This window comes from Ylistrum balloti, unplaced genomic scaffold (genome assembly GCF_031769215.1).
Source record: "Ylistrum balloti isolate Yb309-2 unplaced genomic scaffold, AGI_CSIRO_Ybal_v1 Utg369926, whole genome shotgun sequence".
NCBI classification, from domain to species: Eukaryota; Metazoa; Mollusca; class Bivalvia; order Pectinida; family Pectinidae; genus Ylistrum; species Ylistrum balloti.
The window spans coordinates 514,038-586,126 of NW_026782041.1; the positions used below are offsets into that span (position 1 = coordinate 514,038).

The 72,089-nt window shown below is 37.3% G+C and overlaps 1 protein-coding gene across 1 annotated transcript; it reads right to left on the bottom strand.

The window, feature by feature from the left end:
- Positions 1–980: 980 nt before the first annotated feature.
- On the bottom strand, positions 981–58,204 carry LOC132546964 (uncharacterized). Its single transcript, XM_060210697.1, has 23 exons — positions 56,170–58,204; positions 55,614–55,680; positions 51,959–51,976; positions 46,646–46,745; positions 35,518–36,338; positions 34,461–34,579; positions 34,102–34,153; positions 32,892–33,069; positions 32,324–32,356; positions 26,158–26,178; positions 22,948–23,104; positions 21,903–22,045; positions 21,624–21,680; positions 20,619–20,797; positions 20,312–20,464; positions 16,800–17,001; positions 16,046–16,135; positions 15,512–15,675; positions 14,355–14,402; positions 9,368–9,556; positions 8,949–9,028; positions 8,216–8,320; positions 981–7,415 (listed from the first exon to the last, which is right to left on the bottom strand). The coding sequence occupies exons 1-23, from the start codon at positions 58,202–58,204 to the stop codon at positions 7,252–7,254; spliced, it is 5,175 nt and encodes a 1,724-aa protein (XP_060066680.1). The 3' UTR covers positions 981–7,251.
- Between the last annotated feature and the right edge of the window lie 13,885 nt (positions 58,205–72,089).

The following is a 72,089-nucleotide window of genomic DNA, read 5'->3' on the forward strand; positions in this document are numbered from 1 at the left end:
CTGAAGTTGATGAAACTGGTAATTTTGAAAATTTGGCTAATTTCTGAAGTTTTTAAAACTATATATCAACAGCCCACGAAATACTTTAAAGCGGACTTTATTCCCAGAAGTGTGAAAACGTATCTATTTCAAGTCGCCCGTTCACAAAATTCTTAAATGGCGATGATTTCATGAATAAACCCTATTTCTAAAAAGTAGACGTCACGATACAGAGCAGTGAGTAATTTAAGTTTAGATTACAAGAGGACACTCAAACACCTTATTAGAACACAAAGTATGAGAGGATTTCTTTTTGTCTAAAAAAATGAGTTCCTGGTTGTACCAGACTAAATTAGAACACCAAGAGACCGACAAAATAGTGTTTTGGCCATGAAATATCCAGAACAAAGAATGCTTGTCGCTCCCCACAAACACCTTACTAGAGTGAATGTGTTATATAGACAATGATAAATCAGGGGAGATAAACGAGACGGGCTCAGAAATTTTCGGTCAGGGTCGTTTACTAATGTGTTGCTGTTGATGGAACTTCCTCCTAAATAACTTAATAATTCTAGTCTGCTATTGCTTTCATGGCAGTAAGGTTTCATGTTTGCTCGAGTAAAAACCATTTTAGTTTGTATCCTTATAAGGGATTGTTAAAGCATTTTCCACTGAAGTTGTAATTCTATAACGTCAAGAAAATGACCTTTTATTCCTATGACCTTAATTAAAGAAATAACCAGCATATACTACATCTACAGATATTTTCTCTCTATGACTTTCAACATCTATGATTATACTTACACATACTGAAATATCTTTATGTAGTTCCAGCAGATGACAAGTCGGGATACAGATGACCTGTATGTTGAACTATGAACTCTCGTGACCTTGACGTTAAGTAAAACATACTGGCAATGTGGACGAAGATTATATGCAGAATGTTATACTGTCAGTGGTGAAAAAATAGATTATATGTCAAGAAAGGAAGACATCAGAGATTTTGTTGTACAATATCTTTATGATATAAGTTGTATACATGAACAAGGTGATTAGGAAGGAACTGAGAATGGCACACAAAGGTAGTAAGGTAGACATCATCATAAAACACAAGATATCTTACCATATAACTCCTGTATCTTATCATCAAACATAATGTATGCATCTGATTATAAGACGTTATGTCTGTATCTTAACATAAAACATTAAGTCTGCATCTTAAATCATAATATATATATATCTAACTATACAACATCATGACTGCATCTTCTCATAAAACATTATGTCTATGTCTTTAAAATCTTTGTTTCTGAACAAACCACATCATGCCTGTATCTTCACATAAGACATTCAATCTAGATCTTAAGGACACTAAGCCTAGATGTTATCATAAGACATCATGCCTAGGTCTTATGTTAAGACATAAAGTCTAGATCTTAAGGCCACTAAGCCTAGATCTTATTATAAGACATCATGCCTAGGTCTTATGTTAAGACATAAAGTCTAGATCTTAAGGCCACTAAGCCTAGATGTTATCATAAGACGTCATGCCTAGGTCTTATGTTAAGACATAAATTCTAGATCTTAAGGCCACTAAGCCTAGATCTTATTATAAGACATCATGCCTAGGTCTTATGTTAAGACATAAATTCTAGATCTTAAGGCCACTAAGCCTAGATCTTATTATAAGACATCATGCCTAGGTCTTATGTTAAGACATAAAGTCTAGATCTTAAGGCCACTAAGCCTAGATGTTATCATAAGACATCATGCCTAGGTCTTATGTTAAGACATAAAGTCTAGATCTTAAGGCCACTAAGCCTAGATGTTATCATAAGACATCATGCCTAGGTCTATGTTAAGACATAAAGTCTAGATCTTAAGGCCACTAAGCCTAGATCTTATTATACGACATCATGCCTAGGTCTTATGTTAAGACATAAAGTCTAGATCTTAAGGCCACTAAGCCTAGATGTTATCATAAGACGTCATGCCTAGGTCTTATGTTAAGACATAAATTCTAGATCTTAAGGCCACTAAGCCTAGATCTTATTATAAGACATCATGCCTAGGTCTTATGCTAAGACATAAATTCTAGATCTTAAGGCCACTAAGCCTAGATCTTATTATAAGACATCATGCCTAGGTCTTATGTTAAGACATAAAGTCTAGATCTTAAGGCCACTAAGCCTAGATGTTATCATAAGACATCATGCCTAGGTCTTATGTTAAGACATAAAGTCTAGATCTTAAGGCCACTAAGCCTAGATGTTATCATAAGACGTCATGTCTAGGTCTTATGTTAAGACATAAAGTAGAGATCTTAAGGCCACTAAGCCTAGATCTTATTATAGGACATTATGTCTAGATCTTGTCATAGGGCATAAATTATAGAACTTAACGTAAGCCATTAAGCCTAGACCTTGTCATAAAACATTAATGCTAGATCCTATAGTAAGACATTATGTCTAGATCTATCATAGGACATAAAGCAAAGAACGTAACACAAGACATAAAGTCTAACTTTCATCATAAAACGTCAGTTTGAATCTTAGTATACAACATATCTGTATCTTATAAAACATTGGTCTCTCAAAATCTCATTACTAAATATACAGAATGTCACAATCTTATGATAAAAACCAAGGAAGATGTAATTCATTACCAAAAAGACAATATTTATATCATAATACATAATGCTTTTATCATAAAATCAGAGAAAATGTCAGGATATTATAAAACAGACAATGATCATATCTTTTATCTTCAGAAGCAGACATAATGTCAGATCTCGTAGTACAGACAAAATCTTATTGTACAACATGATATGTTTCTCCTAAGAACAGGCATGAAATTTATATTGGTAAGTAAAAAATTTGTTAAGTTTTCATGAAGGTGAAAATTTGACCTTGACAATGAAACAATAAACAGAAAGTAACAATATTGCTTTAACAATGAACTTCTCAGTGAAACATTGATCCCGGGAGAAATATAACAGATATCCTCAAAACCATAGACTTAAATAATAGATTTTTACAGTAATAAAAGACACCTTTACAAAAAACAGAAGTATAATCATTTCTTTTATCAAAATAGAAATAAAATTATAACAGGACATGAAATCAAAGAAATCACTTGGTAGCATTGTACATACAGTATTACATGTAATATATTTAATATACAAAATAATCACAGCAACAAGATCTCAAGTTTGGATTGAGAAATATCATAAAGGATTCTGTACTGGTCTTAAGCTTTATAAACAGACCTACTACCACTCAGCTGGAAGGTGGATACATATTTGTGTAGTTCACTGAACCGGTGTGACAACTATGAATTAACACTGAAACAGTCATATACCTGTTGGTATATATTACCAATTTAGATAGCAATACATTTCAATTCTTTTCTTAATCAAATTTGTATATTGTCACATCACACGAATATCATTAATGAAATCAGAAAATTAAATAAGTGACATTTTTAACAAGGATACTCACCTTTAATTCTTTTTACAATTAAAGGTAACAACATTTTTAGTTGTGCAATATCAGAACTATGAACTCTCAAGCTAATTATATTCAAACCACTTTGCCCTCTGTACCTTATCATCTGTCAACAGGTATGAAGTGAAACAAGAGGTCTTATTTAAATTAAGTTGATAAAATTTTATTCTGGAATAAAATTACATATTTAAAATGAATCAAAGCATATGATATCAAAAGTTAATTCAAAAGACACACCTGTATAGATAATTTATGTTTATTTAATTCAAATTACTGATTGTGTTTACTACCAATGCACTGAACAAAAGATTGATATGGAAATATCACCCACAGAAGTCTGGTGAACATCACTTTCTGTTTATTTTTTCAGATGTATACAAATTACTAAAGAATACAATGAGAACAGTGAACAACCTTTGTTACATTTTTGTCTGTTCATTCTCTGGCTCCGTTTTAAATGTTCAGGAAAAAATGACAAAATCAATTTTATAAAGAGTAAAATCTTACATTCCACTAGTAATTAATCAGGTGTTACCACACATACATTTACCTGTCATACTACCTCCCATTATACAAGTTCTCAATCAAAGTAAGTTATACAAATATCTATAGTGTAAGTTTGTATAACATATTTCAGCAGAGTGCACATTAATCTTTGTTTCTTGTTGAACAGAGTTTATAAATGTAGGTTTAAGATCCACATTTGATATTTTACGTAAGAAGATCAGTGGGATCTATAGGTATGTGAGTCTCAGTAGTTTAAGCCTTGGTGTGAGGACAATGGACAGATAATCCTTATCATATCAACATACTGAGATATAAGTCACTTTAATATTACAACATCACCTGTCAATTCCTCAGATATTTGATAAAAGCATTTAAATTTGCATATCCTTTCTAGAGTCAGTAGATAAAGTGCACCATACAGCATTGCATATGAATATTTATATATCTTTTTAGCAGTAATAAAATATTCAATCATATGATTATAGATATATGTTAAATCATCAATCAATTAAAAAAAATTAATACAAGAAAATATTTTTACTTCAGAAATAAGCTTATCTTTGTCCATTGAATGCAACATCAAATCAGTTCATATTCAAAATAAAGCAGTTTTCAGATACTACACATTTTTCAAATCATCTATCTCAGACAAAATAAATGTGATACATTTTTAAAAAAAATGAAGTAACATTTGAAAAATAAAGTAAAACCAAATTATAAAGAAATATTAAAACTGACAAAAATCATATATAGATATGTTTCAAATGGATATATCCTGTTTCTGGAGAATAATCTATGTCAGACACCTGTGCTAACTGATTACAAACGATGCAGTGAGTTTTAACATTAGGATCTTACATTAGTTGTCTTAGGATCCATTTTGGCGGGTCTGTCTTGGCCGCAATGAAACAAACCTTAGAGAAAACTTTGATACTATAGATATATGGTTCTTTCTCTGTCACCAAACATTCCACACATTTAATTTATTATTTTTAATTTACAATGTGATAGTGTAAGTGATGGTATCAAATTGAATGTTGTGATTTTACCACTTTCATCATTTCTATAGATATTGTGTAGAACAGGAGTCTATCACATTAATTAGCTTGTTGCTTTTTAAGTATTATGGAATTTATTTAAGAAAATTCATCATGAATAACATTCATTGAAATATTTCCAACCACTAAGTCCAAACTCTTGGCGGGATAACATACATATAATCATTGTTGTTCATGGATTGTGTACCGTCAGCTCTGGCAATGGTTATAGTGAAGTATATCATACAACTTTAAAATATTATAGTTCATTGTAATAATACAACTTGAAAAACTTTACCTGTTTAAATATGAATACAAAAATAATTCAAATCATTTAGCAAAATATATATGAAAAGTTTATAAATCAAACTTGAAGTGGACCTCAAATTAACATGATATATGCTAATTATTAGTAATTTAAAGTCATCATTTAACCAATGTTGAATTGCTGCATTAAAAATGTTTAAAACCAAAACAATTTGCAGTATGGAAATCCAGCTAATACCAAGGTATGATAATGAGTTACCAGTCACACCTCAAGGGACATAACTGTGTAATTACTGGGGGCTGTTACAGTACCATGGTTGTAGTAGCAACAGACTTGGTTCCTATATGTGACATTCCCCTGTGTTATATACTCAATACACCAGGTACATGTACAAGAAACTTGATATTGGAATAAACTTGTGATATGTTCAAATATAATTTCAATTACAAAATATGTAAAGCACCTGTGCTGATAAGAAATGAATTTAACGAGATATTGCCTGGTTAAGAGAGAACAAAAATCATTTTCAAAGTGATGAGAATAAGTGTCACCAATTTATCTACAGAGACATATACAACACTTCATTAAGGAGTTCAGACAATTTGTGATCTAAGTGTTATTGGAAGACAACCTTGTCTACTACAACATCTTACTATCATTGTATGGCAGTGATATATATCTTCCAGACACTGAGTCATTCTTCATCAATTTCTGGTTTAAAATTATAAAAAAAATGTCTCCTGGGAAAACTGTCTTCTATGACAGTTAAAATGATTTGATGAACGCTGTTAGGAAAGTAAAGTCATCAGCTCATCAGTACAAATTGTATTCAAATGACTGATATTCATCGCTGTGACTTCCTTTATCTATTTTTTATAAGAAGTATAATATAAAATATCACATCGTCTATGTAATGCTGAAAGCTTTAGATAGTTTAGCAGTATACCTAGGTCACACCTGTTTCCATCAGAAACTTCATTAAAATGTGAGATTACACAGAACACATTATACTCTATATGTTTTGGCAATATTTTGTGTAAATGTAAAACATTGTAATGGAAACAACAGGATTTGAACTCAAGACCTACATATTGTAGATAGAAAGCTAGCTTTCATAAGTGAATGCCCCAGCTCAGTTTCATCACAAAACACTGTTTTCTAAACAGAAGTACTATCTACTCACACACTCCCAAAAGTTGATAGTGCAGTACAATAATGTTGGAATGAATTTGACTCCCAAATGTAGGAAATTTTAATATTTTAATGTTTCATTAGAAAAATGCCAGCATTTTTCTGTTGAATGATTGATACTACAGTAAATGTTCTTCCCGTTGTTACTCTGGATAAATAGCCGTTAAAATTCACCAAACAGTACTGTAATCAAATCTCAGTCATACCCCATAATTGTTGACATTTCTGTGTCTGTGAAATTATTCAGTAAGTTCTGTGATCATTAGGAGTATACAACATGTAAACAATTTTCTAACGTGTCTTTGTCCAGCTCCTTCACAAGTGAGTTCTGAACAAGAAAAGACCAATTCTCAACATTGGTCATTCTCCTGACACTTCCATATATTCCAGTGTTTTTTCATACACACACATACAAAAGGCTTATATAATTATACCCAACAAAAGTTGACATCGCGGATATCCAAGTAAGTCCCATCCTGTAAAAATTCTACTTGGAGAAAGGAAAACAATACAGCAGTTTTATCAGGAGTATTTCTGTCTCCATCGGAATCCTCTGGGGAAATTTAAAGGATGTCTTAATGCATATTTCTCTTTACAATCCCACGAAAAAAATCCTGAGGACGAAAAAACTTTGATGTGAATCTCATTCTTCAATGTCAATATTTATGATTGTCAAGTCAAATGATCTGGAGGTGAATCATTTTCACTGAAAAGCTTGTTTTCACTGCGTACAGTGTAATTTTAAAGCTTTTTAAGATCTTGATCATGCTGTTGAGTACACATCACCGTAGTCCTGTGATGCCAATAACAGTCTGTATCGCAGACGTAAGTTTCGTGCCCTGACATGCGAGTTGACAATTTCTGTGGTGCTGGTAGCAGGAAACCAGCCTCTCTCTCCATCGCGAATTCTCTCCCCTTCATACCAACCTGTCATACAGAAAATCAATGACTCGTTGAGATTTCAGTGTAGAGTGTAATCAATCATTAAAAAAATGGACAATGTAATTTTTGTCAGTTTTTTTTTCAGAATCTGTCGGTCCCAATTTGGTCAATTTGCTCCTATTAGGCCCAGCTCCTTCCACCCAGGAGCCCCCAAGATTCATTGTTTATACAAAATTAAATCCCCTTCATTGAAGATTGTTTAAGTTCAAAGCTGAACAAAATCCAATCATCCTAGAGAGGAAGGATTTTACAGAATTCACTAAATTTCCCCTTTTTGGCCCCACCCCTCAGGCCCCAGGTGGTGGGTGGGGTTGGAGGGTAGGTGTTGGGGGTGGGGATGAGATACTTCATTTATACAAAATTGATTCTCCATCCCCCAAGGATGCTTCTGACCAAATTTGGTCAAAATCTGCAGTCGCTTATGACTTGTAGTGTTTTAAAGACATTGTTGAAGGATGATAAATGCCAAGGTAAGGCAACAAATATCTAGATCCTACAGATCAGGCCCCACTTGCATAAAACATCTCAACTTGATATTTCCTCAAGTCGAGATTTTCCTCAGCTAATATCTCCTCAAAAACGACTTGTATAAAATTTTCTCCAGGAACAGGAGGAAGTCATCGGCTAGGATGTCCTGAAATTCCTTGAGGAATTTTCATACAAGATATTTTCAAGGAGATGTTAGCTGAGGAAAATCTTGACTTGAGAAAATCTCAAGTTGAGATGTTTTATACAAGTGGCGCCAGGTGACCTAACAAACAAGTGATAAACGTAACAAATCTTACCATCGCCCATTTTCTTGAATACATTGATGACATCTGATTCTTCAAGACTTAATTCATCAGGCTCTGTAGCTGTGTACTTGGTTGTACATTGTACTTGAGGACAATCTGAGAAGAAACAAAATTGATGTTTAATCACTTTATTTCCAAAGAAAACTGCTTGTTTTGTAATGAGATGCCTTCCTGTTCCTTCTCTTAACATCACAAACCTTGCATAATTTCTTTTGATCTTAACTAATTTTGTGTTATGACTGTGATCTTTATAGGTCTTGTTTCATAAATATAACCTTGACCCAACCTAGTATAATGATTCTGCACTAGACACAGCCTAGTTTAACATTGCGACCTTGACAAAGTCTAGAATAATGACTGTGACCTTGACACACCCTACGATTATGCTTGTGTTCTCTCTTGTTCTCCTAATATGACTTTGACACAGTACAATATTATGACTGCAACCTTGCCACACCCTTGTTAAACTACTGTGACCTTGCCACATCCCTGTTTTATGACTGTGACCTTGCCACACCCCTGTCTTACATCTATGAACTTGCCACATCCCTTTTTACAACTGTGACCTTGCCACACCCCTGTTTACCAACTGTGACCTCGACACACCCCTGTTTTCCAACTGTGACCTTGCCACACCCGTTTTACAACTGTGACATTGTCACACCCTGTGATCTTGCCACATCCCTGTTTTACAACTGTGACCATGACAGAACCTGATACCTACCCCATTCTTCGTAGATTTTCTCTGTGTCATTTTCCTTTGCTGATGGACTGAGAGAATCAATCCATCGTGTTCTGTCACTCCTGTAAAATGTATTGTATATGAATTATTACTTTGAATCTTTAGTACAGAATGGAATATTAAAATCCGCAAAAGCTTTTAATATGCAAAAGCTCCAAATTAACGAATATCTTAATCCCTTTTTGTTTGAACATGCCAATTCATTCAGCAAAATTACCTGTAAGTTTCTTACATGAAAAAGACCGATTGTGGCCTCAAATTGAAGAATCCTGAATTTGAAACTGTAATTTTATCTCATTTCAAACCAAGATATTTATATGTTAGAGAATTGTCTATATCTATCTATATTTCTAGTACACAGCTTCATAATGAACTGAATTCCAAACTATTGAAAAGCTTACGGAGATTTGCAGGATAAGATGAGTTCCGTGTGTTTCTGTTCATGATTCTCCAACAAGACAACAACAAAGAGATTTTTACATCCACTCGGAGCTCCCTGCGGCAGGTACCGGGATTTGTCAGTATTATCCAGTGTTTCAACATGTAGGGCATTTCTTGGAGCATAATCGTTGACAACATATTGTGTGCTACTGGAAAAGAAAAACATTCAATACCATAATTCATGGGAGAAGACTTAAAAAAAAATTTCTGAAAAATTGAAATAAATGATAGAAGTAACATAGGCGTATAATAAGTTAATCTGTTTTTTGTTTGTTTTGAATACACATCACTTTTTCATCTCTTTTGCGCAGAAATTGTATATTTATAATTGTATTAACAATGAAATTAAAAAAAGTAACCAATCACAATTCCAATAAATCAAACTTCAGTCAGACTTCCTTGATTTTATTTTATTTTATTTTTAGGTTTTAGAGAACAAACTACAGCACACAACAGCATATCTTATATTATTACAGAAAATTTAAATCTGTTTCCATGAAAAATATCTAGAAGCCATATTACATCAATAGCATAATTTACCACCAAATTGTTTGTGGATTTATATCTGATTCTGTAGGTTCTAAGAGGAATAGAGGCCTAGAGCTGATCAAGTAAATAAGAGTTATCTCCCCTCTCTCTGAAACTTGTTAAGAAGCCTTTCATGCTTGCATGGTTTGTCTGGTGAGTTTATCACCATGTGAACAGTCATCGAGACATTTTGAGAAAGAGTCTCCTTATAGTAACAGGTGGTTAACTTATTGAATACCATATGGGAGGCCCACCCCTTGCCATCCAAAGGGTAAAGTGTCTACCCGAAAGACAGTCACATCAACACAGATCAGTCTATTTTTAAGCTTCTCGAGAAACACAAACCACCATAAGTAGTGAGTGTTGAACCATGCATCTCTGATCTTATCACCTTGGGTTATGTAGGCTCTAACTTAGCTCAGGGGCTTGTAGCATCAGGGTGACTTAGGGGCTTGTAGCATTCAGGGTGACTTAGGGGCTTGTGGCATCAGTGTGACTTAAATTCACAAATGTGGCAATCCATTCCTTCAGTCTCCACACTCAACTGAATCACTTTACACAATGCATGGCATTTTTTCACTGTAAATATAATTTTTCTGGGGATTGTCATTTGTTTTTTTTCATCACATGTGTCAGTTTTCTGAGGATTGTGATGTGTTTTTTTTCATCACATGTGTCAGTTTTCTGGGGATTGTGATGTGTTTTTTTTTCATCACATGTGTCAGTTTTCTGAGGATTGTGATGTGTTTTTTTTCATCACATGTGTCAGTTTTCTGGGGATTGTGATGTGTTTTTTTTTCATCACATGTGTCAGTTTTCTGGGGATTGTGATGTGTTTTTTTTTCATCACATGTGTCAGTTTTCTGGGGATTGTGATGTGTTTTTTTTTTATCACAGGTGTCAGTTTTCTGGGGATTGTGATGTTTTTTTTTCATCACGTGTCAGTTTTCTGGGCGTGAGTTTTGTCCTCGTGAAACATTTCTAAAGAGTATGTATTGTTCATGGTGACACATCAGAGTTTATTCAGACAATTGTTCAAACATGTTGGAACAAATTGTGTAGATATGCCATGAAAATGACATGAAAAATAACAATTTATCCTTCTGTAAGTTAAAAAAGGCTTGATAAACCATTTTATAATTTTGATTATAGAAATTATGTTTATGCACAATCACATGATATTGCTGTATATTATACATGAGAATGAAGGCATCGTTTACAAGCCTCTCTGATCACCAGTAATCTTGTATTTCTTTTCTTTCTCTCCATCTATATATATAATAATGTTGTAAACTTCCGTTTACCGTATTGGTTCTGATGAAAATATTGTGGAGTGAAATTCATCAGTGATTATTTGTACAAATTTAACAACGCAATTAACGTTTAAGTATTGAAAACACTAATTCTGGAGCTGATGAAAACACAAGCAATATGAACTTCCAAAAATAAATTCAAAGCTGTAAGAAAATTATACAACTACAATAAAACTGAATTAAAAGCAAAAATGAAACTCAAACGAAAAAAATCTAAGCAATGACATGAAGATAAAAAGCAGAAAAACTTTTTTTCATATATTTGGGTTTTTTTTTTATCTCAATCAAAACAGTATCAGTCTGGAATTAAAGGTCCATGCACATTGTTTAACTGTTAGTCATCAAGCTGAAAAAAAAAATCTCATTAAATTTACTGGAGAATGAGACATGAACTGCTGACAATATACCTTTACAACATTTAAATACCAACTGTACAAGGAATATATCACACTTTCTATGTCTCCCTATCATACATCTTAACTGAAGAGAAACAAGCTTGAAAGGTCAAGCAGAACATATTTGCCAAGTGAATCTTACTTTGAACTTTTCCAAAATTACATTTATTCTGCAAAAAGCTAGACTGCAGAGATGTAACGCTGACAGTAAACTGGCAAGATATGGCTCCTTAAAGCATTTTCATCTTACATCGCCTATCAAACAATTCTAATTTTGACAAACGAATCATTTACTGTTCTTTGTAACACAGGTAGTCAGACACATAACTCAGCTTCTATCAATGATGTCACAGTCTGATATCCATGTTAAAATCACTATGCATATAAACCAAAATGACTTAAGTAGTTATATGTCTGGGTTCAGATTTCACAAGATTTCAAATTAACACTTGCAAACATGCTATCAGTAGATTTAAGACTTCGATATGTCAAAATGGCACTGTTGCTGTGTTAAAGAGCAACTCAGTGTGGTTTGTTCATTAAGTACAGACACATAAGATACCAATTGAAGCTAGGAAATCTCTGTAAAACATGTATGCCCCAGCTCTCATGCATAATGTGACCTTTGACCCTTTTACCTCTACTTCTGACTGACAATAATATGATTAGGTGTAGAACATGATGTTATGATACTATAGGGTAAGTGTGAACCAGGATCTGATCAGGTGTAGAACATGATGTTATGATACTACAGGGTTAGTGTGAACCAGAATCTGATCAGGTGTAGAACATGATGTTATGATACTACAGGGTTAGTGTGAACCAGAATCTGATCAGGTGTAGAACATGATGTTATGATACTATAGGGTAAGTGTGAACCAGGATCTGATCAGGTGTAGAACATGATGTTATGATACTACAGGGTTAGTGTGAACCAGAATCTGATCAGGTGTAGAACATGATGTTATGATACTATAGGGTAAGTGTGAACCAGAATCTGATCAGGTGTAGAACATGATATTATGATACTACAGGGTTAGTGTGAACCAGAATCTGATCAGGTGTAGAACATGATGTTATGATACTATAGGGTAAGTGTGAACCAGAATCTGATCAGGTGTAGAACATGATGTTATGATACTATAGGGTTAGTGTGAACCAGAATCTGATCAGATGTAGAACATGATGTTATGATACTATAGGGTTAGTGTGAACCAGAATCTGATCAGGTGTAGAACATGATGTTAAGATACTATAGGGTAAGTGTGAACCAGAATCTGATCAAGTGTAGAACATGATGTTATGATACTATAGGGTTAGTGTGAACAGAATCTAATCAGGTGTAGAACATGATGTTATGATACTATAGGGTTAGTGTGAAACAGAATCTGATCAGGTGTAGAACATGATGTTATGATACTATAGGGTAAGTGTGAACCAGAATCTGATCAGGTGTAGAACATGATGTTATGATACTATAGGGTAAGTGTGAACCAGAATCTGATCAGGTGTAGAACATGATGTTATGATACTATAGGGTAAGTGTGAAACAGAATCTGATCAGGTGTAGAACATGATGTTATGATACTATAGGGTAAGTGTGAACCAGAATCTGATCAGGTGTAGAACATGATGTTATGATACTATAGGGTTAGTGTGAACCAGAATCTGATCAGGTGTAGAACATGATGTTATGATACTACAGGGTTAGTGTGAACCAGAATCTGATCAGGTGTAGAACATGATGTTATGATACTATAGGGTTAGTGTGAACAGAATCTGATCAGGTGTAGAACATGATGTTATGATACTATAGGGTAAGTGTGAAACAGAATCTGATCAGGTGTAGAACATGATGTTATGATACTATAGGGTAAGTGTGAACCAGAATCTGATCAGGTGTAGAACATGATGTTATGATACTATAGGGTTAGTGTGAACCAGAATCTGATCAGGTGTAGAACATGATGTTATGATACTACAGGGTTAGTGTGAACCAGAATCTGATCAGGTGTAGAACATGATGTTATGATACTATAGGGTTAGTGTGAACAGAATCTGATCAGGTGTAGAATGTGTCTAACATGTTTCTCCAACACAAAATCCACAGCTGTACCAACTGAGCTGAAGAAGCTTGCTCTGTCAGCTGTATTTTATGAACAAGCCACACTGATGTATTTCTTTACACATGTCATGTAAGCAAAATGACATTAAACTCCAATAATCATCTGACTTCACTGAACCATGCTGTATCTATTTTGATTTGATTTTATTGATTCCGAAACTGCTGCCTTATCAAATCAAGATAATTAAAACACTTGATATTTACCTAAATATTTTCACTACAATAATTAGTGTCAAAACATGCTTTCTAATCAAAACCTTTTTATGGATCTAAAAAAACAATACACTATTGAATTAAAATAAAATACAATGCTATCTGATCAGTCCTTCCACTCTGACATTTCCAGGTATAAATTTTACATTTGAGAAAGCTAATTCTAAATGAAGTCATAGCTCATTTTGCTATGATATACCATTTGCCTTTTCTTTTTGTATCTCTGTAGGAAATCATGCTGTACAAGATATCTGTTAAGAATGTCAGAAAATGCTTTAGTAAAAGTTGAAATATGCAGGGCAAAGTTGTCTGAACAATTTGACTAATTTTGATGGAACTCCATGCGAAAGGAAATGAATGATGGCGTACTTACAGTAAATCGTTAATGTTCTGAGGCGTGAAACTATACGAGAATCTATTTCTGAAATTGATTAACAATGAAGTCTGACGAAAAAAGTCACAGAAACAAAAACATTATACATAACATGCATACCAAAGAGTTGTCTCCCTTTACAACACTGGTCACAAACACACAAAGACGTCCACAGGAAACACTCAACAAAATCAGTTTAAAAATCAGAAATTGAAATATATAGCAAGGGAGGAAATCCATTCATCATTAGATTGGGTGCTTGCTGCCTTTAAGAACATCTTGTATGATTATGGATGATACTGTTTCATCAGCCAAACCACCATATAACACAAAATATAATGAAAATTGATGTGTAGGTGTTGATTCATTACCAATGTTATTAATATGTTAGTATCAAGCCAGTCATATTATAACCAAAACTAAATTATTTCAAGAAGAAAGTTTCCAGATTTCTCTTTCATATTTCTGCAAATTTTTTTTATATCACAGTAGATAAGTAATACATGTCTCAGGAGATGCAGTTTTTGATAGATGAAAAAGTCCAGTACGAAAAATGAAATGAAAAAATGAACAAGTTTCTAAGAAAGTTATACTTCAGATTTCTACCTGATACGACAATGTGATAATTGTGACACACAACATATACTGAAAAAAAATCACATACACACATCAACATTTTCTATAAATCAAGCAAAACTCTTTCGGTATGTCATCAGTTATTCAGCTTTTTTTATTTTAATATTCCTGATACCATCATAAAATTAATTTTGATAACCACCAGCTGGTACAAGTCAAGGGTTAACACAGAAACATTATGATGAATTCTTTTGATGTAGTCATGAGATTGTAATACAAAACAAGAGGCCCAAAGGTCACCTGGATATTTAAGTCAATAAGGCAAAACTTTTACATTTTTTTGAAAGAAAAATATTCCCCTTGATGAGCTTCACCCCAAAGATACAGCTTTAAATTCCCAGGGGGTGGGGACAGAGATCAGATGTTAATCTCTTGAATTTCTAATCACTAGGTCTATTTAACTGGAGATTTCTAATGAATTGAGTAATTCAATTTCTCCAGAAGCCACTGAAAAAATGAGGTCACAAAAAAGCACAAAGAAATATTTAACAAAAAAAACTGAAAATACAGGACTATTATACCTTTTCTTTTTGCTGATGAGGATGATATCATTGAATAAGAAGATGTTTACAGCTTGTTTCGTTTTCCCTTTCCGTAAAGGAAGTCGACTTGATGTGTCTGTTAATACCCTAGTTAGCTCCCCTTGTTTAAGCAAATACCGGGAAGCAGATACAAGTGGGATTTCCTACAAAAAATAACACAACATCAGTATAATTAACACATTTGTCTCCCCTGAAGTCCTGGATACTATAAAATCTGTTGGTTTCTTCCATTTATCAAATAAATTTAATCAAATTAGGAGTTAAATTGAATTATCGAATGTAAGTTGAAGTACATTTAAAGATTTGCTTTTAAAAATAATATAAAAAATTCAATGCATCTGAGAAAACATAGATAAATATTTCATAAATATATACATGATGATATAAAAGAAACCATATTAGATTCTCTACATATCACTGACATTAAGCCTATGATTCTATATTTGGGAAGTCTGTACTGTTGAGGCTTGGAAACATTCATGATGATATGTTCTCAACTTTCATTACACTTACTTTGACCTTGAACTCCAGATTTTGCACCAAGCGACACATTTGTTCTGTCTGCTGCATCTTCTTAGCTCCATCGTTACATTTCCGTACGACCTAAACAAAAAAGAAAAAAAAGAGGATTAATACATTTTTATGTAATATAGACAGGTGATCCAGATTTTGTTAAAGAAAGACAACTCTATCTCACACAAGGTGGAAAAAGGCAACTATATCTCATAATAGGTAGGGAAAGACAACTCTATCTCACTCAGGTAGGGAAAGACAACTCTACCTCACTCAGGTAGGGAAAGACAACTCTATCTCACTCAGGTAGGGAAAGACAACACTATTTCACAAAAGGTAGGGAAAGACAACTTTTACTCACAAAGGGTCAGGAAAAGACAACTCTATTTCACTCAGGTAGGGAAAGACAACTCTATCTCACTCAGGTATGGAAAGACAACTCTATCTCACTCAGGTAGGGAAAGCCAACTCTATCTCACTCAGGTAGGGAAAGACAACTTTTACTCACACAGGAAAATAGGAAAATACATGTTATAACACTCTAACAGTAGGATTACATCATCATTATATATAGTGTATCAATTTGAAAAGGTCATTAATTCTTGTTGCAATATATACATTTCATTACCACAGCTTCCAATAGGTTATGATTTTATTTGGATATATGCGAGAAAAAAGATCAAACATGTCTGTTCTGTGTTTTGAACCAACACATGTGAAGAGGGACAGAAATATAGGTCAATAGCAATCTTACCTTGTTGAGTGCATCAAGAGCTCGTGTAGCACCCTTGTGTTGCTTGGTGGCAGGCTCCATACGGTGGCAGATGGCATCCACTAGGAGAGGAAGTCGAGTGATTCGCTGCATCGGGAGGAGAAGGAAGGACATCATTGGAAGACCTTGACATTCAGGACTATTCTCCATTCGTTTGATGGCATCCGAAAACTCTTGCTTCTTCCTGTTAATTCACCAGAATTATTTCTGATATAATCAACCATAGACAAAACAGTTGATGTATATCACCAATATGTTGGAAGTCATTTCATTAATTATAGAAACTAATGGCTGAGTATTTCTCCTGTGTGAAGATCTCTCCCAAAACACCTCACATTCCTGTACATAACACCCCAGAATCTCCCCCTTAAACACCTCACATTCCTGTACATAACACCCCAGAATCTCTCCCAAAACACCTCACATTCCTATGCATAACACCCCAGAATATCTTCCAAAACACCTCACATTCCTGTACATAACACCCTAGAATATCTTCCAAAACACCTCACATTCCTGTACATAACACCCTAGAATATCTTCCAAAACACCTCACATTCCTGTACATAACACCCTAGAATCTCTCCCAAAACACCTCACATTCCTGTACATAACACCCCAGAATCTCTCCCAAAACACCTCACATTCCTATACATAACACCCCAGAATCTCTCCCAAAACACCTCACATTCCTGTACATAACACCCCAGAATATCTTCCAAAACACCTCACATTCCTGTACATAACACCCTAGAATCTCTCCCAAAACACCTCACATTCCTATGCATAACACCCCAGAATATCTTCCAAAACACCTCACATTCCTGTACATAACACCCCAGAATCTCTCCCAAAACACCTCACATTCCTATACATAACACCCCAGAATCTCTCCCAAAACACCTCACATTCCTATCTCTACATAACACCCCAGAATCTCTCCCAAAACACCTCACATTCCTGTACATAACACCCCAGAATATCTTCCAAAACACCTCACATTCCTGTACATAACACCCTAGAATCTCTCCCAAAACACCTCACATTCCTATACATAACACCCCAGAATCTCTCCCAAAACACCTCACATTCCTGTACATAACACCCCAGAATATCTTCCAAAACACCTCACATTCCTGTACATAACACCCCAGAATATCTTCCAAAACACCTCACATTCCTGTACATAACACCCTAGAATCTCTCCCAAAACACCTCACATTCCTATACATAACACCCCAGAATCTCTCCCAAAACACCTCACATTCCTGTACATAACACCCCAGAATATCTTCCAAAACACCTCACATTCCTGTACATAACACCCCAGAATATCTTCCAAAACACCTCACATTCCTGTACATAACACCCTAGAATCTCTCCCAAAACACCTCACATTCCTGTACATAACACCCCAGAATCTCTCCCAAAACACCTCACATTCCTATACATAACACCCCAGAATCTCTCCCAAAACACCTCACATTCCTGTACATAACACCCCAGAATATCTTCCAAAACACCTCACATTCCTGTACATAACACCCCAGAATCTCCCCCTTAAACACCTCACATTCCTGTACATAACACCCCAGAATATCTTCCAAAACACCTCTCATTACTGTACATAACACCCCAGAATCTCTCCCAAAACACCTCACATTCCTGTACATAACACCCTAGAATCGCTCCCAAAACACCTCACATTCCTATACATAACACCCCAGAATATCTTCCAAAACACCTCTCATTCCTGTACATAAAACCCCAGAATCTCTCCCAAAACACCTCACATTCCTGTACATAGCACCCCAGAATCTCTCCCAAAACACCTCACATTCCTGTACATAGCTCCCCAGAATCTCTCATAAACACATCACAGGAATTTTAGTTCAGTTATAATGTAACGAGACTGTAGAGCTTATGTGGAGCAGAAATATTGACAGAAATAAGGAGGTTTTTTTATTTTGTACATTTTTATATTATTTCTGAGGATCATTGCCATCAACAAGAGATCCCAGATGGATCTTGGCACCCACCATTTGAGGATCTATTTTCAGTTCTTGAAGATTTGTTTATTTTTTTTTGTTTGTTACAGGTGTTGTAAATGTTCATGAACTGGTCTTCATTGAATGTACTCAATGATGGCAAAAGATATTTTTATTAAGCACTTATTAGCAAATATCATTTGAAAAAGATCCCAAAGTATCATTAGATAGCAGTCAGTTACAAGTAGATAATGGACAATATGTTTGTGCTGTATTACTGTCGACATCCAAGATGGTAGCCTGTGGGCCACCTTGATTTCAAATCAGTCCAAAAAAGGTACAATGCACAACTAGGGACCAAGGGAAACCAATATCTATGAAATATCAGAAGGATCCATCCAGTACTTCCTCAGATATAGCAGTAACAAGATTTTACTCTCAAAATCCAAGATGGCTGCCTATCAGCAATCTTGATTTCGGATCAGTCCAAAAAGGTACAATGCACAACTTGGAACCAAAGGGAACCTGCACATGAAATTTGAGAAAGATCCATCCAGTACTTTCCAAGAAATAGCAGTAACAAACTTTTACATCCAAAATCCAAGATGGCCACCTGTCAACCATCTTGAATTCGAATCAGTCCAAAAGAGGTACAATGCACAACTAGGGACCAAGCGGACCCTGCATATGAAATTTGAGAAAGATCCATCCAGTACTTTCCAAGAAATAGCAGTAACAAACTTTTACATCCAAAATCCAAGATGGCCACCTGTCGGCCATCTTGAATTCGAATCAGTCCAAAAAAGATACAATGCACAACTAGGGACCAAGGGGAACCTGCATATGAAATTTGAGAAAGATCCATCCATTACTTTCCAAGAAATAGCGGTAACAAACTTTACTTCCAAAATCCAAGATGGCCACCTGTCGGCCATCTTGAATTTGAATCAGTCCAAAAAAGGTACAATGCACAACTAGGAACCAAGGGGAACCTGCATATGAAATTTGAGAAAGATCCATCCAGTACTTTTCCAGAAATAGCGGTAACAAGAATTGTTTACGGATGGACAGACGGACCACGAATGCAGGGCAATTTGAATACCCCACCATCTGATGATGGTGGGCTAATAAATCTAGAACAGGCTATACTGTAGACATTACTGGTAGATGTGACATTCATGTCTCAATGAACATTCACTGAGATGTTCATGTTTTGAAAGCATCACGCTATGTGAGCAGAGGATGTATCAGTGAAAATTTTCCTTCCATTGTCCGTGTTGTCCTAGCAAGTTTTTCTAGACCCTTGAAAAAGCATCAGCTGGTCAATCAGCCATCTTGTAGGTGACCACAATGCATTATGGGTAGGACTGCCATAGTAAATGCGCCCCACAGAACATAACAAAAACAAAATTAATGAAAAGGGAGGTAATAAGTTATTTCACGCATGACTTTTCGTTGCCTTCTGCTGGACTTTATTTTGCGTAATTTAACAAATATTCCACTTACATGAGTTCCTGTACTTGTCGCTCCTGGAATGTCTGGTTGCTACAGTAACGGACATAACATTCAAACTTTGCGTTAGCGTGGCTCTCTATGACAGAGGAGATATCTTCCATTAGAACTGACTCCTGCCATTTGGCCTCAAGTGCCGAAAGAAATCTACAAGACCAAACAAACAAAATCGGATATTTTCAGACATCAAGAAAATGCAAATGATAGAATTAATAGATGTCACATGAAGCAATCACTTCAACTCTGTCAGTATAAAGCCATTAAACTACACCATCATTTGTCTTATATCTTCCTTGATTACCTTTCACTGGTGTCCCGAATGGATCCAATATTTGAGAAAATGACATGGCGTTCCTGTCTTGTAAGGACACAGCGGTCGGAATGTTCAGCAGAGAATTCTTGTGAGAGGAGGAACGTGTTCATCAGGACATTGAGACTGCGAAGATATGTTGCCTCTGATGTGATGATTTCAAAGGTTGCCTGTGATAAGAGAAGAAAACTTTAATGTAATGTTCCTTGTTTATCTCCTGATCAATGTTTCCCATTATTTCCCCCACTATACTGTGGTGTTTTTACTACCTCGCCTCTTTTTTGATATTGTCCATCTTTACAAATGTCTAACTGAACCCAAACTTTTTCACCAACCTTATCTCATTCTAGTTTTCCCTGGTGTCTCCTATAAGCTATTTAGCTCTACTTCTGTTTATTACAACATTCTACCCAAACCATCTCCAGAATATTCACACATGCTATCTACTCCAGTAACTTCTGAGAAATTCAATATGCAGCCTAATGTGATATACTAGTTTCCCGTAATTCTGTCTGACCAGATTCTTGAAAATTCAACTTTTGGCTGACTTTATTAAGAAGGAATCTGTCTGAGGTAGAATAGACAGTGATGATGCTTAACAAACTACAAATAGAAAAACATATTTTTGTGATTACCTCCCCTTATAACCATCAGATCAGCCCTTCTCTTGTGATTACCTCCCCTTACAACCATCAGATCAATACCTCTCTTGTGATTACCTCCCCTTATAACCATCAAATCCACCCTTCTCTTGTGATTACCTCCCCTTATAACCATCACATCCATACCTCTCTTGTGATTACCTCCCCTTATAACCATCACATCCATACCTCTCTTGTGATTACCTCCCCTTATAACCATCAAATCCACCCTTCTCTTGTGATTACCTCCCCTTATAACCATCACATCCATACCTCTTGTGATTACCTCCCCTTATAACCATCAAATCCACCCTTCTCTTGTGATTACCTCCCCTTATAACAATCACATCCATACCTCCTGAATCTTTCGTTCTTGTGATGACATTTTTTCTAAGAGACCACTCTCCTTGACCTACAAATTAAAAACACAAAAATAATAAGAACACACAACTTTTATCAAATGAAGACACAACTTCACTAATTTTTTCTATTATCGAATAACTTATCAGTAAAATGATTAAACTAAAATGGCCTACATTAAGCTGAGATAAATTTCTACAACAAGATATGAACTTATGGTGTGAAAACCAAATGAATTCAATTTTTACTTTTAAAAACAAAAGGATTGAAATACCTCAGGCATCTCACACCACAAAGCTCTCATCGCAGTTCCAGATTTCTTGGTAAACATCTCCAGTGTTGATGCCTTAACACGATCGACTTTTGTTTCCGTTGGAGTTTCGATGACATCATCTAATGCCTCATAAATCCTCTCATCTGCCAAGTACACAACACTATGACTTGGAGGACATTAAAGGGCTTCACACAATCATGTAACAAAGTGCTCTACACAAGATCTAATCTAAACAAGAGATCCTAGAGAGATCTTGACACCCAGCATTGTTTGATCTTTATTTGATTTCTGAATAGTGGATCTTTTCCTTTCTCTTTTACTTATAATGATAAGAAATTTGTACATTCCTTTGCAGCAAAAGTGATGAAAATCTTTAACTGCAAAACCAAGATGGTTGCCTGGAACCCATTTTTTTTGTTTTTTTTTTTGTTTTTTTTTAACTGATCAGTCCCAAAATTAAAGGGGAACAACAAGGGGCCAAACAGTGCCTACACTGGAAATTTGAGAGAGGTCCATTCTGTATTTTTCAGAAATAGTGATAACAAACTTCAGCAGGTGAAATCTGCTTGTCTGCAATGTTGTTTTTCTGATCAGTCCTATAATCAAACGGGCACAATCAGGGACCAAGAGGAACCTACATATGAAATCGAAGAAAGATCTAGGCAGTAAAATTCTGAAGAAATAGCAACAACACACTTTCAAACTCAAAATCCAAGATGGCCACCTGTCAGCCATTTTTGTTTTTCTGATCGGTCTCAAAATTCAATGGGCAATTCTCAGGAAAAAACAACAACACACTTCATAAGGCAAAATCCAGGATAGCTACTCGTCAGCTATTTTGTTTTTCTGATCAGTGTTGATCCATTTGATGGTGACAGAACAATTGTATTGACACAACCCCAACCCCAACCCCCCCCGGAACTCCCCAACCCCTCCTCCCTTAACATTCATACTGAATATTGTATCATTTATCATCTGTTTACAGTGTTTCAATACAAGATCTAACTGAAGAAGTTAAAAAGTTAAACTTTTTAATGGAACATACCATCCTCTTCATCATCACTTTCAGCATGCATCACAGAACATTTCTTGCTGGCACGAGACGCCATGTTTTTGTGATAATATTGATAAAGAGGCTCTGCAGCATGAATTTTTGGTGTGTAGCGCTCCCCGAGTGTGCCGTATAGCTGGTCCTCATCCTCCTAGAAACAAACACACAAAATCATCATTCCAACAAATCACTTCATTAATATTCCTGAGACAAAAATGGTCACACCTCATATTAATATTCCTCTGACTAGAAAGGACACACCAACTGAATCTCCAGCCAATCATATTTAATATTCCTCTGACTAGAAATGGCACACCAACTGGATCTCCAGCCAATCATATTTAATATTCCTCTGACTAGAAATGGCACACCAACTGAATCTCCAGCCAATCATATTTAATATTCCTCTGACTAGAAATGGCACACCAACTGAATCTCCAGCCAATCATATTTAATATTCCACTGACTAGAAAGGACACACCAACTTGATCTCCAGCCAATCATTTAATATTCCTCTGACAAAGAAAGAATCTCAGATACACAAAATTGTCCAATCAAACATGGAAACACAAAATAAATGTCATACAAATCACTAGTGCACAAAATAATTGTCCAATCAAACAGGGAAACACAAAATAAATGTCATACAAATCACTAGTGCATAAAATAATTGTCCAATCAAACAGGGAAACACAAAATAATTTCCTCCAAATCACTGGTGCATAAAATAATTGTCCAATCAAACAGGGAAACACAAAATAAATGTCATACAAATCACTAGTGCATAAAATAATTGTCCAATCAAACAGGGAAACACAAAATAAATGTCATACAAATCACTGATGAATTGAATTATTGTCCAATCAAACAATCACATCAAGACACACAGAATCATCTTGTGATAAAATCCAACATTCCAATAAATAAAAAACAAATATCGCACATAATTCAGAGAATTTAAACATGCACCTCACAAATATTGTATGTTTTCATGTATATTTTGCAATCCAACTTTTTTGAAGATTCATTTCAATGAATATCTTTTAAATTCACTTAACATTGTGCAACATTCTGTAATTTTCCCACTCTAAACATTATGTTAGTACAGCACACATGGAGCCTGATGAAGGAGCACACAGACAGTGGAGGAACTGATGGGGATATACAGCCAGTGGTATTCAGAATATGTTTTCTTAGATATAAGATAAGTTCTGAGATAATCTAGTGGTATAGTGTAGGTAGTAGGACAGAATACACTAGTAAGAAAGCTTCTTCACTTTTACATTATCTATCATCTCTAATTCTTTAGGTAATTTAAGAATAAAGAGACAGCTGTGTCTGAGAGAAGCCTGCCTTAATCTCAACATGACCTTGACCTTAGCATAGTACAAACAACCCTGGCTTCCTATCGAGTATATATAACTAGTAAATACATCTAATGTGAGGATAAGCATGTTATTGAGTAAAATCTTAGAACAAACAACCATATAATAATGCCTTCAAAGTCAATAACAGAAATTTGCTACCTGTGACCTTGACCCCCCCTTACTGCAAGGTCATTACTATCAGTACATATCCAAGATTTGTTATCAGAATAAATAAGTCTAATCATATCATATATCTTTTTATAAGATAATGAGGACATTTTTGACTTTTCTGTTATTTTTTTACAATTCTTTACTATCATTTATGTAAATAGTAAAAATTCTCATATATTTCACCAAAATACATGGATTAGACAACAGTAAGAAAAGGAGAGACCCTTTCCTGGATCTGTAGGACAATAGGTATTATACTTTAGGCAGGTTATCAAATTTGACTAGATTTCATTCATTGAGAATGATTTAAAGCTAAGGCAAACTGTGACATGCAGATATAACGTGTCATCTTAATTTATCTTAATATCAAAAATACTGCATAGCCTCCATGTTGTTAAAACTTTTCCTACACTTATTGATATGTCTAGATACAAACTATAACGTATAGCTGACATTTAATTTAAGGTGGGAGTTAGACTCTCCTTGTCCTTGGACAGACAAAAGAGAACTGAGGGTTAGACTCAGAGACAAACAGTCCTTGGACAGACAAAAGAGAACTAAGGGTTAGACTCAGAGACAAACAGTCCTTGGACAGACAAAAGAGAACTAAGGGTTAGACTCAGAGACAAACAGTCCTTGGACAGACAATTAGAAACTAAGGGTTAGGCTCAGGGACAAGCAGTCCTTGGACAAACAATAGAGAACTGATAGTTAAGCTCAGGGACAAACAGTCCTTGGACAAACTAAAGAGAACTGACAGTTAGGCTCAGAGACAAACAGTCCTTGGACAGACAATTAGAAACTAAGAGTTAGGCTCAGAGATAAACAGTCCTTGGACAGACAAAAGAAAACTGAGAGTTAGACTCAGAGACAAACAGTCCTTGGACAGACAATTAGAAACTAAGGGTTAGGCTCAGACAAACAGTCCTTGGACAAACTAAAGAGAACTGACAGTTAGGCTCAGAGACAAACAGTCCTTGGACAGACAATTAGAAACTAAGAGTTAGGCTCAGATAAACAGTCCTTGGACAGACAAAAGAAAACTGAGAGTTAGACTCAGAGACAAACAGTCCTTGGACAGACAATTAGAAACTAAGGGTTAGGCTCAGAGACAAACAGTCCTTGGACAAACTAAAGAAAACTGACAGTTAGGCTCAGAGACAAACAGTCCTTAAACAGACAATTAGAAATGAAGGGTTAGGCTCAGAGGTAAACAGTCCTTGGACAGACAATAGAGAACTGAGAGTTAGACTCAGGGACAAACAGTCCTTGGACAAACAGCAACATATCTAAAGATCTATTATCAACATATTTGCTTGTCTATCAAGCTCATGCATAGTTTTGTAAGAAAGTTTCATTTCCGCTGTCTAAAGCATATTCAAATTTCCTACACATTCACAGCTTTTGTCTCATAACAAAGTACAGCTAGGCAGGATTCAAGCTGAAGATTCTATTACATAACAAAGAATTGCCATACAGAATTCTGGCTGAAGATTCTATCACATAACAATGTATGGCCATACAGGGTTCAGGCTGAAGCATACATATTTCAAGCTAATGTATGTCTTCCACCAGACATACATTTTGCTAATAACATTCCATTTTTCCTTGGTAAGGATATTCACAGGTAGAAAAAATCGTAATAAATTTGCAAGACATTACTTACTGGATCAATGGTGGTGAACTTCTGTAATATTTACACAACTCTTGTTGATAAACATCTCTATCATCAATAACATACAGTTTAAATGGATCAGATTTGTGTGTGTGTGTACTGTGTTACTGATGGTGGGTGAGGTGGTCAGGGTGATGGTGGGTGAGGTGGTCAGGGAAAGTGTTGGTCTTACAGAGGTTCTGTGTTACTGATGGTGGGTGAGGTAGTCGGGTGATGATGGGTGATGATGGGTGATGGTGGGTGTGGTCAGGGTGATGGTGGGTCAGGGAAAGTGTTGGTCTTACAGAGGTTCTGTGTTACTGATGGTGGGTGAGGTGGTCAGGGTGATGGTGGGTGAGGTGGTCAGGGAAAGTGTCTGTCTTACAGAGGTTCTGTGTTACTGATGGTGAGTGAGGTAGTCGGGTGATGATGGGTGAGGTGGTCAGGGTGATGGTGGGTGAGGTGGTCAGGGAAAGTGTCTGTCTTACAGAGGTTCTGTGTTACTGATGGTGAGTGAGGTAGTCGGGTGATGGTGGGTGAGGTGGTCAGGGAAAGTGTCTGTCTTACAGAGGTTCTGTGTTACTGATGGTGAGTGAGGTAGTCGGGTGATGGTGGGTGAGGTGGTCAGGGAAAGTGTTGGTCTTACAGAGGTTCTGTGTTACTGATGGTGGGTGGGTGAGGTGGTCAGGGTGATGGTGGGTGAGGTGGTCAGGGTGATGGTGGGTGAGGTGGTCAGGGATGGTGGGTGAGGTGGTCAGGGAAGTGTTGGTCTTACAGAGGTTCTGTGTTACTGATGGTGGGTGAGGTGGTCAGGGAAAGTGTTGGTACAGAGGTTCTGTGTTACTGATGGTGGGTGAGGTGGTCAGGGTGATGGTGGGTGAGGTGGTCAGGGAAAGTGTCTGTCTTACAGAGGTTCTGTGTTACTGATGGTGGGTCAGGTGGTCAGGGTGATGGTGGGTGAGGTGGTCAGGGTGATGGTGGGTGAGGTGGTCAGGGAAAGTGTTGGTCTTACAGAGGTTCTGTGTTACTGATGGTGAGTGAGGTAGTCGGGTGATGATGGGTGAGGTGGTCAGGGTGATGGTGGGTGAGGTGGTCAGGGAAAGTGTCTGTCTTACAGAGGTTCTGTGTTACTGATGGTGATGGTGGGTGAGGTGGTCAGGGTGATGGTGGGTGAGGTGGTCAGGGAAAGTGTGTTACAGAGTTCTGTGTTACTGATGGTGAGTGAGGTAGTCGGGTGATGATGGGTGAGGTGGTCAGGGTGATGGTGGGTGAGGTGGTCAGGGTGATGGTGGGTGAGGTGGTCAGGGAAAGTGTTGGTCTTACAGAGGTTTCTGATGTGTTACGGGTGATGGTGGGTGAGGTAGTCGGGTGATGATGGGTGAGGTGGTCAGGGTGATGGTGGGTGAGGTGGTCAGGGAAAGTGTTGGTCTTACAGAGGTTCTGTGTTACTGATGGTGGGTGAGGTAGTCGGGTGATGATGGGTGAGGTGGTCAGGGTGATGGTGGGTGAGGTGGTCAGGGTGATGGTGGGTGAGGTGGTCAGGGAAAGTGTTGGTCTTACAGAGGTTCTGTGTTACTGATGGTGGGTGAGGTAGTCGGGTGATGATGGGTGAGGTGGTCAGGGAAAGTGTCTGTCTTACAGAGGTTCTGTGTTACTGATGGTGGGTGAGGTAGTCGGGTGATGATGGGTGAGGTGGTCAGGGTGATGGTGGGTGAGGTGGTCAGGGAAAGTGTCTGTCTTACAGAGGTTCTGTGTTACTGATGGTGGGTGAGGTAGTCGGGTGATGATGGGTGAGGTGGTCAGGGTGATGGTGGGTGAGGTGGTCAGGGAAAGTGTTGGTCTTACAGAGGTTCTGTGTTACTGATGGTGAGTGAGGTAGTCGGGTGATGATGGGTGAGGTGGTCAGGGTGATGGTGGGTGAGGTGGTCAGGGAAAGTGTTGGTCTTACAGAGGTTCTGTGTTCTGATGGTGTTAGTCGGGTGATGGTGGGTGAGGTGGTCAGAAAGTGTCTGTCTTACAGAGGTTCTGTGTTACTGATGGTGGGTGAGGTGGTCAGGGTGATGGTGGGTGAGGTGGTCAGGGAAAGTGTCTGTCTTACAGAGGTTCTGTGTTACTGATGGTGAGTGAGGTAGTCGGGTGATGGTGGGTGAGGTGGTCAGGGAAAGTGTCTGTCTTACAGAGGTTCTGTGTTACTGATGGTGGGTGAGGTGGTCAGGGTGATGGTGGGTGAGGTGGTCAGGGAAAGTGTTGGTCTTACAGAGGTTCTGTGTTACTGATGGTGGGTGAGGTGGTCAGGGAAAGTGTTGGTCTTACAGAGGTTCTGTGTTACTGATGGTGGGTGAGGTGGTCAGGGTGATGGTGGGTGAGGTGGTCAGGGAAAGTGTTGGTCTTACAGAGGTTCTGTGTTACTGATGGTGGGTGAGGTAGTCGGGTGATGATGGGTGAGGTGGTCAGGGTGATGGTGGGTGAGGTGGTCAGGGAAAGTGTCTGTCTTACAGAGGTTCTGTGTTACTGATGGTGGGTGAGGTGGTCAGGGGGTATGGGTGAGGTGGTCAGGGAAAGTGTCTGTCTTACAGAGGTTCTGTGTTACTGATGGTGAGTGAGGTAGTCGGGTGATGGTGGGTGAGGTGGTCAGGGAAAGTGTCTGTCTTACAGAGGTTCTGTGTTACTGATGGTGGGTGGTCAGGGTGATGGTGGGTGAGGTGGTCAGGGAAAGTGTCTGTCTTACAGAGGTTCTGTGTTACTGATGGTGAGTGAGGTAGTCGGGTGATGATGGGTGAGGTGGTCAGGGTGATGGTGGGTGAGGTGGTCAGGGAAAGTGTCTGTCTTACAGAGGTTCTGTGTTACTGATGGTGGGTGAGGTGGTCAGGGTGATGGTGGGTGAGGTGGTCAGGGAAAGTGTCTGTCTTACAGAGGTTCTGTGTTACTGATGATGGGTGAGGTAGTCGGGTGATGATGGGTGAGGTGGTCAGGGTGATGGTGGGTGAGGTGGTCAGGGAAAGTGTTGGTCTTACAGAGGTTCTGTGTTACTGATGGTGGGTGAGGTAGTCGGGTGATGATGGGTGAGGTGGTCAGGGTGATGGTGGGTGAGGTGGTCAGGGAAAGTGTCTGTCTTACAGAGGTTCTGTGTTACTGATGGTGGGTCAGGTGGTCAGGGTGATGGTGGGTGAGGTGGTCAGGGAAAGTGTTGGTCTTACAGAGGTTCTGTGTTACTGATGGTGAGTGAGGTAGTCGGGTGATGGTGGGTGAGGTGGTCAGGGTGATGGTGGGTGAGGTGGTCAGGGTGATGGTGGGTGAGGTGGTCAGGGAAAGTGTTGGTCTTACAGAGGTTCTGTGTTACTGATGGTGAGTGAGGTAGTCGGGTGATGATGGGTGAGGTGGTCAGGGTGATGGTGGGTGAGGTGGTCAGGGAAAGTGTTGGTCTTACAGAGGTTCTGTGTTACTGATGGTGGGTGAGGTAGTCGGGTGATGGTGGGTGAGGTGGTCAGGGAAAGTGTCTGTCTTACAGAGGTTCTGTGTTACTGATGGTGGGTGAGGTGGTCAGGGTGATGGTGGGTGAGGTGGTCAGGGAAAGTGTCTGTCTTACAGAGGTTCTGTGTTACTGATGGTGAGTGAGGTAGTCGGGTGATGGTGGGTGAGGTGGTCAGGGAAAGTGTCTGTCTTACAGAGGTTCTGTGTTACTGATGGTGGGTGAGGTGGTCAGGGTGATGGTGGGTGAGGTGGTCAGGGAAAGTGTTGGTCTTACAGAGGTTCTGTGTTACTGATGGTGGGTCAGGCGGTCAGGGTGATGGTGAGTGAGGTAGTCGGGTGATGGTGGGTGAGGTGGTCAGGGAAAGTGTCTGTCTTACAGAGGTTCTGTGTTACTGATGGTGGGTGAGGTGGTCAGGGTGATGGTGGGTGAGGTGGTCAGGGAAAGTGTCTGTCTTACAGAGGTTCTGTGTTACTGATGATGGGTGAGGTAGTCGGGTGATGATGGGTGAGGTGGTCAGGGTGATGGTGGGTGAGGTGGTCAGGGAAAGTGTTGGTCTTACAGAGGTTCTGTGTTACTGATGGTGGGTGAGGTAGTCGGGTGATGATGGGTGAGGTGGTCAGGGTGATGGTGGGTGAGGTGGTCAGGGAAAGTGTCTGTCTTACAGAGGTTCTGTGTTACTGATGGTGGGTCAGGTGGTCAGGGTGATGGTGGGTGAGGTAGTCGGGTGATGATGGGTGAGGTGGTCAGGGAAAGTGTCTGTCTTACAGAGGTTCTGTGTTACTGATGGTGAGTGAGGTAGTCGGGTGATGGTGGGTGAGGTGGTCAGGGAAAGTGTCTGTCTTACAGAGGTTCTGTGTTACTGATGGTGGGTGAGGTGGTCAGGGTGATGGTGGGTGAGGTGGTCAGGGAAAGTGTCTGTCTTACAGAGGTTCTGTGTTACTGATGGTGAGTGAGGTAGTCGGGTGATGATGGGTGAGGTGGTCAGGGTGATGGTGGGTGAGGTGGTCAGGGAAAGTGTCTGTCTTACAGAGGTTCTGTGTTACTGATGGTGGGTGAGGTGGTCAGGGTGATGGTGGGTGAGGTGGTCAGGGAAAGTGTCTGTCTTACAGAGGTTCTGTGTTACTGATGATGGGTGAGGTAGTCGGGTGATGATGGGTGAGGTGGTCAGGGTGATGGTGGGTGAGGTGGTCAGGGAAAGTGTTGGTCTTACAGAGGTTCTGTGTTACTGATGGTGGGTGAGGTAGTCGGGTGATGATGGGTGAGGTGGTCAGGGTGATGGTGGGTGAGGTGGTCAGGGAAAGTGTCTGTCTTACAGAGGTTCTGTGTTACTGATGGTGGGTCAGGTGGTCAGGGTGATGGTGGGTGAGGTGGTCAGGGAAAGTGTCTGTCTTACAGAGGTTCTGTGTTACTGATGGTGGGTGAGGTAGTCGGGTGATGATGGGTGAGGTGGTCAGGGAAAGTGTCTGTCTTACAGAGGTTCTGTGTTACTGATGGTGGGTGAGGTGGTCAGGGTGATGGTGGGTGAGGTGGTCAGGGAAAGTGTCTGTCTTACAGAGGTTCTGTGTTACTGATGGTGAGTGAGGTAGTCGGGTGATGATGGGTGAGGTGGTCAGGGTGATGGTAGGTCAGGTGGTCAGGGAAAGTGTCTGTCTTACAGAGGTTCTGTGTTACTGATGGTGGGTGAGGTGGTCAGGGTGATGGTGGGTGAGGTGGTCAGGGAAAGTGTCTGTCTTACAGAGGTTCTGTGTTACTGATGGTGGGTCAGGTGGTCAGGGTGATGGTGGGTGAGGTGGTCAGGGTGATGGTGGGTGAGGTGGTCAGGGAAAGTGTCTGTCTTACAGAGGTTCTGTGTTACTAATGGTGGGTGAGGTGGTCAGGGTGATGGTAGGTCAGGTGGTCAGGGAAAGTGTCTGACCAATTAATCTTATGTATAATTTAATGAAGAGATGTTGGGACAAACATAATTATTCCTGAAGTTTCAAGTTTAAGATTCTGGTTCACTTTCCAGGCTCAATACAATACTTCATTAAGCTAAAAAAAATTAAGTCTGGCCTAGAATTATTTTGAAAATATAAGTATATGTTATCAAAAGTACAAAGCAATCACTACACATTCAACATTCAATAATACAGTTACTTGGACATTTGACCACTGGTCAGTTTAAGACAATTACTACTATGCACTTCAAACAATACTACAAGAGTACAGAGGACATGATATATATATATCATTTGTTAAATATCTCATCCCAGTTATGTCCCTTTAATCACATCCACTGTGACCTTGACCCACATAACTAAAGTAATCAAATTACCAAAAATCCTGTTGGATGTTATGATCAAGAGGAATCCTTCTTTATCTAAGACAAGACATTTAAACTACAGAAGTTTTCACATCTTGGAAGGATTCATCAGTTTATAAATCTTCCATGAAAACTTTATTATTTCAGCAGCTCATAAATGAGCACAAAAAAAATTTCTATCAAAAGATCAGAATCTTATTAAACCATACACATAAAGTTCTTCAATATGTAATTCAAGGTGATGACATCCTCAGAAAAAAACCTATATCTTTCATATTCAAACTTTCTTTTTTTAATTACTAGATTGTCTGGAGGTGTTGTACGGGAGAGGGTGAGTTAGAAGGAAATGCTGTAATGTAGAAAGATATGATTGATCTACTCTGACAGGCCCATTCTTCACTTACCTCCACCACGCGGTGTAAATTCTTAACTTTTCTCTGTAGTAACATGACAAACTTCATTTAATCTCAAAACATACTTAACAGTGACTCGGCAAACTTCATTACTCTCAAAGCACACTTCATAGTGACTCAACAAATGTCTTTTAATCTTATACCACACTTAACAGTGACTCAACAAACTTCATTAATTTTAAAACATGCTATGAAGTCACTCGACAAACTTCATTCATCTCAAAACACACTTTATAATGACTTGAAAAACTCCTTTTAATCTCTAAATATGCTTCGATAGTGACTTGACAAACTTATTTGATTTCTTTCCAATTAACCCTTATTAATGATTAAGAATTCTAACTAGGAGATGTTGATAGTTTTTACCAACAGAGGTGTAAGTTTCTAGTATCTAAACAATACCAATACAAGTGTGTTGTATTGTAAGTTATTATTATGATATTTATGTTATTTTCTCTTGAGAAATGATGGTTGATAATCAGACATCCAGGAATGAATAAAATGAAAAATAAAATGCAGGATAAAATTCTCTGATGAATATGTAAAGTTTGATACTGACCAGGTCGAGGTACATGTTGTCATCTGTTGTGTTCTGATACTGTGATTGAAACATCATGATATCTTGTAATGGTACGCTTGTTTTCAGACTGGTCGGACTTTTATCTGGTGTACTGGCTACATCACTTGATCTCATGTATAATGACGACAATTTCTTCTCTAACGGCCGTTTTGTCACCCTTGAAAAAAAGAATTTATATATAATACATAGAGATAAGAGCTTTTGCTCAATCAGGAATGAGAGGATGTTTAACACAGCTACATGTGACATGAATGTGCAAGATACTTAAACAGGAAAAAAGACTCAAAAATATCAAAATCCTTAAGGAGTGATTGATAAAATAGGGAATTTGAATACCAGTTCTAAAGAAAATCCATACATTTAACATTATATTTCAGTTCTGCTACAAACATTTATCTATTTTTCAGGATGTTTTTAATTCAGGCTTTTGTTTTAAAGGTTGAATTGTACAGAATGTTTGAAAATGTGAAATAGTCTCCTTTTTGCAATTTTGATTTTTTGTCAAAGATCATAAAATACAGATCACAGTGACCTACATTTAACAAATGGTTGTAGCATTCTGTTACACTTGTATTTCTAATATAGGTGAGTGAACTACTGTAACAATTAACACATGGTTGTGGTATTCCTTCTGTCTTCTACATGAATATGGGTCACAGTGACCTACATTTAACAAATGGTTGTAGCATTCTGTTACACTTGTATTTCTAATATAGGTGAGTGAACTACTGTAACAATTAACACATGGTTGTGGTATTCCTTCTGTCTTCTACATGAATATGGGTCACAGTGACCTATATTTTACAAATGGTTGTAGTATTCCTTCTGTCTTCTACATGAATATGGGTCACAGTGACCTATATTTTACAAATGGTTGTAGCATTCTGTTACACTTGTATTCTAATATAGGTGAGTGAACTACTGTAACAATTAACACATGGTAGTGGTATTCCTTCTGTCTTCTACATGAATATGGGTCACAGTGACCTATATTTTACAAATGGTTGTAGTATTCCTTTAGATATCATATTAAGAGTAAATAAGCTATCTTCACAGTAGAAACAATGTGTTGTACAGATAGTCAGATGGGGAGAGAATATTACAAAATCCTGAATATTCTTAAGATGAATAGTTCAATTCTGAACTGAAGAAAATACCTGTGTAGTACTTAGAAATCTTTAGAACTTACTCTTTCTCCTGTGCTCCTGGTCTGTCACATTCAATATAAATATTCTCCTCACCTGAAACAGAAATATAGAAAATTTCAATAAAAAAAGCAGAATTATTTTACTTAATCACCATCTTAGCCACACTTATCAATCATTATACATAAATATCCAAACACCACTTTGTAATTTGGTTGGTTAATCTGGGATGGGATATCACTTCTTAAAACAGAATTAGATACAAGTCCTTGTGTTCAGAATTTAAAAACCAATAGACAAAAATGAAAACCCAATAAATTAAATTCAAAACTAATATAAATTTGAGCAGGTTTTTATTCTAGGCCTGTAGGGTTAGAAGAGACAGTGCTTTAGATGTCATTACCACTGTTTTGACGGGGTGGCACAGGTGGTCCATCAGAATGGTCAAGGTTCTTGTTGGACATTTGATGGTGTCCATGTAGATAGCTGTCCTTACTGGCATGCCACTGGCCTTTTGGGTTCCTGACAAGGGAGATCATCATAATACATTAAAGGGGAGATAATCTGTAGATATCATTCATATTTATCAAGAGCAGATAATCCTGATTTATTATACATACACTATAACATTATCTAAGGGAGAAATAATCAAGCCATACAATAGATACAACATCAACTTTTAACAAAGGAAGATACTCAGCACATAATATAGGCACATCAAACACTCTTAACAGGTGAGATAACCCAGGCACAACGAAGGTACATCACACCCTTATAACGGGAGATAACCCAGACACAACATAGGTACATCACAAACTTATAACAGGGGAGATAACCCAGACACAACATAGGTACATCACACACTTATAACAGGGGAGATAACCCAGACACAACATAGGCACATCACACACTTATAACAGGGGAGATAACCCAGACACAACATAGGCACATCAAACACTCTTAACTGGGGAGATTACCCAGACAATATATAGGCACATCAAACACTCTTAACTGGGGAGATAACCCAAACACAACATAGGTACATCACACACTCTTAACTGGGGAGATAACCCTGACACAATATAGGTACATCACACAATTATAACATAGGTGATAACCTAGACACAATATAGGTACATCACACACTTATAACATAGGTGATAACCTAGACACAATATAGGTGCATCACACACTTATAACAGGGGAGATAACCTAGACACAACTAAGGTACATCACACATTTATAACAGGGGAGATAACCCAGACACAACATTGGTACATCATGCATTTATAACAGGGGAGATAACCCAGACACAATATAGGTATATCATACACTTACAACAGGGAAGATTATCAAGACATAAAATAGGTACATCACACACTTATAATAGTTACATAATAATGGAGATAAAATCAGAAGTATTTACACATTTTCATACATAGAAAAACATGCCTATTTACCTGAGATCACCAGTGGAGTGTGCAGAAGTGACCAGGCCTGGAGTGACTGGCACAACAGTATCTAGATTTACATTGGTGGAGACACGGTTTCTAGGAGGCAGAGCAGGAGTAGGGGCCTCATCCTCAGATTGTGGACGAGAACTGTTCCGTTTGGGTGGTCGCATTGGTGCAAGTCCTATATTAGCATCACTATTATTAAGCATACTAGATCGAGTCTTTGGTGGGGGTTTAGGGGCACTCTCCTCCTCATCGGAAACCTCCCTTGGGGGTAGAGGTGGTGCTGTGTCCTCATAATTATTACGATTATCGGGTTCTGATGAGTCCTGCAGATCAATACTAGATGAAGAATCTATATACACAATGTCCTCTAATGGAATATTCATATTGTTACAATTACTGTCTTCCTCGTTGTAGGCTTCACCGTCGTACTCACTACTAGATATCACTACTTCAGCTTCTGCCACCAGTTTGGGGTCTGAACTTTTGGTACCAGTAAGTAATTTGAGTTTATCACCAAGTTTGTTTAACACCCCAGATGAGGACTGTTCTGACAGTTGTGGAGCGGAGGCCACCTTAGTAAGACCAGGTTCTCCACTTTTCTTTGGCTTATTGTACAACTTCTTCAGTTTAGATCCAATGGCTGCAGCACCAGATTTGTTGCCATCTTTCTTTTTCTTTTTCTTCTTCCTGTCTGCAGGAAGTTCTGGTGGTTGTTCACGCTGTTCTACTTTGAGCTTGTTCACCCAGTCCTGGTCAATTGGTTCATAGATACCTGAATTACTGCTGTCAGAGTCATTCTCAACATCACCTTCTACAGCTTTCTGTAACACAGAAAAGGGGACATCTATTACACAGTTACAGACATTAGAAAAGTGGAAAATTTTAGCTTCTTGAAACTTAAATTCAGGTTCAGTATGCTTTTGTCAATGGTGGATTAACTTAAAAACTTAAAAAGCAAAATGGATGTCATTTTAAGCAGAAGTCTTTAGACAGACCCTCCCTCCCCCAAACAAAAAAGAAAAAACAGATTCAGTTTCAGTATATAATGTAAGTCATCAATTTAAATATATAATCGCCTGTATCGTTATAATGTAGGATGGTAATTATTTTTCATGATTTTTGCATTTGTGACTCATTATCTGACCATTAATATCAGATAAACAAACTGATATCAGTAAACAATACATGTACTTGATTGTGATAATTGACTGTTTAATCCTCAGTAGGATTAACATGCTGCCAAAATTTTAAAAAAAGTAAATCAATATAAGATTATAGCATTGTGATCTGTTTTGTTTCTCCTACAAAATAAAAATTTATCTAAAATCTTGAAACTATCTTCCTTTATGAATCGTAAAAATAAGAAATTTATGTATTCACAGTTTATATAGAACTTGAGCTGCTTGTGCCTGAAATCACATACCAGGACCAATTTACCTTACACTACCTAAAGTAACCATGTAAGTGAATCTCTAAACTTGATAAGATGGAGTGTTATCACGTTAAACAACAGGTCTCCTCAGGACAAGATGGCCACTTAACACTTTTAACCAACAGGTCTCCTCAGGACAAGATGGAGACTTAACAGGTTAAACAACAGGTCTCCTCCGGACAAGATGGAGACTTAACACTTTTAACCAACAGGTCTCCTCAGGACAAGATGGAGACTTAACAGGTTAAACAACAGGTCTCCTCAGGACAAGATGGCCACTTAACACTTTTAACCAACAGGTCTCCTCAGGACAAGATGGAGACTTAACACTTTTAACCAACAGGTCTCCTCAGGACAAGATGGAGACTTAACAGGTTAAACAACAGGTCTCCTCTGGACAAGATGGCGACTTAACACTTTTAACCAACAGGTCTCCTCAGGACAAGATGGAGACTTAACACTTTTAACCAACAGGTCTCCTGAGGACAAGATGGAGACTTAACACTTTTAACCAACAGGTCTCCTCCGGACAAGATGGAGACTTAACACTTTTAACCAACAGGTCTCCTCAGGACAAGATGGAGACTTAACACTTTTAACCAACAGGTCTCCTGAGGACAAGATGGAGACTTAACACTTTTAACCAACAGGTCTCCTCCGGACAAGATGGAGACTTAACACTTTTAACCAACAGGTCTCCTCAGGACAAGATGGAGACTTAACACTTTAACCAACAGGTCTCCTCAGGACAAGATGGAGACTTAACAGGTTAAACAACAGGTCTCCTCCGGACAAGATGGAGACTTAACACTTTAACCAACAGGGTACCTAGATAATCACAAAAATCACAAGGAATTAAGTAGAGTAGGGATAACCTTACAAATTCTATTATCGAGGGCTGACATCCATCCACCAGAATTTTATAGCACATCAGTTCAACCATGGTCTGACATTGGACTGCAAGTGATATGTACTCTGTAACCTACAAGTTCAGACAGTCGACCTGGGTAGATGATCTAACATTACGATGATGTCACACCAGGTGTTAAAACTGACACCTGAGGCAGGTAGATGTCCAGGTGAGCACATGATTTATATACATTAGCACAATCACATACCGCAGTGTGTAAATCAGTGATAAACAGGCATTACCTTATTTAAACTAATAAACAAAATTTGACAAAAAACTTTTGAAGAAACGTTTTAAGTAATGTACCATGAAAAGTATTTCCCCTGTTCTAATTCAATTCATATCTACATATTCTTTCAATATTCCAGTTTTGGTTCAATATTCTTTCAATATTCTAATTCTGATTCCAAAAATATTTTGACAATTTTCCAATAGTTCAGAAATAATTAGAATTTCTTGTTTCTATTGCATCATCAATAAATAATCTGACCTGAAAACTACAAAGACCATCCTGAAAATGGGAGTTTATCAAATCTGGAGACAGTTCCTTGAGACAAAAAATTTTGAGACTTCAGGTGTGAAATGTATTTTCAATTTAACTGCAACAAGATGAAAATGTTTTTAGCGCCATAAAGTTGTTTTTAGTGCCATAAAGTTGTTTTTAGTGCCTTAAAATTTATGTTTGAAATGAGGTATACCTGTCCCACACAAAAACTGCAGCTTGTTGATGATGGACGAGCTCCGCGGTTGCTCGACAACAATGATACACGGTTCATTGAAAAACTCTGTGTTACCGGTATTCCCGGAAATATCCACGACACCATTTGTATTTTCGTTGAGTAAACTCTTGGAGAAGAAACAATTTTGAACCAATCACTTTGAGAAGGAACAATTTTTAACCAATCACATTGAGAAGGAACAATTTTGAACCAATCACTTTGAGAAGGAACAATTTTGAACCAATCACTTTGAGAAGGAACAATTTTTAACCAATCACAGTCAACAATACCTTGTCCTCAATCTATAAACAAAATCATACCACCTTGTTTTGATCAAGGTATAAATAAGGGCAGCAACTCTGACTAGTTTTTATTTTGTAGGATTGGCAAAGTTTATTTCATGCTGTTTGTTGGAGAGTCACCATGACCTAAGATGACAATTTACAATATCTTCAAAACTTTGGTTTAGAGATCAAATATTTGAAGATGTACTTGTTTGCACCTGAACAGCTATATTTGCACCTGAACAGCAATGTTTGCACCTGGACAGCTATAACAAATTGTTCAACAGTATCGATTCCTGATATTCTTTTAACACAAAGTCTATTTTCTACATTCACCAAAAGTTGAAACACAACAAATAAAAGCATCACTTATGGTTGGTAAACGATCCAACAGTTGGTGGTCAGGAAATTTTCTATAGACTGAAATAAGGAGAATTCGCCATGTTGAAACAATGCCTACAAAATTTGTAACCTTCACAATCATACTTCACAATTCACATCTTGTACTTTTAATCCAGAAATGAAAATGCTGTTTTATGATATAATCCTTCTCCTGGTTGGTATGTGTTGTTATAATCCTTTAACATTATTTGGTAGATGAACATTCCAATGTCTAAACACTTTATAGATGAAACCAAATTGCAGAAGAAAATGAAAAAATTTGCTCCAATGGTCTGAGTTATTGGGAGTAATCTTTATCCATCGTAAAAATCATAAACACTAACAAAGGCAACAGGTTCAGATGTCGTAAAAATTCACACGTTGCGGCAAATTTCTAATGTTTTTGAAGTTTTATATACTACTCCAAAACGATAACTTTCTTCAATATTAACTGTAACAACTCTCTGAAAGCCATGGAGGGTACTCTCTGACCACGAAGCTGTGAGTTCATGAACTCTTCTCAGTATTAACACAGAGCCAGTGTCGATATTACCAAAGATCTTTGTACCATCAATACCCAAGTTTTTCAAAGAGTCTTTGAAGATCAATGCTTTTCCTCAGTCATTTTCCCCTAAACTTTCAACATGGTAGAGTCCAGATACAAAAGGTAGAGATGTCCATTTTCATGTGAAGGGTAGGGAATGAACATCTGATGAAGAAGGGTTCCCACTTAATTATACGGCCATTTAAACACTTCACATTGCAAGACAAGTAGTCTCAGCTGCCGAGAACTGAGAATCACTAGACTCAACTTTACTATTGTCAATTTAGCTGAAAATTAATGTAAATATCCAAACGCATGTAGCTATTTGTTTCTGAAGAAACAATTAGATAATTGGCATAGGGATAATGCCCACTTACAATAACTGAAACCTGTTGCTTTGAGACAGGCAAAAAAACATTTAAATGTGCCAGTTGGACATGAATTTGTATAATATTCTTCATTTGAAGGTAACACCATCTATTGGATAGTAATCTGACTGCATCAAGTCTGATTTACAGCTAGCCTGTTATAATGTAACCTTATCTACTGATTACAAATCATTGTTCACATCACTCTTCCAACAGAAGTCTAATACAGATGATCACAGAAAGTACAGGTCAGTCAGACCTGCTTCTATATCCATCCACGTGAGAAATGGATATCACCTTTCCTAGTTTCTGTACACAAAATATTTCATCTGTGAGCTTAACTGAGAAATACTCAGGTACAAAGAAAAAAGAGAATGAATGAATATACATTCCACAGGAATCAAATCAATCCAGTGGGTTATACACACAAGCTGTTGTAAAAATTCATCACATTCCAGACTGTTTCATCAATATTACAATTTACACATGTGGACGGGGAATACACACCATTTCTTTAATCAAAATGTCCTACAAACAATAAAACTGCCCCAGATTAATGTAACACAAGATCAGATCATCTGATCAATTTAACACAAGATCATCTGATAAATTTAACACAAGATCATCTGATTAATTTAACACAAGATCATCTGATAAATTTAACACAAGATCATCTGATTAATTTAACACAAGATCATCTGATTAATTTAACACAAGATCATCTGATTAATTTAACACAAGATCATCTGATTAAATTCACGTCCCTCGACCAATGCGACTTCTTTAATTTTATGCAAACATGTTTATTTTCCAGTCTTTTATTCTTACAACCTTTATATTGTAAGTACACAATGAAGGTTTACGAAGAAAATCTCAGTGATGTCCCTTTTCTATGAAGCAACCAAAATCTGAAAATTATCGGGTAAATACCTTTTATAACCAGTATGATCCTCCTGTTGTTATCACAAAGTCCCACAAATATATAACAGTCAATGTGTTGACAGACATTCCAACTTAGTTTACTATATTAAACCTACTGACAGATACTTCTGTCAAACTTTACAAAGACACAAAGTTGTTCAATGGAACTGAAAGTTACTCAGATTTCATATTAAATCACAAGTTTACCTCTAAAACTTAGATTTTAAAACCTGAAAAATCTTCAAATGTCTTGATGAAAGAGATGTTCATTCAAAGTTTAAGTATTCAGACTTAAATCACTTAAAAACTTTTTCACTTAGAATATCAAAGTGTAGATTGTTCAAACAAGTAGTTATCATCCAATCCTGTAAATCGTTTCCTTAGAGAGGCGTTGCTAATGGTAACCTCGACACTATAACAAGTCATTCTTAAACTTTCCTAAAGTTAAGAATTTATTATTGAAGACAAGGAAATTAATAAACTCTACGAAAGTCTGCCAAATAATGGAAATATCTGATGATTTATGAAGTGATCAGTGCTTTTACCCCTACATTAAAAAATGGAATATTCTGATACAGTCATATGGCCATTCCACTGAAATATTTGCAGGGGAAAAGGGTGTTAAGTGAAGAGGCTGACAAACACCAGGAATCATACTTAAAGCTTAAGTTTTTTTAACAGTCACACTTTAATGAAAACATGTGTTTTACCAATATGAATACTATATCCAGCCCACCATGCTGTTGAACATATGTTATACACTCAAATATATCTTATCATTGTAATTATCAGTAAATATATTCTACAATATCTTATATTCATTTGACGAAAGGTCAAGGTTAGCTGTAACACATATAAGGATGTCAAATTTTGACCAGATTTTACCGTAAAGAAATAATATCTTTGTCTTCAGAAATAGCCATAAATCTATAAACTGGCCATCACTTTCCTAATCCACATTTTTCTGCATCTAATAGGACAAACAACACAAAAACATGAATGTTTTTTAAAGAGGCACCACACAAACACTTTTCACAACCTCATATTATAATGAGAACAAAACTTAATGAGTTGTAATTCCGTTTGTGGTCTTATGTCTAAATGTAAAACAAGTAGAATGATTTTAGGATATTTGATATAAAACTTTGCATCAAAATTCATTTGAAAATAGAGTTATATGCATTAGATGATTGATCCCCCCTCCCCATCCCCTGGCCTCCTGACCCCTCTCCTCCCCATCCGCCTGGCCTCCCCATTAGCCTGGCCTACCCTTCCCCCTTGTCTACCAGACCCCCTCGGCTCCCCATCCCCTGACCTCCCCATCCTCCTGGCCTTCCCATCCTCCTGGCCTCCCCATCCTCTTGACCTCCCCGACCCCCTCGGCTCCCTATCCCCCTCTCCTCTCATCCCCCTGGCCTCCCCATCTCCCTAGCCTCTCCATCCTCCTGGCCTTCCCATCCTCCTGGCCTCCCAGACCCCCTTGCCTCCCTGACCCCTTGGCCTCCCCATCCTCCTGGCCTTCTGACCCCCTTGTCTCCCTGACCCCCATGGCTCCCCATCCCCCTGGCCTCCCCAACCCCTTGCCTCCCTGACCCCCTTGCCTCCCCATCCCCATGGCCTCCCTGACCTTCTTGCCTCCCCGTCCCCTTCCCTACCCCCTGGCCTCCCCATCCCCCTGGCCTTCCCAACCCCTTGCCTCCCTGACCCCCTTGCCTCCCCATCCCCATGGCCTCCCCGACCCCCTTGCCTCCTCGTCCACTTACCTACCCCCTAGCCTCCCAACCCCATGGCCTCCCTGGCCCCCTTGCCTCCCTGGTATCAGACCTAGAGTCACGGTTCTATGATATGTACTATAATCTCACTATCAAAGGAGAAGAATGTATAAAAAGTAAGTTTTATAATTTACTAAAAGAGGCCACCATCATTGGATATCATCATTCCTATCTCCCTGATCCTACTTTCCTACAAAGCACCAGATGGAAGGAGTTTTCTACATCAGATCAAACAGTCTAAGTAAACGATAAATAAGAAGTAAAAAGCCAGGCTGTGGAGATTTCTGCTTATAATAACAGAATTCTTCTGATACAATGTTGTTTAAAGAAAACAATTGTTTAGTGTTCCTGGTATAAAGGTAATACATCCCTTGGTATGTACTAAACAACACACAAATAAGATAACACAATCTTTATGCAAGCACATGTTTCTGTTACACATAAGTATGTGTACATTACCTTACAGGTAAATATATACATAACTATAGAAATTCCATATGTGATCTATCTCAAATCAATATCAATGAATTTGTCAGAGGAGGTTTATCCTGATTTACTGTGAATTACTGTTATACAGCAGAGAGTTATAACTCAATGAACACAAGGTTAGGAGATAAAATAGGATTTATACATTATAGATATATATATACAGTAAACATACATATTTACACCAATAATTGTATCTTAGTGTTTTAAACTCTCAAAGTATTACACTAGAATGTGATAGAACTATTGGTGAATTTTGTGTTTACAGATGAATTATTACTGATGAGTGAGTTTATCATTGCACTGATTTGCTAAAATTGATAACATGTACAAATTATACTTAATTCAAGTTCATTTACAGTGTACAAATACAAACCTGTATAATGTCCAAAGTAAATAGATTAATGGTGTTGGTTTATATTGATCTAAATTTGATATATTTTGAGATTGTAACATAAAATAAAGGAAAGATGACCTGTTTATATACAGAGTTGACCTCATTATCAGGCAAGGCCTACCCGATACACACTGTATAGGTACAGGAGTAAACACACAGCATGGAATGTCAGGAATTTAAACATTTGACACAAGTATCAGACTGTTTTACCTGTTATATGACTGCTGGAGAATCTTAAAAAACAGTACTGTTAAAGCAGCTAAATCACACTGACTTTACCTTTGATCAGGACAACTCCTGAAGGCTGTCAACTTACTATGTAAGATCCCGGAAACTCCAAAGACTAATTCGTTTAAATGGGGCACCGAAGCTGGGTGTTTTTGATGTTCTTGATAAAGATGCTTCTTGAGTAAATGATTAGAAGGTTTTTTTGGTAAATTCTCACTATATTTCACTCATCACAAACATGTACAGTTTCCAATTAAATATATAATGAATTACTTATTTCTTATTCCACAGCTATGGAAAATCCCCCTCTGGTGGCCTCTTTTAACATATATAGTATACACCTGTTGTGTATATATATATAGATATATGTAGGTGTACCTGTATATCACGCTTGAATAAATGTCCTCTAGGGGACAAACTTCCTACAAATTAACTCTCATATAGAAATACAGATCTTCCTGGATATAAATGAGATTCTTGCCACTGCTGTCTAGATCTGTTTTACAATACAGTATGTTATACTGTGTTAGAACAATTAAGAGCTGACATCCAATCAATCTACAACACAGTACAGATATACTTTGGTTTACACGGTATATCTCAGACTCAAAGTTTGACCTTTCACCCTCAGGAAGTAAATCTAAAGTTCCTGAAGCATTTCAACTTAAAATTGCTTGAGGTGACAGCTTCAGATGGATCAGCTAAGGTGATCACAATTATCTCCCTTTAATTGACAGATCCTTGCATTTCGTCCGATAACATGGGTTTTGTGAGCCTAATATCAGAAGTACATAGAATATAATCCAGCCAGTGAAGCTTTCCTGTAAATTAACACCCAATTTACTGGTGAAATGTCTGATTAAGATGACAAATTTCTTTTTATGTCTTTATAAAAATATGCTTAATAAAATGACATTGAGGTGTTTACAGGTTACAACCTTTCAGTAACCTTTGACCTATAAGAGAGTGGTTGGGTGGTGTAGTGTAACACACTTGCATGTCACCATGACGATTTCTGAAAATCAGACGTGAAAAGGTACATGATCATCTCCTTGACCATGCAGCTTTTACCTGGGTAATTATATATAATCTGGTTTCCTCCCCCCCCCCCCCCCCCCAAAAAAAAAAGCCTTGCAGGTTTCAATCTGAGTCAACAAGAGTGATAACTATATCACCTGCTTAGCGATAGAGGACCTCTCTTTAGCTTAATCAACTGAGTGCCACACTAATTAGACAGAAGTCCCGGGTTCAAATCCTTACAGAGGCCTCAAAATAAATACTGTAATGATCTCTGTTATATTAAGATAGAAGTTTTTTTGTAGAATCAAAAGAAGAGACCTAGCAGTCTTGATGGTCACTTGAAATAAGCAAAATTGAATTTGTAGGTTATAGGGATAAATTCTAATGTCATCAGCTTTAAAGTGTCACAAAAAATAAGATAGTAAATGTTAGTCTTAGTGATATAATTCAAACACCTGGGGGTCAGTCAAGGTCAATATACGCAAATCATCAAACCATCATCATATATTTATAATTCTTATCAAGTTTTAAATTATTCCAATGAAAATTATACAAATTCTGCTCAAAAATGTGATTTCCCTATAAATAAACTACATGTAAATTGTATGGTATATATACAAGTCATGACCTTTCTGTGATCTTTAAATTTGTAAATACCTGATTGATTTCTTGTTAACAGTTATACAGGTCATGACCTTTCTGTGATCTTTGAACTACCTGATTGAGTTCTTGTTAACAGTTATACAGGTCATAACCTTTCTGTGATCTTTGAACTACCTGATTGAATTCTTGTTAACAGTTATACAGGTCATGACCTTTCTGTGATCTTTGAACTACCTGATTGAGTTCTTGTTAACAGTTATACAGGTCATGACCTTTCTGTGATCTTTGAACTACCTGATTGAGTTCTTGTTAACAGTTATACAGGTCATAACCTTTCTGTGATCTTTGAACTACCTGATTGAATTCTTGTTAACAGTTATACAGGTCATGACCTTTCTGTGATCTTTGAACTACCTGATTGAGTTCTTGTTAACAGTTATACAGGTCATGACCTTTCTGTGATCTTTGAACTACCTGATTGAGTTCTTGTTAACAGTTATACAGGTCATAACCTTTCTGTGATCTTTGAACTACCTGATTGAATTCTTGTTAACAGTTATACAGGTCATGACCTTTCTGTGATCTTTGAACTACCTGATTGAGTTCTTGTTAACAGTTATACAGGTCATAACCTTTCTGTGATCTTTGAACTACCTGATTGAATTCTTGTTAACAGTTATACAGGTCATGACCTTTCTGTGATCTTTGAACTACCTGATTGAGTTCTTGTTAACAGTTATACAGGTCATGACCTTTCTGTGATCTTTGAACTACCTGATTGAGTTCTTGTTAACAGTTATACAGGTCATGACCTTTCTGTGATCTTTGAACTACCTGATTAATTTCTTGTTAACAGTTATACAGGTCATGACCTTTCTGTGATCTTTGAACTACCTGGTTGAGTTCTTACTGACAGTTATACAGGTCATGACCTTTGACTGTAATGTCATAATACTTTGCAACATTGTCTTAATTTTACTGAAGTTATTCTGGTGACAATGTTTTATGTTTGTCCTTATTTTTCTGAGATCTATGAATTTCTGACATTGTTACAGAAACTTACATCATCAGTGCTTTCCAGGGTACCGTCCTTACTGCTGCTGCCCTCTGTTGCTAGGTCAGAAGAACTCTGCTCCTCATAACTAGGTCTGTGACACCCTTTCCTGAAAATGGAAATTGAAATTTAAGATTCACAGAAAAAGATAAATACATATTGCAAATCAAGTAACAGTTTAATTTTTGTCAAAATGCTACTAAAAATATATTCTGAAAACAGACTGGGTTAAAGTTACCATCTGCATGTCTCTTAATGCCAATGTATTAAAACTTTAGTATAAGTTTGTACCAAGCATTTCAAAAAACATACCAATAAAATGTTTGATTAGTGAGTTGGATTAAAATTTCCCTGAAGTCTGGATTTAGTACTCCTTACAGTCATGCAGAGCTATTACTATCAGAGTTATTTCCCTTTAACTGAAAACCTTCACAATATTTCATGCTGCTACTAGACTGCCTATAATACTTCTTGTTTAAATGTACAAGTCATAACCTCTATGTGAAGAAACATAATGCAATGTCCTTAGGCTAACATGTGGTTGACTGTACTGTCATTATCTTTGGAGCAATACTTTTCTGGGATATCGATACCTTACAGGGCAATGGATCAAACCTAGGGTGATTTGTTGCGGTGTTTATCTGAATCTAATTTCATTAAAATTTCAAATAAATCTATAATGTGGTTATAATTGGTAAAAAACCTTGTCTCAAATCTGGTAGGATATGAGATTTAAACCAGACATTTTATTATCGACAAATATCGTGGGAGGTGTTATTTGTATCATCATAAATCTCTCACAGTATGTATCACCATATACGAGACATCAATTTGTGTTAAGTAAAACTACATCCCTAGCAAAGTGATGTCAGTTTCATCTGCAGAATGAATATGACATATTTATCAGACAAATAACCATCACAGAGAGATGTTTCTTGTCTTATTTATTGATTCAAACTTATGTTTTTCTTTGTCAGTCATGATTTTGTAATCTGTCAAGGAAGGTAACTATAATCTTTTAGGTATCACGATACAATTCCAGGATAGACAATGCATCAATATAACATCCTGAGATTCAATACACTAATGGATCAGTGAATCATTATACTGTCATTAAGATTGTTTACAGTTTTCTGGATAAGGATGTAGAAGGACAGTCTGTGGTTTAGTGTTCGACTACACACCCAACGGTGACGGGTTCAAACCCCCAAAATGTCACCTTCCTTACATAGATATGTAAAAATGCTCCTAGTCCCAACAATACACAGAGGGATATTCTTGAAAATACATGATAACTATGGCAACCAAAATGCAACATGAATAAATCGAACATCCACAGAATCAACGGGGCATCAATCTCTCAAAGAAATGAATTATTTCTTTGTATGTACCTGTCACAGTTTGAAGCTAAATATATTGATAACTGCAAGGTAGAAATGCTGTATAGTGTATAATATGATACTTTAACTTGCATGCTGTATATGTAAAAAGTATGATTATTATATCATTGGGATGCTAGGAATCAGTATGTATACATGTAATTTGTTTATAGTCAATAAACCCATTATTTTTAAGGTAATTATTAGTACATTGACAACATATGTAAATAAATATGTAAATTAGTTTTTAATCAGAGAAAACTTTTACAAAGCAATTCCTTGATGAAATTCAATTTTTTTAATTTTTATAATTCTTTGCCCAAAAAAAAACTCGATAAAAATGAGTGATACGGGTCAGTGTGTTACAACCAGATGAGAAACATGGCATTTAATAATTATTCGACAGGATGAGAAAATGGCAACCACTTGCAATCCATGCATGTAATTTACATTATTTCGATTTTTCAATGCCTTTGGACATTTTCTCCCGGGAGAAATGTGTGTCATTAATGTTTCATTGGTCACAGTAATTACAGATTCACAGCCAATTATCTCAGGTCTGCACTTTTAAATCATTCTAACTTTTCTGGTAATCTGTCTGAAATGTCTGTGTTAATAGCTACCTGCAACCACCAAGATATCATCATGGACTGTGACTAACGAATCAATCAGACTGATCCATTTATCTCAGTGGGGGTGAAAGGAAAATGATATTACAGTCTTGATATGGAACCAAAACGGACAGTAGAACCTTAAATTTGGACATTTTCTATCTCACTTTTTGGCAAAAGAAAGTTTGACTTTTTATATTCTTATCTCAGAACACATAAATATGAAAAGAAAATAAAATACATGTAGCCCTGAAGAATTTGTTCACATGTAGAATACAAATCTAAAATTGTGAAGGCAAATATGGAATAATGAATATATTGTAAAGCAGAGCATTTTCTTAATTCTGTATAATTCCTGTCAATAAATGTATGTCATTTGTTAATCTTATTCAAGTTTCTCTCAGTAAGTTTTAAGGTAAGAAATAAATCAGAAGTTACCTCCCTTTACCTGTAGCTATGATGCATTAGTTATTGCTAAATAAGTTATAATCACTGACAAATGTTAACACCTCGGATTTATCTTTTTTTAACAAACAAGGATTGATATAATTTTAAGAATGACTTCCAATAAACCTTTTTTAATGCCATAATTTTATACGATCATCTACATTTCTTAATTCGTAGGTCATCAGACAAACACAGATAGAATAACCCTGATTCATTATCCCCACTCCCCATCATGGACCTCACATGATGACCCACACGCGACGTGATGACCCACACGCGATGACTCACACGTGATGACCCACACGCGATGACCCACACGTGATGACCCACACGATGACCCACACGTGATGACCCACACACGATGACCCACACGTGATGACCCACACACGATGACCCACACGTGATGACCCACACGTGATGACCCACATGTGATGACCCACACGTGATGACCCACACATGATGACCAACTAGCCCTCCATCATGAAGGCCTCTTGTTACAGATCTGGCCAGACTAGGATGATACCACAAAATCAGGTTTAAAAATTGAATTGTTTCCTAATTCCTATGTAAATAATCAAAACACTAACGCTAACTGGCACTGCTTACTGTAGTTAACACCTGACAGGTGTAGAGACATCCAAACACCACTAAGAGATGTCACTAGAGCTAACTGGCACTGCTTACTGTAGTTAACACCTGACAGGTGTAGAGACATCCAAACACCACTAAGAGATGTCATTAGAGCTAACTGGCACTCCTTACTGTAATTGACACCTGACAGGTGTAGAGACATCCAAACACCACTAAGAGATGTCACTAGAGCTAACTGGCACTGCTTCTTGTAGTTAACACCTGACAGGTGTAGAGACATCCAAACACCACTAAGAGATGTCACTAGAGCTAACTGGCACTGTTTACTGTAATTAACACCTGACAGGTGTACAGACATCCAAACACCACTAAGAGATGTCACTAAAGCTAACTGGCACTGCTTACTGTAATTAACACCTGACAGGTGTAGAGACATCCAAACACCACTAAGAGATGTCACTAGAGCTAACTGACACTGTTTACTGTAATTAACACCTGACAGGTGTACAGACATCCAAACACCACTAAGAGATGTCACTAGAGCTAACTGACACTGTTTACTGTAGTTAACACCTGACAGGTGTAGACATCCAAACACCACTAAGAGATGTCACTAAAGCTAACTGGCACTGCTTACTGTAATTAACACCTGACAGGTGTAGAGACATCCAAACACCACTAAGAGATGTCATTAGAGCTAACTGGCACTGCTTTCTGTAGTTAACACCTGACAGGTGTACAGACATCCAAACACCACTAAGAGATGTCATTAGAGCTAACTGGCACTGCTTACTTTAGTTGACCCCTGACAGGTGTAGAGACATCCAAACACCACTAAGAGATGTCACTAGAGCTAACTGGCACTGCTTTCTGTAGTTAACACCTGACAGGTGTACAGACATCCAAACACCGCTAAGAGATGTCATTAGAGCTAACTGGCACTGCTTTCTGTAGTTAACACCTGACAGGTGTACAGACATCCAAACACCACTAAGAGATGTCACTAGAGCTAACTGGCACTGCTTACTGTAATTGACACCTGACAGGTGTAGAGACATCCAAACACCACTAAGAGATGTCACTAGAGCTAACTGGCACTGCTTACTGTAGTTGACACCTGACAGGTGTAGAGACATCCAAACACCACTAAGAGATGTCACTAGAGCTAACTGGCACTGCTTACTGTAGCTGACCCCTGACAGGTGTAGAGACATCCAAACACCACTAAGAGATGTCACTAACGCTACTGTGATACCGAAGCTGTGCATAGCAGATTTAAACATGAGGAAAATGAAATTTTAACCTGATAATTAATTGATCTTTTTTGTGATTTTCGTCTTTACTAGTAAATCAGTAGATTTATTTTGCTCAAAAAATGATCAAGCAAAATGTCACATGATAGCAATGTAGTATTATTACAGAAGTACCTGGTAATTTCTGATGAAGATGAAGTAAACAGACTGAAGTACATACTAAGATAATAAACGTTATCATTTTGACAAATTCCTGTTAACATCCATTATTACACCATAATCACAGTCATGCAGTATAGATATATATATATGTAATAACACAGTCTGCTGAACCTGTAGCATTCCTATACCTAGCTCTATGTAGCAGTAGATTTAATCACATAATAATCATTTATCAAAGATTTATCAATGACAATCTAAATAGCCATTTTAAACTCCACACAACAATTTTCCCCCAAATTTCAATCCTGACAAATCTTCATATTACATTTGTAATGTTATATCAACACCTTAAGTATTATCACTTCATTATAACTACATACACTCAACATTTAAATGGGTGTTCAATCTCTTTTACTCTTTAAACTGACAAGTGAAATAATATTGAAGTTGTCGTGCATCATGTTAACTAACACAAGCTAGCTGTGGACCGGACTGGTCACCTGTAAAAGTGGGTCACGGTCAGCACTTTCTCTGTTGTTATCATTCTTTGTTATTAAGCTTCTTGTTGAGATTTAAATCAATCAGTGTATTAGTATTTTAAGCCAATGTTGATATATTTAAATATAATTTTATAAATGATTCTTTCCTATTTCTTTCTGAATGTGACTTTACCAATAATAATGTATGGGTGATACTTTGTAACATTGATATCATTTTTAAAACATTTTAAGAATTCAATTTATTACCATAACTGATAATCATTATTTATTTTAGTATTGTAATTAATATAGTATAATGCAGTACAAAGATAAAGCAAGGCACGTAGGACAAGCAGGAAGGGTAGATAACTCTGTATACATAAACAGCCGGTTTGCTTACCCACTATCTAAATCAGGACTGCAAATCAAAAGCATATAGTGTGCAAAATATATATATAAATCTCACAAACACAAAATAAACAGCACTTACAATGTAAATTGGAAAATTTAGGTAAGAAGTGTTAATTAAAATAGCATAAATCTTGCTTTCAGTTTCCCACATTACACTATTAAACACAATGTATTTTCTTTGACAGCTGTTTTGAAGTCAATGACAGATTCTATTCACCATTTAATTATTTCATAATTAAGCTAGATTCCCAAAACTTGCAAGTTATACCTGGACATTTCCTTAACAAATCCAATAAAAAACGCCCTGAATTATTAAATCACATTTCTAAATATCACCTGGAACATTTCAAATTTTCAAAATATTTTTCAATTAAGCCATGTGTGTCATATTTCCAAAAAGAATAAAATTCTTGTACATATCAGTTCTCTCAGGTATTCAATACATTATTTTTCCAATTTACAAAGAAATAAATGATTGAAAATTACATACAGTATATAGATATTACCATGATATAACAATCTGTTTAAAACAGGAACTACAATATATAGAGGTTCATTAATACATACCATTAAAGTAAATATAATCAAACGTGGTCAACGAAAAATAGGACTGAAAGCAACGAGATCACTAAACCAAGATGTAAGAGGATTCTTGGTGCCAAGTCTTGTTTCATTTTCTCTTTCAGAGTTTAATATTTTCCCCTCTTTTCTCTTATTTCATCCTATCTGCTCTTAATTATAAGACCATTGTAAATTGTGAACAGTCCCAAAATCAAAGGACAAAATCAGGGATTTAAGATATTTCCTTTCTGTCCTTCTCAAGAAATAGTGATAACAAACTTTCCTTAACAAAATCCAACATGGATGCTTTTCACCTATTTTGCTTTTCTGATCAGTCCCAAAATGAAAAGAGCACAACTGAAAACCAAGGCAAACATACATGTAACATCTGAGAAGATCCTTCCAGTATTTTTTTTAAGAAATAGCAATAACAAACTTCAATTGTCAAAATTCAAGATGACTGACTGGCAGCCATTTTGTTTTTCAGATCAATTCCAAAATCAAAGAGCATATCCAGGGATCAAGGAGAAGATAGATTTTAAATTTGAGTAAGATCAGCAAATCCTTCTCAAAAAATAGTATTAACAAACAAAATCCAAGATGGCCACCTGGCAGCCATTTTTTTTTATCAGGCCTGAAATAAAGACGACACAAGTACAGACCAAAGGAAATCCAGGAATGAAATATTGGAAAGATCTGAATTTTACCAAAAATAGTGATAACAAGAACAGAAGCCAAACAATGGACATAGGGTGATTTGAACAGCCCAGTCTGATGGTGGTACAATCAATCTATAATCAAATGTGATGTCAATAAAAATACGATTAAAAGCAAGTTGTTTATCGTATATATGTGCCTTTAGGATATGGTCAGTACGTCATCACAGCCATATGTATCTACATCAATCCTTATCCAGATCTTCACTTGATTCTTTTCGGCCTTAGAGAAAATTTTAATGACCCACATAAGACAATCCATTATAATCGAGTGAGAACAGAAACTGACCATTGTCCAGGTGCTGACACTAACCATCTTTTCCTTAAGACACTATATGGTTAATAGAAGGTTGAAAATAAGCAGTATATGTCTACTACATTGTTATCAGGTACATAGAACTTTCCATCACATATTTCATCGAGATATTTTAGTAGGTACATGTATTCACTGACCATTCACATAGCAGAAGTACAGAGATTCAAGCCTTAATTTGTAATGCAGGATAAAACATGAGACTCTATCATGAAATTTTCCAAAAAAAAATTCCAGAGAAATTTATGTTTTTAAAGACAACAAATTTAAACCCCTATCCCAATAGATCAAAAGGCACTGTTGGCATGGTTATACAATAAAGTGTGGACATCATATACCTTTATATGTACAGACACTTACTGGGCAGACAATAAGAATGACCTTGCCTCGTGACCTTTTAGGTGTGACCTTCACCCTGTATGAATGATTGATTGGTACAAGCCCCATTATCTAGTTATAGGAAACCTTAAGTCTGTGAAGTTTCATACAGATTTTATCAATGGGCGAGAAGTTATAGCACAGTCTATCATTACAATGATTTGAACTTTGACATTTTGGTTTGAAACACAGACTGGCAGGAAATAAAATCTAGCTTTCTGACATGAACTTTTAATGTCTCCCATCAGATACTTTGAAGACCAAAATATAGCTCCAAAGGATGACAGAGAATGTAACTGCCATATCCCATCCTACAGCTGCACTGGTGGTGAGTTAGCATTATCAGTTCTATTCTTCCTTTCTACAATTCAAAGAGGTCAAGGAGCAAATTCATTATTATTTTCTGCCAATGACAAAAGAGTCTGCAATTTAAGACTAGAAGTGGAATCCTGATTATAGAAGTATATCATGACCACACCTTATTGTTAAACATGTATCATGCCAACAGTTCCTTCTGGATCAATTTGGGGTAGAACATGTAAATACAGAGCACAACCATACCTTGTATTCCTACGCTATCCTACCATTTTAGCCATGAAGAATTTATTTGACTCTTCTTCATAAGATAATAAAAAAATCTACTGATAATAAGTGGTGTAAAGCAACATTCTACATATTACTAAGCTGTAGTATCTCATGGCTTCACATACTACGTATCCTTGTAAATAGTTCCCTTACAAATGACAAGAGGCCCAACGGGCCTGCAGCGCTCACCTGGTGTATATATATATACCACCCAAATATCATATCTCTCCACCATTTAGTTCATGAAATGAAGTTGTTTAAATATTTTAACAAATTCAACTCCTGTGACTTTAAATACAGGTCAAGGTTTTTTCTTGCCATAATCTTTGTTGGGCTTCACCCTCGGAACATACCAGCCAAATATTATTCCTCTAGTAGGCCTTTTAGTTCATGAGAAGAAGATGTTTAAATGTTTAACAAATCTTTCCCCTGTGACCTTGAATATACATCAAAGTCCTTTATTTTCACAAACTTTGTCAGTCTTCATCCTACAAACATACCAGCCAAATTTCAAAACATTTGGTCCATTGATTATTGGGAAGAAGTTGCTTAAATGAAAAAGTTGATGCCGACAACAGACACCAGATGATGGACCCCGCACCACACCATAAGATATCTTTGAATGAACGACCACGCACCACACCATAAGCTAACTTTGAATGAACGGCCAGATGAGCTAAAAATCTGAATAAAAAGCTAAAAAAGTACCTTTATACAATTAATTATATAAATGAAAATATTAGTAAAAAACATCCTACTAAAGGTTTAGACCAAAATTTTTATTTTCATTTCGTACAACTCTGGTTTTATCATATTTTATCTCATTATATCACATTACATTGAAAACCCTCCAGAGAGTCAAAAGTCTCCTATTGGAACATGAGATTTTTCTGAAGTCTGAAGGGTCAAGGTCAAGTTACATCATTGACAATACTAATAGATTACAAAGTTGTATTATTGGATCAGTTATACAAATATCAGAATATGTTAAATGTTCTAAAAATGATGGCCTTTAACCTTATTGTAAATGGAACAAAGAAGCAATGAAAATATTAGTATGAATTTGGATAAAAAACATTAATCTGATGTACCTTTTCTGGCCATGTCGTCGCGCCATGTTACGACTATGACGAGATCTTCCATCTCCATCTCCAACACCTAGAAAATCAGACAACACAGTTTTGTGTAAAGTATATGTAGTTATAGGGAGCAGATATTCACCTGGTAGAATAGGAAAATAAAACAATAATTTTTTTCATCATTTATAAACTTTCACCTGTTTCTCCCTTTAGACAGTAAGGTAAAATCAAAGAGTGTGCTAAATTTGCTTTTAAAGCTCAGTATATATACTTTCATGTTTTTAAGGCAAACAAAACACTGGGAGAAACTGGGCACTTTTATGCAAGGGAAAAAAAAGGGTGATTTTTTTCCCTGTAACAGTTGACCTTTTAAATACATTACAACATGCAACTGGAACCTTCAAACAACCTTTAAATATGTCCCAGTATAACAAGGAGACTTGATTTTATATTCTAACAGATGATAAATCACTTTGTATTTTATATCTTGTCTGTGATTGTCTAAAGTTGAGGAATTAAACTGCAGACTTAAGTTGGATTCCTCAACTTTACTACCAAAATGCCTTACCTGGTTCTCCTATAAACTCATACAGAGCCTCACTTTCATCACTGCTGAGATCCATGTCGGGCCACTCCCTGCCATGATGCTGACTAAAAGCATCATTATACTCGTGTTCACTCCCAGAATCCTTGATACTTCCTGTACTGAAGGCACGCGCACGGCCAGAATTTATCTCTTTTGCAAATTTTTTCACATTAGGTATTGGTCCAGTTTCTTTCAGAACTAACAGAGTTGCATCCCTTGGAGATACCGGTGGCGACTGGGGACACTCAAAAGAATTCTTGCGTTCTAACACAATATTTTTGGCTCTCGATAAAGGTTTCTTAAATTCGAGTTTTGGATCAGATAATTTTCGTTCTGGTGTTGTACTTCCACTCTTGCACTTTTCTTCAAAATTTCCCATGATCTTTTTGAAGTTACTCGGTTCCATTTTCTTGATGGTGTATTGTTTCTTCTTTAACATATCGCTGCTGCTGGGTAAACTACTCGAACTTCTACTACTGATGTCACTTCCTGTATCAGACAGATCTGATGACCGCCGCTGAAGACTCGACGTGACAACTCGGGTCTCCCAAGCGGGTGTCATTTTGTTGCTGTTTATATCGGTTTTACCCAGTTTACCTTTGTGAGTGGTCAGCTGTTTTACAGTCTTGTCGACAGGTTTATGGTAAGGCGTTGGAGATTTCATTATAACAGATTTATCACTGGTATTAACCAAAGTGTCTGTTGTCGTTGGTTTCATTTTGGTCTGGAACTTGTTGATCATGTCTTTACTTTTATCAAGCCATTCTGGCTTTGAATCATCACTTGATGTCTTAAGAACATCCACCTTTTTACCTGCCCATGGTCTAGCAGTGTGACTTTCTGACTGACTCGTACTGAATGTGGTGACCTCTTCACGAGAACTCACTGTTTTATTTAAGCCTGGTCTCTTCGATACACTGGTTGTTACAATTTTGGTTTCTGTTACTATGGTTCTGGGACTACCAGGTCTTTTTGCTCCAGTTTCCACTGTTTTTGTAACAGTCTTGGTTTCTAGTCTATTTCCTCGATGTTCTAATTTTCCTGTTCCAAGGATTGAATCAAACTTTTTAATTGAAGACGAGTCTAATTGCACAAGGTCTGATGATGCGTTTGACCGAGGACTGTTGGTAGAACTCCCTAAGGAATCACTACTAGATTGTCTACTGTGTGAGGAAACAGTCTTACTTTGTAAGTCACTGGTTTTACTATCGTCACCTTTCTTTGGTGAAAATGAGAGACCAAATTCCATTGGCGTACTTGATGATGAAAATTTCTTTGCGAATTTAGGGGAACTGCTACTCCCTGAGTTTGTGGAGAATGGTTTGGTCTTCGTGTTGAAGTTACTTCTAACTGTTGTTGTCTTGGTTTCTACCTTACTAAAACCATTGTTAGATTTCTCTACTGTCTGACTGGAGAACGTAGTCTGTTCATCCTTTTTACCACCACTACCAGGCCTTATTCTAAGCATTGCTAGTTGTCCAGTCAGTAAATTACTCGCCCTGACCTTGTCCACAGGGTCATCACTTGACCCTTGTCTCTGGATACGGTTTTCAACTGTAGCTGTGTAAGTATTACTGTTTTGGCGAGTGAAAACTTTCCCAACAGCAATCTGTGCACCGTCACCATCATCGTCTAAATCTTGTTTCACCTTTTCTTCCGTCTTTGTTTTTCGTTCAAATGACCCTCGACTCGTAACATTCCTCTGAAATCCACTTTCCGTAGATTTTCCCAACTTCGCAGGCTGGGTTAACTTTCCTTTGTCACTTGTACTATTGGCGCTTTTCTTGGCTGAGTAATCAGTGCCAAAGTCGCTCTGTTTGGTCCCAAGGGAACCAAAAGTTTTCTGTTCCTTTTTGTCGTCATCAAAGCGAGCCTTGAGGTCTGTAAACTTTGGAGGAGGTCCTGTGTAGCTAGATTTCTTAACCCCAGAAGTTGTTACAGACGAAGGTTTAAAGTTCCGGTCAGTTGGTTTTCCTGCGCCGGTTGATTTCAGAGTAACACCAAACTTATTCTCCATTGTTTACTTATGATTATCAATAAAGGAGATGGAGAATCATTGTAAAAATCTGATCAGGTGGAATTCATCACTTTGTGCTTGCTAACACTTGATTCACTCTCTGTGTCGTCTGATAAATCCATTTTGAAATTGTATACAGATCCTTGAGTTGTGGTATCATCACAGAGTTCTACACTACATCTTAGTTCAATTTTTCTTCACTCTGGAAACTTGGTAAAATTTCTAAAACAAAAGAGAGAATAAAACAATGTTAAAAAAACAGATGTATTAAAGATTTGAGGAGAAGTATAGAGTAAGTTAATGAACATAAAACACTACTGTAGGATGTGGACCTCTGTGACCTGTGTGGACCTCTGTGATCTATGTGGACTGATACATCAGGGTATTTCTGTATTATTCCATTACCAACACCCATATATATTCCTGATATTATATTCTGAATCAAATTTGTTGACACTATCTCCAATAATTACATTTCAACACAATCTGACTAGAGTGAACCATCCTGACAAAACTGTCGCCTTGACAACATAATATCCCATTGTCAAACTGAAAACACAATATCCCATTGATAATACAATATCCCATTGACAGCCTGAAAAAACAATATCTCATTGACATTCTGACAACACAATATCCTTTTGACAACACAATATCTCATTGACAGTCTGTCAACACAATATCACATTGACAATCTGACAACACAATATCCTATTGACAACCTGACAACACAATATCACATTGACAACCTGACAATACAATATCACATTGACAACCTGACAATACAATATCACACTGACAGTCTGACAACACAATATCCTTTTGACAACCTGACAACACAATATCCTATTGACAACCTGACAACACAATATCCTATTGACAACCTGACAACACAATAGCTCATTGACAATCTGACAACACAATATCACATTGACAACCTGACAATACAATATCACATTGACAGTCTGACAACACAATATCACATTGACAATCTGACAACACTATATCCTATTGACAACCTGACAACACAATATCTCATTGACAACCTGACAACACAATATCCTATTGACAACCTGACAACACAATATCTCATTGACAACCTGAGAACACAATATCCTATTGACAACCTGACAACACAATATCCTATTGACAACCTGACAACACAATATCTCATTGACAATCTGAAAACACAATATCTCATTGACAACCTGTCAACACAATATCTCATTGACAATATAATATCCTATTGACAACCTGACAACACAATATCCTATTGACAGCCTGACAACACAATATCACATTGACAACCTGACAACACAATATCACATTGACAACCTGACAACACAATATCACATTGACAACCTGACAACACAATATCACATTGGCAGTCTGACAATACAATATCCTATTGACAAACTGACAACACAATATCTCATTGACAACCTGACAATACAATATCACATTGACAACCTGACAACACAATATCACATTGATAACCTGACAATACAATATCACATTGACAGTCTGACAATACAATATCACACTGACAACCTGACAACACAATATCTCATTGACAACCTGACAACACATTATCTCATTGACAGCCTGAAACAAAAATCTCATTGACAGTCTGACAACACAATATCCTATTGACAACCTGACAATACAATATCACATTGACAGTCTGAAAAAACAATATCTCATTGACAGTCTAACAACACAATATCACAATGACAGTCTGACAACACAATATCACAATGACAGTCTGACAACACAATATCACAATGACAGTCTGACAACATGATGACAAAGTACATCTACAAAAGCATAAACATCATAAAATGTCAATCCCAGATACCTTTGAAGTCTGACTAACAACACAGACACTGGTCACTGAAATTGATCCATACAGAAAGGAACATAACAAAAAAATCCTTTTCATCAGTATTGAATATTTCAGCCATGAACTGCATCAGTTTCCAGGTGTTATATTTAACACCAGGAAAATGATTAAAACCCAAGGCCTGCAGGGTCTTTCTGTCTATAGACACACACTTTTGTCAGTGAAGTATAACATACCTGACCTTATATAAGCACCCTGGGCAGTAAAAACGTAGGAGGAAATATAGACATGTTGGAGTGTGTTTTTTTGATACAACAGAATAGGAAGGACTCACTTGAGTATAAAAAGTTACTGGCACTCTATTGTAGCTGATCGCTCAGATTTTTTTCTCAGTAAAGTTGGGGAACAAAACAAAAATTGATCCTCACCAGGTAGAACAAACATGTTATAGTTAATTAACATCTTCTATATTTCTTATGCTTCCATGACACCACCCTTGCTTCTCTAAATCAGTTCAGGTTTTAGAGGAGAATTCCTTAGGAAAGCCTTCTTAAACCAGAATAAAAGGAGTAGGTTTGTCTAGATACTATATAACATATATCCTCAATGTCCTTGGGCTAGTGTCCCATTTCTCCATTTTTGTTCAATTCAAGTTTCTTTTGAAAATAATTTATTACTGTGTAATAAGCCCACCTGTAAATATTGCTGTGAAGTAAAAACAGAAATCATTGTAATAGGTCCAGCCCAACTTATATAAGAAGTAATGAGTTGGTCCCTGGGCTTATTGTTAGAGAAATAAGGTATAAAAGAACTTAAGCTTCCTTGATAAACTGTAAGTAGCTTCCTCCAGCTGGGATAACCGAGTGTGCACAACATGGTCAATGCTTCATAAGTATGTAACTACAAGAATATATAAAAAATTACTTAATCTCTTGGAGAATAAGAAGGGGAACTAACTCTGTTATCCTGTTAATTAAGGTATAGAATTTAACATTTGATTTCCAATTAACTGTACTAATTAGCAAACATCATGGAAAAAGAATCAGAACTTTTTATTATAAAACATTTACATTACTATACATAGGTGATCTATTACAATCCCTCTACCACCTGGCTCGTTCTGGTTACAGCCAAATAACATTACAGATTTGAATAGATATGGCACACTCCAGACATTCTCCAGCGATAGAATACTTTTTGTTTCACTGATTTTATCTTTGTTTTGCTCTGATGTCAAAACCACCTGTGTTGGCTTTAATATCTGTTATAAACAGTACTAAGGAGACAATCTGTAGAATGATTTTATCATTATGAAGTACTCAAAAATTATGTTTTTGTTACAAATTTTCAGTAATTTATATGTATGAGTATTATAGAAAATTACCATAACTTGTGCCTAATACATTTTTAATGTTTTGCAATAAGATATGTCTGAACTAAAGCTATAGAGAAATCTGTATATAAAAAGTTACAATACCTTTCAAATACACTTCATCTTGTTTATTTTGTCTACAGCATGTGCTCAGCTGATAAAATTTGATGAGCTTGAATTGTAGATGTTATACACACATGTATTTGAAATTCAATGTGAATTGTGACAGTAAAATCCTGGTAGACAATCTTTAATGATGTCCTTCTGTAGACTTGTATCCTGAGTACATGTACTCAGTGTTCCACACTTCTGTTTACTCAGATCTATAAACTGTTTATAAACAAAATGTAATAATTATAGCTGTTAAGTCTACATATACAACCTAACGCTCATCTTTCCTTCTATTTCCCAATCTTCCTTTTTTGTACGTATAAATGCAGTGCCTTATCTACTGATTTCTGGTATTTGTGTTCAAGAGCTTTAAAAAAGCAATAATTTGATTAATATATACCCCACAAAACATCCGAGTTGATTTACTGTTCCAGGTTGTATTTCTGGGATCTAAACAGCCACACAGATTCAGGAATTCAAAGAATAAACAAGACCAATATTGCTAGAGAAGTAAAGTATTGTTAGGTACAAACATCAGAGGGAAACTCTAAATTACAATCTTGTCAAACACTACAGGAATTTTGTCTCAAGCATATAACATACATCAGGCTATTGTGAGAAGATTTATCATATTTACAATTGTGTTTGATCATATCTTGTATTTTGGACTTGAGCATTAAAGTAAGACATGACACACACCTGGGCCAGTATTTAACTACAAGCTATGATATCAACCACTCCTAATATTTTTGTTTCATTGTACACTGATCCCAATGGCCCTGAAATGAATCAGTCATTTATCCTGACTGTAGGACTTTTTGTTCATTAAAAGAAGTTGTTCTAAGAATCAAATCAAGCTATATTCATACAACTATGACAATGGACAATGGGGCATTCAGAGAGGATAGAGAAGATGGTAATTAATGAGTATTCTAGTAGCCTAGAGAAGATCAGAAGTTGTTGCAGCCCATTTAGGTAATCAGACTTCCTGTTGAAACCTTGTCACAGCCTTGGACAGGAAGAGCTGGGTGGTCTTCATTGACAATAGCAAATAAATGTGTATGTAAAGTAAGGCATTAACTTATAGAGGCAATTAACCAATCAGTACAGAGTATTCTTGTTTGGTAGTTGAGTGACACCTGGATGTATAAAAAGTATTGGAAAGTGATATGACGAGGACTACTACTACTACCACTGCTACTATGATTATGACTTCTACTAAGAGTTGTAGTTGAGCACTTGTTCATTGCTAGTATATACATATACATATTCAGTAGGGAGCTCTGTATGTGTTAAGGTAAAGTTCCGATAGAAGAACGGATAAAGGGAAGAGAGTCTAACAGAGCTATGGGAGTGACATAAAATTGATGCCTTGTATACCTACATGTATGACAACCATGAAAATAAAACTGGAAGTGAATTGGACAATCTTAGAGTTATATATGACAAACATGGAATTTGCACGGTCACACAACACCAAATCTCATACAAATTTTGCACCAGATAGAAATTATATAATACATGCACATGTCATTTCATTCTTTATGAAATTATTTGTGCCTACAAATAGTGAACAACATATGCTAACTGTTCCTGACCACAAACTTAGTTAACTGTGTGGTATATAGCTTCTATATGTCTCCACACCCACAGAGGCCATTGGGCTATTACTTAAAGCAAAACCCATATCGTATCACTGTATAGATCTCAAATATGTCCAAATTACACACAAATTTCAGGATGAAAAGATTCCCACAAAACCATTGTTGAGATGTGTATGAATAAATAGGATGTAATCAAATTTAGTTCAGTTAAAACTAATATGGTTACCCAAGTATACATGCTTGTTCCTGTTCATATATTTCTACCAACGAGAATGTACCAAGTACAACCATAGCAGGCATGCAGTCACCAGCACGTACTTTGTATAGATCACTTTGTATAGACCACTTTGTATAGATCACTTTGTATAGATCACTTTGTATAGACCACTTTGTATAGATCACTTTGTATAGACCACTTTGTATAGATCACTTTGTATAGACCACTTTGTATAGACCACTTTGTATAGACCACATTGTATAGACCACTTTGTATAGACCACTTTGTATAGATCACTTTGTATAGATCACTTTGTATAGACCACTTTGTATAGACCACTTTGTATAGACCACTTTGTATAGATCACTTTGTATAGATCACTTTGTATAGACCACTTTGTATAGATCACTTTGTATAGACCACTTTGTATAGACCACTTTGTATAGATCACTTTGTATAGACCACTTTGTATAGACCACTTTGTATAGATCACTTTGTATAGATCACTTTGTATAGACCACTTTGTATAGATCACTTTGTATAGATCACATTTACTCCTAGACATGTTGCTTTGATGTAAGTTGTTACATAACATAGACTATTTTAAAAGTAAAACAAATATTTATCGAGACAAACAGGTCACAGCCTTGTCCAAGTACTGTCATTGCATGTATTTAGGTCCTGGTTCCTGTAATACTTTAAACATAAGTCATCTTAAAAATGTACGGAAAACAGAGCCAAATCAAATAGAGAGCATAGTATCATAGGCTCCACCCTCTCACTCCTCACCACTCTAGAACCACGCCCTCTCACTCCTCACCACTCTAGAACCACACCCTCTCCCTCCTCAGCACTCTAGAACCACGCCCTCTCCCTCCTCACCACTCTAGAACCACACCCTCTCCCTCCCCACCACTCTAGAACCACACCCTCTCCCTCCCCATCACTCTAGAACCACACCCTCTCCCTCCTCACCACTCTAGAACCACACCCTCTCACTCCTCACCACTCTAGAACCACGCCCTCTCCCTCCTCACCACTCTAGAACCACACCCTCTCCCTCCTCACCACTCTAGAACCACACCCTCTCCCTCCTCACCACTCTAGAACCACGCCCTCTCACTCCTCACCACTCTAGAACCACACCCTCTCCCTCCTCACCACTCTAGAACCACGCCCTCTCACTCCTCACCACTCTAGAACCACACCCTCTCACTCCTCACCACTCTAGAACCACACCCTCTCCCTCCTCACCACTCTAGAACAACACCCTCTCCCTCCTCACCACTCTATAACCACGCCCTCTCCCTCCTCACCACTCTAGAACCACACCCTCTCCCTCCTCACCACTCTAGAACTACGCCCTCTCCCTCCTCACCACTCTAGAACCACACCCTCTCCTTCCCCACTACTCTATAACCACACCCTCTCCCTCCCCACCACTCTAGAACCACACCCTCTCCCTCCTCACCACTCTATAACCACCCCCTCTCCCTCCTCACCACTCTAGAACCACGCCCTCTCCCTCCTCACCACTCTAGAACCACACCCTCTCCCTCCTCACCACTCTAGAACTACACCCTCTCACTCCTCACCACTCTAGAACCACGCCCTCTCCCTCCTCACCACTCTAGAACCACATCCTCTCCTTCCCCACCACTCTATAACCACACCCTCTCCCTCCCCACCACTCTATAACCACACCCTCTCCCTCCCCACCACTCTATAACCACACCCTCTCCCTCCCCACCCCTATAGAACCATTGCCAATTATTTGTTTGATTACTTTAACCATTTTACTTCTTTTGTATGCTGTATTTTTTTGCAAATTTTGAAAAATAATCTTAATTTACAAGGACATAACAACAGAAATATTTTGGCATTATTGAGATAGGTTTCTGATCAGAATTTTGACACCTCCCTTTTGAGACACTCAAGAAACAATATTATCGATTGTCTGACATATGCACCCAAGAAATCTATTCCTTAAACCATATCTCTTCAATAACTGTCGACACTGACTATCTATTTACAAAATAATTATATATACACATTCTTCCTCGGGTCAATAAGTATCACAATCCTGCAATATTGTATAAAACACCAAGAATATCAACACAAGATAAAAAGTTTGGAAATGCTTAGAGTAGATATGAATCAGGAAGTTACTTGTGATTTTACCTTTAAACCAGACAGACAGATTCTTACATACATTTACCTGTCGGTTGTTTTCTCAACGTTCTAAATTTTACAGATTTATTCCACGGACTGACACACAATGTTGTCTGTAATACTAATTGATTGTTTTACAACATGCATATTTTTCACAGTTTTAAATTATCTTTGTAAAAAGCAGAAAACAGAACAAGTGACTACATCAAAAGAATACTATTTAAAGAATGCTTAGAAAATATAATAAACTGGTTCTGAAATGTAAGATCCTCTGGTGTAAGATTTCAGTTTTATCATATCTATATATGTTAAGTCAGATATAGGAAGGTTTCATTTTGTTTTCCATCATGAATGATACAAATTTATCATTGGCAATAATCCCCAGATTCCTAAACACTTATATAATGCTACACTACATTACAACATAATTGAGCTGTGTCTAGGCTTACATACATTTCGCACGATTAAACAATTTTCATTTATAGTTATCAAATGACTTACAAATCTGCCGACACTTGAATTCGTCATAAAACATGGCTGCAGACAAAAATGTAAACATCACAGTATGTAACGAGAACGTGATAGATGATGGTAAACGTGTAACACATGTGTTTATAATGGTTGACCTCTTCAATACCTCCCTATTGTACACAGGACTAAACCACTAACACTTGGTCCACGGATGTTCAACAACCAATTATATGTAGGTTATGTGTCTACAATTATAAAGCCACAGCAAATTATGTTTCCTTAAAATTTTATTTTCAGTATTTTTAGAGAGAAAATAACACATTTTTCAGGCAAGCATTTTCTATAAAGTCTGTGAAACAAGCTCAGTTTTATTCCAGCACCACAATCTCAGAGCATTCTGTAATGAAGTCCAGATGAACTGCATTATATGATTAGCCTCTGATTGGTTGGAATAAATTGAACTATTTCTGTTTTACACTGTAGATCAAACACACATTCACAAGCTCTAATTTGTTAACAGTATCTCCAGTCTATGTAGAGTGTACACTACATAATGTATGGAGGTTATGATCTAGGGTCGTTTTAGGGTTAAACTTTGGTGTCGAAAATTGATAGAAATCATTTGTATAGGATATAAAAAGTAACATAAAATGTCACTACAAGGACAATCATCTACTCTAGATGATATCAATAACCCTACAGGTTGACACTAATGACCCTACAAGGAACACCAATGACCGCACAAGGAACACCAATAACCCTACAAGGAAAAACACCAATGACCGCACAAGGAAACACCAATGACCCTACAAGGAACACCAATAACCCTACAAGGAAACACCAATGACCGCACAAGGAAACACCAATGACCCTACAAGGAAACACCAATGACAGCTCAAGGAAACACCAATGACCCTACAAGGAAACACTAATGACCCTACAAGGAAACACCAATGACCCTACAAGGAAACACCAATGACGGCACAAGGAAACACCAATGACCCTACAAGGAAACACCAATGACCCTACAAGGAAACACCAATGACCCTACAAGGAAACACCAATGACCCTACAAGGAAACACCAATGACCCTACAAGGAAACACCAATGACCCTACAAGGAAACACCAATGACCCTACAAGGAACACCAATGACCCTACAAGGAAACACCAATGACCCTACAAGGAAACACCAATGACGGCACAAGGAAACACCAATGACCCTACAAGGAAACACCAATGACAGCTCAAGGAAACACCAATGACCCCACAATGACCCTACAAGGAAACACCAATGACGGCACAAGGAAACACCAATGACCCTACAAGGAAACCCTACAAGGAAACACCAATGACCCTACAAGGAAACACCAATGACGGCTCAAGGAAACACCAATGACCCTACAAGGAAACACCAATGACAGCTCAAGGAAACACCAATGACCCTACAAGGAAACACCAATGACCCTACAAGGAAACACCAATGACAGCTCAAGGAAACACCAATGACCCTACAAGGAAACACCAATGACCCTACAAGGAAACACCAATGACCCTACAAGGAAACACAATGACCCTACAAGGAAACACCAATGACGGCACAAGGAAACACCAATGACCCTACAAGGAAACACCAATGACCCTACAAGGAAACACCAATGACCCTACAAGGAAACACCAATGACCCTACAAGGAAACACCAATGACCCTACAAGGAAACACCAATGACCGCACAAGGAAACAGCAATGACCCCACAAGGAAACAGCAATGACAGCTCCAGGAAACACCAATGACCCAACAAGGAAACACTAATGACCCTACAAGGAAACACCAATGACCCTACAAGGAAACACCAATGACCCTACAAGGAAACACCAATGACCCTACAAGGAAACACAATGACCCTACAAGGAAACACCAATGACCCTACAAGGAAACACCAATGACTCTACAAGGAAACACCAATGACCCTACAAGGAAACACAATGACCCTACAAGGAAACACCAACAACCCTACAATATACTAACAAATACCCTACAGGGTTGCACCAATTAGGTAAGAATAAGACCGACATAACTCCAGGGTGAGACTAGAGGTGAGAAAAAGATGACAGACAGAACTCCTGGGTGAGACTAGAGGTGAGAAAAAGATGACAGACAGAACTCCTGGGTGAGACTAGAGGCAAAAAAAGATGACAGACAGAACTCCTGGGTGAGACTAGAGGTGAGAAAAAGATGATAGACAGAACTCCTGGGTGAGACTAGAGGCGAAAAAAGGTAGACAGAACCCTAGTGTGAGACAACAGGTGATAAAAAGATGACAAACAGAAATCTTAGACAGTATAGACAGTACTCCTGGGTGAGAATGAGGCAAGAAGGCAAGACAGGACTTTCTAGGGGAACCTAGAGGTGTGAAAAAGACAGGATTCCAGGGCAAGACTGAAGTGAGCAAGACAGACAGGACTTCAAGGTGAGAAAAGCAATGAGAAAAGGACAGACAGAACACCAATGTGAGACTAGAGGTGAGAAAAAGATGACAGACAGAACTCCATGGCAAGACTATCAACAGAAAAAAGGACAGATAAGATCCCAAAAGATAAACCATATGTTACATGTGTTTCTCATTATTTCATTATCTGATTTCTTTGCTTGCAGTTGTTCTCATTTTTCAGAGGCCAATTATTATGTCTGGAGTAACACACTCAATAATCAGGACTTTATCCCCTCTATGTACACTAATCTACATACCCCAAAAGTCCAGAGAAAACATTTTAACAGTGAATACCACTACAACTATTCTAGTTTTTGTGTATATCTAAACCACCACTGAGTCAATTATCATTGTTCCACCAAAGAACTTTGTTATAATAATTTTCTTAATTTATTTACAATTCTGACTTGAAAAGCAATTTCAATTAAAGTGATTTTGATGAGCTGCTAAATGTTTAAACCACTGGTTTTATGCCTTAAGATAAGACCTGATCTACAAATTTAAAAGGTGTCTTGCTTCAAAACTTTATTACGAGACTTGTTTTCAGACTCCATCAGGGGACCTGCCATCAACAACTACATCAGGAGACCTTTTAAAACATCCATCAGGAGACCTGTTTTCAGACTACAGCAAAAGACCAGCTTTTAAAGACTTCATCAAGAGACCTGTTTCAAGACTTTTATAATATATGAGCTTACATGTTCCTGCTTTAAGAATTTATAAGAAGACCTGCTCAAAGACTTAATTAAAAACCTGCTTCAAGACTTTATCTTTTGGCCTGCTTCAAGGCTTTATCACTGGGCCTGCTTAAAGGCTTTATCATTGGGCCTGCTTCAAGGCTGCTACAAGGCTTTATCATTGGGCCTGCTTAAAGGGTTTATCATTGGGCCTGCTTCAAGGCTTTATCATTGGGCCTGCTTCAAGGCTGCTTCAAGGCTTTATCATTGGGCCTACTTCAAGGCTTTATCATTGGGCCTGCTGCTTCAAGGCTTTATCATTGGGCCTGCTTCAAGGCTTTATCATTGGGCCTGCTTAAAGGCTTTATCACTGGGCCTGCTTCAAGGCTTTATCACTGGGCCTGCTTCGAGGCTTTATCATTGGGCCTGCTTCAAGGCTTTATCATTGGGCCTGTTTAAGGCTTTATCATTGGGCCTGCTTCAAGGCTGCTTCAAGGCTTTATCACTGGGCCTACTTCAAGGCTTTATCACTGGGTCTGCTTCAAGGCTTTATCACTGGGCCTGCTTCAAGGCTTTATCATTGGTCCTGCTTCAAGGCTTTATCATTGGGCCTGCTTCAAGGCTTTATCACTGGGCCTGCTTCAAGGCTTTATCATTGGGCCTGCTTAAAGGGTTTATCATTGGTTCTGCTTCAAGGCTGCTTCAAGGCTTTATCATTGGGCCTGCTTAAAGGGTTTATCATTGGGCCTGCTTCAAGGCTTTATCACTGGGCCTGCTTCTAGGCTTTATCATTGGGCCTGCTTCATGGCTTTATCATTGAGCTTGCTTCAAGGCTTTATCATTGGGCCTGCTTCATGGCTTTATCATTGGGCCTGCTTGAAGGCTTTACCATTGGGCCTGCTTTAAGGCTTTATCATTGGGCCTGCTTGAAGGCTTTATCATTGGGCCTGCTTCATGGCTTTATCATTGGGCCTGCTTCAAGACTTTATCTTTATGCCTGCTTCAAGGCTTTATTATTGGGCCTGCTTCATGGCTTTATCATTGGGCCTGCTTAAAGGCTTTATCATTGGGCCTGCTTCAAGGCTTTATCATTGGGCCTGCTTCTTGGCTTTATCATTGGGCCTGCTTCAAGGCTTTATCACTGGGCCTGCTTCAAGGCTTGATCATTGGGCCTGCTTCATGGCTTTATCATTGGGCCTGCTTCAAGGCTTTATCATTGGGCCTGCTTTCAGACGTTTTCAGGAGACCTGTTTCCAAACTTTATGAGGAAACTTGTTTCAAGACTTTTATCAGGAGATGTGCTTTAAGATTGATTAATGAGACCAAATTTTTTGATCTTATAATGAACCAAGTTTTTGATTTTATAATGAACCACGTTCTTAATTTCGTAAGAAGACCTCCTTCAATAACTTGTTATGTAGATCTGCTTCAAGACTTTATTAGGAAACTTAGAAGCTATCACACAGTAGTGAGCTGACTGAACAATCATCTTATATTTAATTCTGCTGTAAATCGATCAATAGGCATTAGTGATATGGAAAAAAGTCCTGTATTATATATACATATGATGTCACATTTCACACTTATCACTAGAACCTGTTAGGTCTACTTAGTGTATAGATATATTGTTTGTGTCAGACAGATGTTCACTTACAAAACTTTCAACAGAACCCCGAAGTGAAATAAGGGCAGATGATACAGAAGCCAAAATCCAAAGGACACAGTGGAATTTGAAAAAAGGACTTGCTTAAAATAGAAAGTAATCAAAACTGGGAATCTTTTATTGTAATCTATGAATTTTTATATTTTCCAGTGTTTTATTTTCTCTCTACAACGACTACATTGTTGAGTCCAGATATGGTCACTCTTTCATGGGCAGGATATGTCCCCCTGTCAAAAATCTCACCTGTTACAATCCAATACACCTCATCAATCATTAAAGAGATAAATCGTTTTCAGATATACAAGGTAAAACACACCTGTTACCTTTAGGGTCAACCACCATGTCATATCGTCAAGGTTACACCTATATATACATATATATGTATACCTGTGGTTAGTCACTGTAACATAATCATACTTAACACTCACTTATCTTCCAGGTTTTTCTCTTTCGTTTATGAACAATTACCTGTAACCATGTTTATAATGCATGCAAGTTTCCACATATTTTCAGATGAACATGTTCTTGACATATTCAACATTAAGGTAACTTGAGGCAACACACATTCAATAACAAAATCTGAATTCCACCACATCGTGTCCTAAGAAACAATATTCAAAGATATGATATCAACCATGTGCTGGAATGTTAATGTAAAAAAAAAAAAATTGCGGTGCAACAGACAGACAATAACATAGTGGCTGGGCAGAGACAATACAACAAAACCAGTACACATCAACGTGACAGAAGGGGCACACAAGGGAGATAACTGAGAAAGACAGGATGATCAAATTTCGAAGATAAAAAATAGATTTATTGAGGCATCACTTTATCTCTAACACAACTTTCTATAAATAGAATGCTGTATGGCAAGTATTATAATTAGGATAAGGATGTTAAATGACACCTTATACTCTTCTGTAAATAAATGTTTTCTTTGTGTAGATGCAGAATGCATGACAAGAATCTTACCCAACAATAACTCACAATATCAGCTATACTGTCTGCTAGCTGGTATCAGGTACAACATTTAAAACCATTTATTTAATACTTTATATGTCTGACTGAGGGATCACCAGAAAAGCCAATCTCTGAAATGCCAGATTTCAGTACAACACTATAAAATCTATGATGTCACCTTTCAGAGTGATGACACTTTCAATTCTATGATGTTACATTTCAGTATGACAACACTTTGCATTCTGTGCTGTCACATTATGAAAATATAACACTAGATATTATGTTACATCACATTTCAGTATGA

Coding starts and splice junctions, on each gene's coding strand:
- LOC132546964 (XM_060210697.1), bottom strand. CDS start 58,204: ATGGAGAATAAGTTTGGTGTTACTCTGAAATCAACCGGCGCAGGAAAA. Junction 14,403..15,511: donor CTCATCAGCAAAAAGAAAAG/GTATAATAGTCC, acceptor AATCAATTTCAG/AAATAGATTCTCGTATAGTT. Junction 9,029..9,367: donor ATCTTATCCTGCAAATCTCC/GTAAGCTTTTCA, acceptor TACATTTTACAG/GAGTGACAGAACACGATGGA.